Raw genomic sequence first — 72,089 nt, 5'->3', positions numbered from 1 at the left:
ATTAAAGCAAAGGATTGCTTTGCTGCTGCACCCCGTCTCCCCTTGCCTTCCTTTGCTTCAGCTACCCTCAAGGAGATTTGTTTCTATCCAGGCATCTATTGGAAACCTTAAGCATGGAGGTAAAGTTTAACTAAAATATATTTTGATGCTGCAGTTATTTGGTTATGTTTAAGAGTTAATGTAAAGTGTTTTGGGAGGTACAAATTATTTCAGGCTAATTGGGGACCTTTTGATCCTTTGACCTTTTGACCCTGCAGGTGTCCTTTTGTGCTGCACTCTGATCTGGCTGCATAATGTAAAAATGTCTCAGATTTTAAATGAAATTATAAAGTGCAAACTTATGCTCAAAACAAGTCTGGAGTCATTTATTTTGTTATTATGATTTTCCATAACGGAAGGACAATATGTTACAATTGAAGTAATACCTTATTTTCAGCACAACATTGATCAAATTCAAACAAAATCAAAGTGGAGCTTCTTTATGCCCAATCAGACCCTTGAAGGATCTGTGTTGATTGAATTTGAAAAAGCAAAATATTGGCCTTATCTAGTGCAACTGTAACTGGAGGAATAAAATAGGAACAGAACCCAGCTGTAACCCACATTTCTGAATTGCTCAGCAAAGCTGCTGCTTAATCATTCACTCTCCTTCTGGGTTGTATCTCTCAGCCTTTTCCTTCGTCTCGCTCCATTGATTGGGGGGAGGCTGCCAATCAGGATTTCTTTTTGTTTTTTTAGGTTTATCAGAATGAAAACAGTAGCATGTAAAAGAGCTTAGCTAACCCCAAAATAGAAAGAGCTTTGTTTCTGATTTAAAATTGCTCCTGACAAGCTGTGGCTTAGTGCTTCCCTGGAGGATTTGCAGCACAAACCCCCCAGTCTGGGTGAATGGGTTCCAGACCAACTGGAGTTATCTTAATTCAGTGTGGCTGAGCAGAGTGAGACACATTGACAGTGTGACAGTTTGGACGGCTGCATTAGCCAAAATAATTCAGACTCCCTGCTCTCATAGACATTCACTCACTCTTCCTGCATAAACTAGATGTAGCTGTTGGTGATGTTTTAATTAAATGTTAATAGGGTGTCATATGTACTGGATGACCTCTCCTGTGGTGGCAGATGGCAGGTGACTACCAGCTAGCTGTCACTGTGCTGTTGTGCTTTCTATAAGGATGGAAGACAAATAGTATAAGCTTGAAATATTAATTAAAAATGACAATTAGTATAAGCAAAATTGTTTTTATTTTTATATTTGCCACTAGATAAGTACATCTTCATATTCATTTGCATAAATAAAAGCCTAGACTGACAACAGCCACAACCCTGTAGAAAAATCTTTGACATATCACAGATGAGTATCCTTTCCTGTCACCAGATCCCAATTATTCATGTTCTAAATTTTGTTTCAATTATGTTATTTACAAATTAATGTGAACTAAAATTAACACAAAAATATTAAAATGTTTATTACCAGTGGTCATTTTCAAAAGAGCTTTGAGACGGACTTTAAGTGTAACAAATTGTCCGGATGTTAACAATGAAAACAAAATATAATTACAGGTACATTATTTAACAGTTGTAGCAACATGTGGGGACATATAACACAATATTTTTCAGAAACTTACTCAAAGTTTCTGCCTTATGAGAAGCTGGAAATAATGTTCTTTCCCTATCAGACCACGCACGAGCTTTAAATGTTTGAACACAACATTAGATTCAATCAGCATTTAGTAATCAAAGAACACTCGAGCCTAGCATTTAACACATTTTCGAAGCTAGGTTCTCTTGCTATTTTTGTAATATTTCTTTCAGACTACCTGTAGAGATTATATCTTCTTCCCAGTAAATGTTCCTTAAAGTAAAATGCCTACTGTGCATGCAAATACAGTACATTTTTAGGGCAACATAAGAACACTTACAAATGAGAAATCTATATAGAACTACTGCGTGACTGGGAATGTCATGGTACAAGATATGCAGTGACAAGGGGGAGTAAGAAATACTCTTCTCTCGCATACATAAACAGACAAAACATGCTAAGGTTGAGTTTAATATTGCATTTGATTTTAAATGTATAATTGTGTTGTTTATTGCACATTTGTTTGGGATACAGTACAGTAAGACTTTAATAATGTTAACTGTGCCCCTTACAAATTCATAACTCAATATTTAATCTGATAAACATTTTCATCTTAAAAGGTCTGATTGAGTATCTAAAATCTAGCCCCATCACGGGAAATTAGGTTGAGCAATCAGTAATTTATTAGAAAATGATGTACATATTTGTGTCAGTGCTAACTGTAAACAAACATCCCCACGTCAGGATTACAGACACACCAATATACCCCCACATTAATCACCCAGCATTTACAACTCACCTGCAACCATTAAGAACAGAAGACTCTCAACGCAAAGTGGATCAAATCCTCTTAATGTTACATATGGCCTGTTAATCTAAGTATTCTACAAAGAGAAAATAAATACCAGGGCCTCCCATGTGACACTTCCTGAAGTCTGTCCTGCCCTTCTGAATACACAAAGTCGTCATGATTGGTTCCCTGTGGAAAACTGATAGAATTATTGACAGGCTAAAAATAACAGCAGCCGCGAGTGGTCATGGTCATCCCTGTGGAATAATTTAATCTATAAAGATGTTTTACTTGCATTATGTAAAATGAAATGCGTTTGTGTTATTAGTTCCACTACAGTGAGAGTGGAAGTGGCGGCCAAATTAGGGTAATGCCAACTGTACCTCCATTGACCGTCATTTGTACATAATACCAGCAACTGTAAATTAGATCATTCGATTGGATTAGACATATCCGAAGAGTATTTTTTAACACAAGAAGTTGTGACTGGGTACTCCCCACCCCTGCGCGTACTTTTTTATATAATTTTGTATTTGTTGTGTTATTATTTAGAGGTATTGTTTTGTTGTTAATTATTTTACAGCATGGATGGGGTTAAAATTCCTGTATCCAGATTAATTAATTACTAATTTGTACACTGTCACATGTATAAAACCCTGGAGCTTTGGCTGAATGGGGTTGGTGTGTCAGAGGCGGAATGCGATACGTGATTCGTGAGGTTAAAATAATCATAGAGAAAACAATTGCTACCTGTGCTGGTTTTACAGCAGCACTATATTTGTTTTGTTCTGTTTTGTTTGTCTGTTTTGGCCACAGTGCCATTTACTTTTGTGTAAGTGTTTGTCTTTTGGTCAACCTTTTTATTTATTATTAAACGTGCACAGCAGCGCTGCATCCGTAGTACTTCCCTGAATTGATCCATTTATTTTCTGGTCTGATGTCACCCACAAACCATCCGGGTTACAGAAGTACATCAGAGTAAGCAAAGGTTGCAATTTGTATGTTTGGGTTCAGACAGAACTGTACATTTGTCTGTACTGAGCCCCCTGGCGGTTTTCTGGAAATGTTGCTGCTAGGTTACTTAATTGAATACTACAATACTTTATTAAATAGAAAAAGGACACCGTAGAAGTTTATAGGGCAAGAAAGGATAACAGATTGAGTCCACGGATACAAGCAACAGATGTCTTTATTAAGTGAACACTGTCACGTGTTAGTGCAAATATATACAGGTGCTACCGTCACTTTAAGACATGGAATATTTACAATTAGGCTTGGCAAGAGCGATCCAGTGCAATCCCAAGGTCGGCCAGGGTGTCCTCGGCTCAACGCACACCAGCAACCACTGTGGTCTTGCCGGGCACCTGCGGGATTGCCTGTAAGCTGCCCATGGCTGTGTTGTCCTTCAACAATGTAGCTCTGGGTGGCTGCATGGTCAATGTGTAAAAATGCAGGCGGCTGACGGCACACGTTTCAGAGAACAGCGTGCGTTCGTCTTTGCCCCTCCTGAGTCAGCACAGGGCTGGCAGAGGTGGGCTGAGCCTAAAAATAATTGCACATTACTAAATTGGGGAGAAAACAATAAAAATAATTGGCGGCCACCTAATTATTAAAAAAAAAAAAAAAACATACTGTTAGAACCACCTTTTCTTGCTTTGTTACTGCTTGCTGTAATCGGAATTACCCATTCCAAATCAAATTTTACTGCAATCATAAAATTAAGTTTTTCTTGAGGGACTAAAAAGGGATTATTTAGTGTAAGAGAGACCACCTAGGTGCCAAAAAGATTTTTAATTTTACACATTCAAATCATTCTTATAAAGACTGGTTCTTTTAGCGGAACTGTGAAAAATTCTGCTTGCAATGACTAAAACAAATTTGGAAAACTAAGGCCATCCTGCTGTTTCAGCACAGTGGAGGATTTCCTCCTGGATTTGCAAAACCAGATGTTCTCCCCCGCTGCACTACATCCACCGCTGCTTCCCAATATAGAGCCTAATGGGAAAAGAAATGGAAAAAAAAGAATCCTAGGCTCACAAACCTAATTGAACACTTTAATGAGCATAGTGCCACATCACTGAGTTCTGGTAATTACATTTTTCAACAAGCATTAGTAGTATTTGCAGGTGTTTTTTTACTAATTTTTAATAATACAATGTATAATAACGGTCTTGTGAAAGTGGTTTTGTCTATCATGTACATAGTGTTCAGTTGCATATTTATTGTCATTTAAATATTTTAAACATTTTCAGTTGTGTTAAAATCCAGGTTTCATTAGTTACAACCTGTAAAAGTTTTGTTTTGCTGTGCCTTTGGGGTCCGCAATTCCAGGCTCCCCTGGCAAAAGCACCACTGTTTGGCCTGCAGATGTAGTCTCGTCTTGCCTGTGCAAATTTGTAGTTTCTGCTAGGAGCTTTGCATTAGTTCTGCTTTTGCTGGTTTGGTAACAAAATTGGCAGACTCTCTATTCACAACACCACAGTGGCCCCTGCTGGCCAGGCACCCAGTGAGCTTCAACCAACACCTGCAGGTCTGGCCTTTGTCATCCAGAAAGTTGTTACCTCAGAACAGGAGTGCACATTACATTTTGGTGCCAGTAGACATGTTTAATTTGTATGTATTTATTATTTAATTTGTATTCCTTAGCGACCATAGATGATGATAGTTTCTCATTGGGCCTACTATTCACATGACCCATCCACACTCATCCACATACACAGGAAAAAGTTTTTGTGTCGTGTGGGAAGATGTGAAAGAGGCTTGTATTAGATTTTTCAGCACCAGTAGGGTCTCTGGTGCTAAACTTTCAAAAGACTTTATCACCGAATTTCAAAACGATTTCTACCTCTGCTCAGAAGCATTGTGAAAATATTAGCTTAACAAGTTTTTTTTGTTTGTTTTGGAAACAATCACATAAAAGATTCTTCAATTGCACTTACTGCTGCCTCTTTGCTGTTAAAATACATTTTCCATGAAATGCAGTTTTATTTTATTAAAAGCCGCCAACAAATAGCGTATTCATTTTTTACCTCTTATTATCCTTATTAACATAATTATGACACTTATTATTAGGGGTGGTAAACATATCACATACTCAAAGTACTTGAATACGAGTCCAATGACAGGCGTTATTGATTTTCCTTTTGTAATCAAGTTGGCATATACTAGGCTATAATTCATACCTAATTTTATTTCTCAAAATTACTAAAATTTAAAAAAATAAATAATTTAAAACCAGTGCATTTTGCCAATTGCTTTAGAAACTGATTCAATTGCTGCTAAGAAAGGTATGAAAGGTTTTGAATAATAATTAAATTTTGGGTACCAGTACTAGATTACTCAAGTACTCTAACTCAACCCTCTATTTTATTGTGTTCATATTCTTTCATCAATTGTTTAATTCCCTTAATTCAGAGGTTTCAGACATTTGAAATACAAATACAAACTGCTGCATCCTGGTACCTTTATTGTAGCCAACATGGTCAGATAGAAGCATAAGTTTGAACTGCAACATGTGAAGTGATTAGGTACAAGGAAGCAAACAACAAAACTATTTTTTAAAAGAATAGTCACTAGAGATAATATTTATAGTGCTAATAAGAGGTAAGAAAACTTATTTTAAAAAGACACTACCAGTAACACTATGGGCCTCATTTACGAAAGGGTGCTAAACTATATGGTGCATGATAATTGCAGTTACTGTGCATGTTAATGATTTTATTCATTATCATGTGAAATAGTGGGCATATCATGGTGTGCACTAATTTTATTGTGCCATACTATGGTAATCAGAATGAATGTGATTAGGATGGTAATACATGCTGATGTATTTAAATGAGCATCAAGCTCAGAATAATGAGATGAGCTGTATTCCCATGATATTTACTAAAGGACATTAATTTTAGTGCACGCATTAAAGTGATGGTGAAAACCAGCAACATTTTATATGCCTGCATTGACTCTCCATAGAATTTTTTTGCCTCACTCTCTCTATACCACAATGCTTTGTGCGCAGTGAGACGGAAGTCTCCATTGAAAATCAGCTGAGTCGAGTATCTTGTTAAATCGAATATCTTTTGAAATGCCCCTTTAAATATTATTGGCTGAAGCAGTTTTAAGTGAGGCTGGAATTTCATTGATTAAAATATTAGTGTGTGCTCCCATTGGCTAGAAAGGTTGCAGTGTTTTCGGCACAGTGCGAGATTGGCAGTTGGAAGTTTGTCTGGTTGATTGGAAATTGAGGTCTGAACAGCCTTTCGTATTAATGAATTGACAAATTAATTAATGAATTATTAGATGAATTAACAACTACATTTATGAATTACTGTATGAATTGACAAATGTAAGGATGAATTGCTGGACAAATTGACCAATTCACAAATTGACAAACGAATTGACACCTCGCGAGGTGGTTCAGAGAGAGTATAAAATATGACGGCTCCGTGACGGTACAGACAATTCACACAGACCAAAATGCCACATCAGTAACGGTTCTGGGCCGTCATAACTCATCTGTGTGAACGGGGTAAGTCACACAAGCACCAGACATACAGAGAACAATAACAGATCTGAACAAGAATAGCACAGTTTACAAACACACATTATTTACAGAGTACTACCATCCTCTTCCCCAGTCCATAACCAGCTCCAATCCCACATTGTCCTCAGCTTTTGAAGCAACGTTGCATTGTTTGCTGACTGACAAAGTTCCAAGCATGCGTTAGCAAGCGCACAGCGTCTAGCAGAGACTTTATTTACATTGAATTTTTGTGCTGATGCTCTTCGCATTTCTCTTTCCAGCCATGTAAAACTACAGTAAAATGCTACCTTTTGTATCTAAATATATGTGAATGGCAAGGTAACGAGGTGAAAACAGCTGAGTTTGCCCGAAACATATGGTGTGCTTAACATGGTATGAACAGTGCCATTGTTATTGAAATCAATGGAAATGGTAAACGATAGTTGTCCAATATAAATGGCTGGTTGAAATAACCCTGTACGGTGTAAGTGGTGGCGACCATACTTCTGCATTTCTTTCTTAATGTTTTCCAGCTAGCCAGTCCACACATTTGTCCTGTCATACGGTGCACCCTCTGTCGTACTTTCTTCCAGGTAATTCTGTACTTTCCATAGCTTCTTGAAGTAAAAAAAAAAAGGCTTCACCTGTGGTTGTATTGTTCATGGCATCCACATCACTTTTCAAAAACCTTTCATTGACGCCATAGCTTCTTTCATTTCCAGTAAACTCAAAATATGTTGCTTTGCACAGCATGTTAAAATAATTAATTGAACAAATAATCATCTGGCTCATGGTTTTGGCATCTTCTGTGTTCCGCCTCCACCTTTCTCTTCCGTGACATCTCCAACTACTTTTTTGCTACTGATTTTAAATTTTACACGAAGTAAAATAAATAGTTTAAACAAACATTCACTTCGCTACCCTAATCAAAATGATGCTCAATACTTAGGTGCCCTTTTGTAGATGAGGCCTAATTACAACTGATTTAGAAAGGAAGGAGCAGCATCTCTTATTAACAGTACAATTGTCACGTGACTAATTTAGAGTGTGGGGTGGTGTATAATTTGTAATTATTGTGTGCAGGTGTTTGTTCTTTTGTGTAAATTGTTATTATTATTTAAGATATTGGTTGAAATTTGCTGTGCGATTTCTTTTGATTAATCTATTGTTTTGAATATGCATCCATATTGTTTATTTTTTATTTGTTTCAGGAATTAATATTTGAGTACAATTAGTCACGTGCCTTTCCCATGGGCCAGACTTCAATTGCCATGGGAGCATGTCATTCTGCATCACTGGACAGACTGCTATAAAACAGGTGTCACAGGAAAATAAGTTAGCTGGGAAATAAGCTAGCATTTGTGCAGTGTTGACAAAGGTACAGAGAAATGTTCCTGTCAGGACAACTGGGCAAGTCGGCACCTCCGGTCACTTTTTTTTTTTTTTTTAAAGTAACAAAAATGCTTATTCACTGCAAAACATGAACTACTTTAGATGTGTAATAACTGCAGCACAATATATTGACCTTAAGGTTAGGGTTTTGGTGTAGGAAGAAGAATATTCATTGTTTTATTAACAAAGATACGATAGCCAATCAGAGTGCTGTGTCCTGACAGGAGAATTCCGTGATACCTTTGTAAGGGCAGCTAGCATTTGCCTTTGTGAGCCTTTCTACGCATGCGCGAATCTTAGAACTAAAGGCAAGGTTCTCTGTGGAGATTCATCCAAAATTAGAGGACTCCATTTGTATTTTTTTGAGAAACAAAAACAGGTATTGCATTGCAGGCATTATTTTTTGTTTATTTATGTTGTCATCTTATTGAAGTGTATTGCAGACCAGTATTTTTTTGTTTAAAAAGGTGACATTTATCGTAATGTATATTTACATTCAATTTTTATTATAAATACATTTTATCTTCAGGAAATTGCTCGCTGTATTTTAGTTTTTTTTTTAACATAAATATTTTAAAAACATTACTATGTTGGTATTTTTTATTCATATGCATAATTAAAATCACTACTTTCCAAATGTGTATTTCCTTTAAAAAACATGGACATGTCAAATTCTGTGGCATAAGCAAATTACTGTTTAATAAGTGTTCATGTAGGCTCAGTTTAAGAAAGTTATACTATTTTCATGGTAAATTGCTCGGTAACTTTGAACCTCATCAATAAATTGAGTAGGAAAGTGGATTCAGACACTTTTGTTCATGTAGAGAATACTGTTTTTGACGAATCAACAAGTCTACGTAGGCTAACTTCCACGTTTTTAGTGGAAGATGGTATTTTAAGGTGTATATATTATTTGAGAAACGCACAAAACGATTGGCTTACTATAGATACTGTCCTAAAGTGCAGTTAAATTATTTATATGAATATCTGTAATCCTAGTTGACATGGTGGATGTACTCGCACAGCACCAAATACTGTAATAATTCAGATAGCTCTCCAATTTAATGTAGTACCCTGTGCAAATCTGTGGTCCTTAATTCTACAATAAAAGTCCCCACTCTTGTATTTCAGGAAAAATAAAACGTCATATCACAGGTTATACTTTTTACTTGTACATTATTTCGTGAAGCTCCATGTGAGAACTAGCTCTTAACATTATCTGATTTGTTATAATTATTATGTTTTACACCAGATCTCCTGAATCAAATACAAATATATCATGAATATAATATAAAGATATCATACAACATTCATTGCATACCATACAGTAATACTTATGTCTATATACGTTTCTCAATAACAAATATATTTTGAAAATACACTTATTAAAACAAAACAATATACACAATACATGTACACAATTCAAAACATACAATACAAAACAATATATACAATAAAAACAAAGGTGTAAGGGTGGGTATGGGAAGGGAAGGATATATTTACATAAGGTGTGGTTTAATTCCATGCTGGAGGTTTTTTAAGAATATATCATTACCAGTTTCATTTATATAGACACCACCCACCCTAAAAAGCTGAGCCTGATCATAATTAATTTTGGGTTGCCTTTACATATTTCCACTGGGTGATGCACAAGAAAATAATTTTTGTACTTGGAAATAGCTCATGCAAATTTGTTAAATCTTTTTTTTCATGTTTCTAATTAATTCTGCGCTTTTCAATTTACCCAAATCATTGCCTCCAGCATGAATCAACAGGATATCAGGTTTGGAAGAAGGGGAATTAAAAAATAAATCATTAATAAAATGTTTTAAAAAATGCCACCTAAGCCTCCTCCATCCGAGCCAGCGGACAGAGGAGTTTGGCAGCTGCAGGTCCAGCCCGAGCATTTGTCTGGTACGGCGTTCCCCCCCAGTGCACAAAACTGTGCCCAACAATCCAGATTGATATATTTGCACACATAAGTACATGTATGAAGAAAACCTATACTATAAAGTAGCCAGCAATTAAATGTAATCTTTGTAAAGTACGTAGCCTAAAGTTAACATATTATTAAATAAAATGAAACATTTTTTTATTAATATTACAACAACGTGTTTTCAATTATAATGTAGCTTTTAATAAAGGTCCTGACAACATTTTTAAGACTAAAATAATTTACTAGACACATTGGAAAGATCGCAATAACAGTCTGTTCTGAATTCAAGTTCACAGACAGAAAATGGCGACGGCTTAACCTTGCCTTTAAGTTCTGAGATTCATGCATGCATAGAAAGGCTCAAAAAGTCAAATGCTAACTTATTTTCCAGCTAACTTATTTTCCAGCTAACTTATTCCTGTGACACCTGCACAACTGTATATATAAAGGCACAAAGCACTCACTCAGGGTTGGGTGTTCAGTGAACAGAGAATGGGAGAGAGAGAAAGAGAGTAAATTAAATTCACTAATAACAATTGCTATTTTGTGCTGGAAGCAATAGCACAGTACTTGTTTGTCTCATCGTGTTTGGTAGTGCCTGTTTGTTCATTTGGCCATTGTGCCCTTTTAGTGTTTTCTTTTCTGTTCAAACCTTTTATTTGCAATAAACTGGCGCAAGGTGGATGGGGAGGTGGTGGATGTGGAGGAGAAGGTGGAGGTGAATGTGGAGGTGGTGGATGTGGAGGGAGTAGGAGTAAAGGTGAAGGTGGATGTGGAGGGAGTAGGAGTGACTGTGAGGGTGGAGGAGGTGGACTTTAAGGATATGTTGCAGTAAGAATACGACTAAAAGGGAATAAGACTAAAAGGCTAAAATATGCACAAGAACACAGAAATTGGACTATGGAACAAAGGTCAAAGGTGCTTTGGACTGTTGATGGGTGGACAACAACACCTGTGCCTCCTGCCAGTTCTGTTGTCAATTCAACGTTTGTCTTCTTTCTATTCCTTAAGGATATTATCTTCAAGTATTGCTCATCCTTGTTAGACAGCTTTTGGGGTTTTCCAGTCCTGGGTTTGACAATTACAGATTATGTTTCTCTGTACTTGTTGATTATGTTTTTGAAACTTCGCAAATTCTGGTGAGGTGGTAAATAAGTGCAAGGTATTTTTGTAATTTGTAGTGAATACAAAACATCTGATTTTTGTAATCAAATACATATAAAAAAATATTTGTTTCAATATTCGGATATTTGTCCCAGCACTATGATTTTATGAATAGTTTTAACAAAAAAAAAATTGATATAAGAAATCAGATCTCTAATACTACTGACAACTTAAACAAGCCACTCAACAGCACACACAAAGCGATTTGTCTGGGTCCTGCTACACCAGACCACAATTTTGATTCTTTTGCTTTAATGTTGATAAGACAAAATCCACTACCTGTGCTTTAGACCCTATTCCTGCTAAACTGTTCAAAGACATTTTTTTTTCTAAAATGAATAATACCGCCTTAAATATTATTAATAGCTAGCTTTCATCTGGCACTGTTCCTAATTCCTTTCAGGTTGCTACAGTACGACCATTACTTAAAAACTCAACTTGTGATCCCCAAACCCTGAACAATTTTAGACTTATTTTTAATTGCCCCTTTCTATCTAAAGTCTTAGAGAGGTAGCTAACCAACTAAATTCATTCTTAGCAGGACATGACACGTGATATAAAATAAAAAAAACTTTCTAATGTTAACTTCAAATAAAACAGAGGTAGATTCTGGGATAAAAAATAAATTAATAAAGAAAATACAGAGCTATCTGCTTTCACAGAGGCTAGTTTCCCATACTCTCAGAAAGATGAAATAAGGAATCTGGGTGCCATTATTGACCCTGACCTCTCTTTCGAGCCACATATTTGGAAAATCAGTATCTTTTTCTAGGATCGACTTTAAAGTCCTTCTCATTACCAATAAAGCCCTACATGGTCTGGCTCCAGCCTCTACCAATACTTACAGTTTTTATTTCTGTTGTGGGCTACTGCTTGACTACCATGGGTAATTTCTAGCTCATCTCCCACTAATCCCAATGGGGTTTCTAAATTCTCGCAATGTTCTCCTTGGTGCGTCTCACAAGGTATGAAACTGGCAGCTTGCGTGTTTAATCCACTTTGATTTTTAAGTCCTGGGTCAATGTTAACCTCTTCTCTGTTGTTAGGGTGTCTTTATTCATGTAAAGTTATTTTCATCGGAGAACCCCCATGCCCTGAAATGCTGGGTGATTCATGAGAAAAGTAAAAACATCCATCATCATCTTCTTCATCAGAGTCGTCATTCCCATCTTGAGCAACTGCATTTCCGTTGGTTGGTGGTTTGCTTGGGAACGTGTTACTGGTTGCTGAGGTTTTGGCTGTGTGTCAGCAGCTGCCTCCTCAGACAAGAATCCAATGGGCAATAGGTGGTTCTGACTTCCGATGTACCACCTTTTGCGCTCTATCTTCTTTCTCAGGTTTGACCATATACCAGGACGCAGTGGTCTCGGATTCGGGTCCGACTCGAGTCATAATTTTTGAATTTCAGATTGAGACTTAGACTGTTGTATCAATCCATACTTTGCATTACTTGGAAAAAATAACACATACTATAGGCTTAATATTTACAAACTAAATCACTCACATTACTACAGGATATACAGTATGTTGTGCGCATACTCTACAGTACCGGGTGTCACAGATTCTCATGCACCGGGAAAAGGATGTCAAGTAGTGTTTCTCCTCAAGTGGTGCATGTTTAGGGTTAAAAACTACAGTGTCAGTAGGCTGGTTTTCGCTGGTGACTCTGAAGGGAGTGTCGCATTGGCCAGGTAGGTTAGTTAGGTAAAACCGGCAGGGACTGGTTCTACTCATTGCATGGATCTTGGGCTGACTTCAACTCGACCCGACTCGACTTGACATTATTGGGACTCCAGACGAATGGGTTTGACACGGACTCCAAGACTAGTCACTTGACTCCAGCTCTGCCAGGAGGTCAGGCATTTTCTTCTCATTGATAAGTGGCTCAGTTCTCCAGCAATCTGTTAACTTCTGCTTACCTCAAAGTCCAAAATTTCTTATTAGCACTCACTCTCCAGGTGACAAATCTTTTACACAAAGCTTATTGATTATATAATGCCTATGCAGTGCCCTACAGCATTTTATTTTGTCATCTGTGTAGTCCAGTGTGCCATGAATCAATTTTTAGATTCCTGGCTGATAGCATTGATCAACCTCTTTAGGGAGTTTCTGTTTTTGATGTTACAGTTTGTTATGTCCGTCCTGCTCTGCTCAGAAATCTTTTTCACAAGGTGACTCACTGTGTCAGATTGCTTCTGGGTATTGACAGCTATAGACCGGAATGATTTTGGGTCACTCTGTTTCAGGTGTAACCAGAACCTCACGAACTCGTCTCTCAATGTTGAACAGTAATGGATATCGCCCAAGCTCAGCTCTACAGGCATTGTTTGAAGCACTTTGAGAACATTTTTACAGAATAACAGACGCATTCTTTATATTGGGGTATTATCCCAGTTATTGTAATCCTGGCTCAAGGCTGAACCCCAGACCTTTCTGTGTGTCATTTCTTAGATGTTCCAATCTCTCTAAAGCTGTAAATTTGTTTGCCATATTGTCTTTAAAGTCCACCTCTAAAAATGCTAGGCAACTCTTCAGGTTTTGTCTCCAGCTGTATGTGCTGTGTCTGTGCAGGCCTGTGTCTCTGTGTGTGCTTGTCCTCAGTCTGTGTTTTTCTCTTTAGTTCTGTTTCTCTCAGTTGATTTTGCTGTTTGTTTTCATGAGCGTTTGGTCTGAGAGTTTCATATAGGTCTTCAAACTTGCTCAGGCTGTCATTGGTGCTCTGGATCATCACTGTTCCATTGTGGTAGATGTTTGTAATAAACAAAGTGTCCTCAGTGTCCTCCTCATTACACACACTAATCTGTCGACCATTGCAGATACATTGCTTTTTTAATGTGTTAAAAAAATGCACAGGTGGCTAGATGCCAAGCAGAAGTATGCTCTGTATAGAATATTAGGTTGGTTTTTGATCTAGAACAGCAAAATCAGCAACCAGACTTCTGCATTGTTTTTAACGAAGTTGTTCTTAAACACTCTGTTCTTTTGTTTCCAATTTTCACTCCACATTTCTTCTCTGAGTACACTGATTTTATTGCATCATAGACTTTACCCCCTACACAGTGGTGGTGCTGTGTTTAATTTCAGCACCTCCATTCTTAGGCTTTGCTGGCTCTTCTCTCTGTGGTGTAGCTCCTTTCTTGTTCTGGCCAGCTCTTTCCTCCTGTAGCTGCTCCACCTCGGCCTTCAGCTCCCTCATTGCGGCCCTAGTCTAATTTTTTACTTGCCTCTGCTCGTCTCTCGGCTGCTCCACAGTGTCTGTGTCACTCTGCTTGGCCAGGGTGAGCTCCTTAAATTCTGTGAAGTCGACCTCCAGCAAGGAGAGACATTCCTTTTTATGTTTGAGGGAGCTGGGGAATGAGAGTCTGGGGGGAGCTGGAGTTGCTTTAGCTGTCGTTGGGGACTGCAGCAGTGCTGACTGGGGCTGTGTTATCTGTGTCAGTACTGGCAGATGGGGGCTGCTGTCTGTCCGTCCGCCTGTCTGTTCTCTGTGAAGTGCTTCTCCTTGTCAGCTTGCTCTTTTAGGGTAACAGTTTTTCGAAGGCGTCCAGGCTGGCTTCACTGCCCTGCACCATGACTGTTGTGATATACATTCATGGTACATTGTACTCTCTGGGTCATTGTCTTCACCTATTTATATCTGCCTGCCATTGCTTTGCAGATAATAGTGTGCCACGCTGTGCGATGCTGTGTGTAAAACAGCAAGTTAGTTTTGGTGCTGGTGTCTCCATTCAGGCAGTAGTCTGCTATCAGGCTCTGTGGAGATTCCCTGAGCAGTTTAGTTTTGTACTGTTTTCTGGCTTGAGCACTCCTGACCTCCTCAGGGTATTCAATAGCAATGCTAAAGGGGAGAGGCTTGGCTGGCTCCAGAGAAACTGACACATTATTTGCAGTTGCCATGGTAACCATTCAAATGAAAATGCAGCCCAACTGTCCCAACTGGCTGTTTTTGATGACAGTTCGAAATATTGAACTTATACTTAAGCAATAGAGGACGTCGATGTGGACTCTACCTCATGGTAGATGACCACGACTGGAGTTATGTGTCCCGAGCCGTAGGTGAGGGTTCTAACGAAAGTCAAGGTCATCTATTACATGGTAGAGCCCGCATCGCTCTATCGCTATTAGAAAACAATTTATTTATTTTCTCTTTAAAAACTTTAAAACCTGTATTTACCTTGAACTTCTTATATTTCACCGGGTAACCTTCCGCTGAGGAAAATAGTCCCCAACAGAATAGAAAACCACATACACCTAGAGAAAATGTTTTTTATTATTATTATTTGTTAACATATTTATTTATTGGGGTCTTACTCTTTCTTACCATAATTTATGTGGACATTGCCAGATAAATTAACTGTATGATTGTTGAATAGTCTGTGTAGTATAGAGTCTGACTCGAAACTTGTTGTTGGAGGCGTCATTCAAGCTAGTGGGGAGTGGATTGGCGGGTGCGGAAAGAACTGAAACAGGGTTGGCAGTTTGACTGGCTGGTTTTGAGGCAGGGTGTTGTTTGGATCCAGCTGATGACAGAACTTTCCTGTTGACCTGCTGTCCAGTAGCTGTGAATTGAGCCTTCATTATGGTGTCCTGTATGGTGTAGCTTTATATGTTATCAGATTAGTTTTAGATTAGAATGTTAAGGCAAAAAGAAAATTTATGCGCAGATTTAATTTAAAATTTAATTCAGAGTTAAGCACTTCAACGTTCCAGCAGGCATGTATGCAAAATAGAAGCCCGCTAGATCTGATTGGCTATTCACACTCAATCGTTTTCTAATTAGGAATATTATATTTACTAAATTATATTCCTGTATATAGTATTTATTTATATATTTTATAATTTCAAGTATTGTAGTACAGTGGTTTACTTTCTTAGCCACTGTAACTGTTTTCATTTTTTGTTCCCATTCCTGTTCTTCCTTTCAGCCTTACTTTTCTATCTTTCTTTCTTCTCAATATAAAACCTTTATTAGATTGATTATTTATTTTTTTTGATTATTTATTTCTGTAGTCCTCTCTTTCCTTGGTGATAGCTTCTGATTTTATTTTATTATTATTTTTTATTATTTTTAAATTATTATTTGTTACTTTGACTGGATTTTTATTATCTTGTGATCCATTAATTAAAAATCATAACTAAATATTAGTTTGTTTTCATTCATTCATTCATTTGTTCATTCACTTTCTCTCTCAATTTCAATTTCAATTTTTTTTAATTTCAAGTGCTTTATAAGCATGACTGATTAGTACAAGTATTGCCAAAGCAATGGTAAGTAAATTCCATCTTTACAATTAACATATTAACTTTAACTTAAGGTTACATTAAGTAAATAAAACAAAAACTACACAGTATACTTAAAACAAATCACAACAACAATAATGATATATAATATCTACTCTATAACATGTATTTATCTATTTATTTTTCTTCTTTTCCTCCCTCCTCCTCCCTGTGTTAGCAGCTTCAGTGTCACTCCCTGCCCCTCAAGCTGTGACAGGCGCTTGTGAATTGGGCTGCCTCTTTACTGCAGCTTGTTTTTTGGTGGTAATGAGACAAGCATTTATGTTACATAATTTCGTTTTTATTGAAATTGCAATGTGGTATTTTTTTTAAATCTTTCACATATTTTTAGAATACAACCCCTCCTATGTTATTCATACTGTAGCGTGCGCGGGGGAAGACAGCTGCAGGGCTGGTAGGTGACGTAATTACACCCAAAGAAATGAGCCTGAGGAGGGTTGCCATGTACGTGGTTTTCCCACCAAATTGGCTACTTTGAAAACCCTGCCACGGTATTTTCTGGGCAACCATGCAGGTTTCTATTTTTTTTTTTTTTATAGGTATAGGTTACAGTGTGTGTGTGTGTGTGTGTGTGTGTGTGTGTGTGTGTGTGTGTGTGTGTGTGTGTGTGTGTGTGTGTGTGTGTGTGTGTGTGTGTGTGTGTGTGTGTGTGTGTGTGTGTGTGTGTGTGTGTGTGTGTGTGTGTGTGTGTGTGTGTGTGTGTGTGTGTGTGTGTGTGTGTGTGTGTGTGTGTGTGTGTGTAGTAATATATACAGTAAAATTAAACACTGTTATATTACAAATTAAGATTTTTTGTTTTAAATTACTTCAACTGAAACAACTTCAGTTCAATTACACCAAATGCAATCATAATAAAATGTATTTTTAAAATAAAACACAATTTCAACCTACCCCTACTCTGAAGTTTTCATGTTAGTGTCCTTTCAGTTAAGTTGTTCTCAGTACCAGGATTAATAAAAGATACTGTAGTTTGAAGTCCATACAGTCTAGACCTATTCAGTTTCTCCATTAAATATTGGACAAAAAAAATTGTATGTTGAGCTCATGTGCTGGTAAAGCTCTGGATTTGTATTCTAAAAATAGCGGATGGCTTAGTCGAACATGCCACTTGAATACACAGTCAGCCAGCCAGCCAGCTTCTCCATTCATAAGAATGTAAAGTAAGCATTTAAGTCTTTACGGAAATGTTATTTATATATCTAATCAATTGTATTTTTTATTACTATTCATTTAAAATACTTGTATATGCAGTTCAAGCCAGCATTCCCTAAAATGAATTTTTTTTTTTTTTTTTGGTTAATTATTGTGTAAAGTTAAGTAACAATTTTTTTGCAACTTTTGGGCTGTTTTGGAATCAGCCTTTTGGCTATTTATAGTTATTTTTATTGAGCTTTTGGCTATGGACGTCATAGATCTAGCAACCGTGAGCCTGATCAGTGAGAGAGATCCCGGGTTCGTGCCTGTCCTCCACCTGTGTGTGGATTGCCCGCCCTGGCCTTTTGGGGTTGCAGCCCAGAGTCTCAAAAATATATTTCATTTATAATACAATATCTAAAACGGATCGGAACAGCAGGTCTGTTTTACCAATTCACATTGCGTTGGAGGAGCAGGGACTGCCTGATCATGACTTGACCTACGATCAGGTCACATGCCACTTTTATCAGGTGTGCTGCGGCGCGAACGTGACCTGTGTCTGACAAAGCAGCACCTAGGAAATATAAGAGCGATGCTTAAAAGCAGAAAAAACAAAAAGTACAATGTCAGAGCGAGGAAGATATGTTAAACAAAATACTGACGCTGACACACAATTTTAATACAATACCAACAAATGTATGTGAAGGTAGCAGTATTCTTTGGAAAATACATTGGAGAGAAAACAATAGGACTAGACCTGGGTTTATATCGATTAGGGGCAATCTCCATGTAAAAATAAAAAATAAGCCTCATCCTTTTTCTCACTCTGTTTTTGTGTTCGTTTCAGGTTGTGTCTGTTTCCATGTAGTTTTCTTTTAGATTGAGAAATTATCATTCCAAATGCAAATAAACTCATTTATATTAAAATATCGAAGGCAGTATATTTGAGTTTGAGTTCCAATTTGGCCTTGTGCGATTTGCTGATATAGTACAGCTTTCTTAAACCGGGTTTCCATTTAATTTTTAGGTTGTCTTAAAACATAGCCTGTCTCATTTTTTTCTCCCAAAACCAAACAAAACAAACAAAAAAAAGTCCTTCCTGTTTGTGCAGCTGTGCTGATTTTTGCTGACACATTAAAAAAATAAAAAATATATAAAAAATACATGATAAGAATGTGTACTATCCTTGTGTTATTTGCTAAATATATATTTATTATAACCCTATTATACACGTACATATTCATAAAACAACACATTTCCAGATAACTTGCTATACGATAAGTGTGCAACTGCCAGTAACTAACACTGTGACCAATGCTCATTTTCAAAACTGGCGCTAATGCAAACATCGAATCAGGTAAAATATTGATCAGCTAAGACTTAATAATTTGACATTAATGTTAATCGAGTGTGGTGGTAGTAAAACAGTAAAGGGAAGCAAATGAATATGCAAAAGGGGCCCCGCAAAACGATAACAGCCCAGGGGACCACATCAAACTTAATCCGGCCCGAATTATTAATGGACACTGATGTTCTTCCAAAAATACCAACATTGTTCAGAGGTACTGACAACTGTCAATCAAATCACACGTGATCCCACAAGTGCAAAATCCACTACTATCAAACAATTCACATAACAAGCAGCAAGCAATTGGCTTCTTATTAATCCTGATTATGTCTTGCCCATTATTGTGTTATTTTGTATACACATGATAAACAACTACATGATGACAACATCACCAAGAAGCTCTTGACATGAAATTTCATATAAGAACATTAGAAAGACAAGTATGTGAGTATGTAATGACCTCTAGTGGTAATTTTTATACCGACCTCTTCACCTTTCTAGGGCTTGACCAGAGCACACGCTGCTATTGTGCTATTTTCTTCAAATTCGGCCAATAAAATTACTGAAAGTGATACCTGGCGGAGGATTTTCAACAACGCTCCGCTGAAGAGAACGGAAGCGGAAGCGTTTCTTGAACTGTAAAAATGCTGTATCTCTGAGATGGCGTTCTCTTCCTGTTTGAACGTAAGGGGCTGAAGTGTTGTTGGGTAACAGAAACAGCACACATCAATTTACAACGTGAAGGGGAACAAATAGCGTGAGTATTTTTACTGTAGATGTTTTGGAGTTAGTAATTTATTTTGTAAGTATCAGACGCATGTCATAGATGCAAGTGTACCGTAGCTGTACTTATTTATATTCCCGGGAAGTTTTTTTTTTCGATCGTTCACATTAGTTCAGGTTTTATACAGGATATTTAAGTTTTTAAAGTGTATAATGAAATAGATATGTCTGGCACTCGTTCCTGTGTTTTCAAGTCTTTCTCGAATTCGTCATACTTGTCTGAACTGAAATAGAAACGTCTGGCGAGCCGAGGAATACAAATATTGACCGTGAGAAATTTGCATGCCTAGTATTGCACCAAACACCTGGTTGGGGTGGTGGTTCGGGTGTCCACCGCCTCAAGAACGTTTTGGACAATGTTTTTATTAATGTGAAGCACTCTACGGCAATTTCTGTTGTGAAAGACGCGATATTAAAAAAATAAAGATTATTGTTTATAATAATTAATCTAATCTAAATGAATAAAATAAAAATCTGAATCAGCTGAAGGAGACAACCACACTGGCTAATTTAGAATTTGCAACAAGTTCAATTAAGAACCCATTAATGAGTGGAGTATACATGCAGTAATATCTTAATAATGAAGTTCACAGAAGTGGTATACATTTGTGGCCCTTTCAAGTCTTATATTCTGACCTATAAAAGTGTGACTCAGTTTTATGCATATACATTTGGCTTAACACGCTTACAGGTGCCAACCTTGTTTTCATAAGAAATCTGGTTGCAGTCTCGTTGTCCGATTTTAAGTATTACAAATTTATAGGAGGTGAACCACAGTCCAGCAACCGAGTACGTGCCCCTGCTTCTATAAATGATGTGGATTTGAAAAAACAGGTGTACATAACCAAGGCATCATTATCATTCTGCTGTTAGTATTGCTTCAGGACTGTTGGTGTGAAAGTGTATGCCCTGACTGCGCTTCCAAGTAGTTTAATGTTGCAGACACCTGGGTACTTTCATATGAACAGGTTAAGTGCCTACAGATGGCACAAGAGTAAGAATTTAAAAACATAATTTAAACAGTCTCACAGTTGCAAAGTGTACAGTAGCTTGGTCCGCTCATTTTAAGTGAGGAATGGTAAGAGTCCAAGTACAGTTCAAGCATTCAAAATTCTAAAAGGTATTGACAGTCGACCCAAGGGACTTTTTCAGCCTGAAAAAAGAAACAAGGACCAGGGGTCATAAATGGAGATTAGACAAAGGGGCATTCAGAACAGAAAATAGGAGGCACTTTTTTACACAGAGAATTGTGAGGGTCTGGAATCAACTCCCCAGTAATGTTGTTGAAGCTGACACCCTGGGATCCTTCAAGAAGCTGCTTGATGAGATTCTGGGATCAATAAGCTACTAACAACCAAACGAGCAAGATGGGCCGAATGGCCTCCTCTCGTTTGTAAACTTTCTTATGTTCTTATGTACAGACTCGCGTGGTACCCCACTAAGTACACCACCACCACCCCCATCCCATCCAATTTTACACTGCTCACAATTACTCTGCTTTCTGTTTTTTAACCAGTTCTATATCCAATTGCATGTCCACCCCTGTGTTCCTGCTGATTTGTAGTTATAGATAAGGATTTCATGTGGGACTTTGTCTAAGGCCTTTTGAATGTCAAGATAAATTAGATCATAAACGTTGCCATCATCTACACTAGCTGTAACAGCCTCAAAAAAGTCAAGCAGGTTAGTTAAGCATGACCTCCCTCTTCTGAATCCATGCTGGCTGTCACCTAGTGTTGTTGTATGGTTTTCAAGCTTACCACTTAATATTGCTTCCATCATTTTGCATGTTACGGAAGTTAAACTACTTGTAATACATCTAAAATTACCTCAGTCTCATCCTGTTTGCAAGCTTCCAGTCTTCAGGGATCTAGCCTGTTTCTATAGGTGAGGTCCCTATTTATGATAGTAGCCAGTGTATATGTCTACCCTTGTTTCCTTAAGAGCCCTTGGATAAATCTCATCTGGGCCTAGTGTATTTTTTTTTAGCTCCTGTAGATTATTTAATACTTCTACTTCACTGGTGCGGAAATCTTTTTTTAAGAACTGTGCGTGCGCAAACTGGCGGCATATTTGTATCCTCTGGTGAAAACAGAAAAAAAGGTTTGTTTTAATACATCAGATATTTAGCAGTCTTCATAAACCATGTTATCGTATTCAGTTCTTAATACGTTATCATCTTGGACAGTTCTTTTATAATATTGGAATAATGCAGTATTATGTTTTGTGTCGCTGGCAATATTTCTTGATCTCTTTTGGCCCTGCTAACATATATTTACCTGTTGAAGCATACTCCTGAATTCTTCCCAGTTGTTTGGTCTTCCATTTTTTCTGCAAGTCATATACAGCCTTATTTTTGCTTTTCTTGCTTGTTTTTATTGATCTGTTTAACCATCTTGGTGACTGCTTGTTAAACCTGGTCGTTTTCATTTTAGGTATATTCTTGTATCTGCATGTCTTGCATTATAACATAAATCTGTTCTATTGAACTTTCACTGTCATATCCTCCAATTCCCCTGCACAGTCTATTTCTCTGTTCCTGTCTCATCCTGTCAGTTAGCCTTTCTGAAATTATACACTTTAGTTTGCGCACTTTAGTTTTTTGTTCACTTGACCCGAATGGTTCTTCTATTTCTATATGACATAGCAGGTCCTGGTTGTTTGTGAATACCTGATCTGAATTTGCTCTGTCCCTTGTTGGGTTTTTGACACACAGGGTCAGGAATCAATCATTTACTGCATCGATCAGTTCAGATTCTATTGTACCACATTCCATTGTGTTTTCCCAGTTTGGGAAAATTGAAATCGCCCATGATTACAGTATTCCTGCTACGAAGCAATTGGAAATGCATGTATAATATTTTGTTGTCATTTTTATTCTGACCTCTGGGGCTGTAACACACCCCACTAGAAATAAAAAAAAAAAAAAAAAAAAAAACTTCAGTGCTTTTACCAACCAGTTCTACCCAAATTGAGTTGCTTTGTTTAGCAGTTTGAGATAAATTAATTGTTTTTAATAGGCTTGTAACGATAATCAAATTATTTGTCCCACGATAACAAATTGATAATATTTTAATAAAATTGAATATTCTATGAAATTAAAAACATGTCTTGCATATATTAAGTTACTCCAAGTAATCTGTGTTGTTGCTCCTAAAAGTTACTGAGAATATGCGTCTGTGAACAAAGATGATGATGCAGAGATCAAGAGTAACCTGTATACCTATTTTGTTTTAAATCAGTTCCAACTGTAGCTGTCCATCTTGAGCTAAACTAATATTTAGCATTACTAAATTGTCATGTGCAGCTGTTTTAGAAAAGTTTTTTTTTTTTTTTTTTTTTTTTTTTTTTTTTTTAACCTTCTCACTTTGCAGCAATGCACTATCCGCAACGTTTTTAGTTTTTGATTACTGTCTGAGTATAAATGTCGCTGGATCGTAGCTCAGTGTATATGATCCAATGAAACATTGCAAGTACAAAATAGTTTGCCACTAGTAGAATGCAAAATTATCGTACACGATTCGCTGCAGTAATTGTAGATTTATTTTGTATTCATTTTGGACACACTCGCAAAATGTTCACTCGCTTAACAATATCAGTTGATATAGCCTAGGATACTAAACCCGCCCTGGATGCCCAGATCTACCAATCAGTGAGGAAAGCCCAGAGTGGTTATTGGCTGCTGTTAAGTGTCAATCGACAAATCCTGTCCAGTTTTCTTTTTGAAATTGAAACAAATTCATAATCGCATCGGGAACCTGGATCGTTATACATAACTTAATTGGATTTAAGGGCAATAAATACAAAATACAGTTTTAACGGTGAACAATGAATTTCACGGTCCATTTTTGGTTGCAGTGTGGTATGTAGATTGATTAGGCCTATACATGTATGGAAAAGATATTCTACATATCTTGGTTGCCATTTTGGCAGTAAGTCAATAATATATCCACACAGTGCCTATAGTAAGTATTCACCTTCCCCTTGGACGTTTTCAGAGTTTGTTGTGTTACAACCTGAAATCTTAATGCATTTAAATGGGATTTTTTTTCATTTGATTTACACAACCTACTCAACACTTACGAGGCAAGAGAATTTTTATTGTGAAACAAGTTAATGAAAAATAAAACTGAAATGTTTGATTAGCTAAGTATTCACCCCCCTGAGTCAGTACTTGATAGAACCACTTTTGGGGTAAGCCTCTACCAGGTTTGCACATCTGGATCGTGCAATCTTCAAGTCTTGCCACAGATTCTCAATCGGATTCAAGACCAGGCTTTGACTGAGCCACTCTAGGACATTAACTTTCTTGTTTTTAAGCCATTCCAGTGTCGCTTTGGCTGTGTGCTTGGGGTCATTGTCCTGCTGAAAAGTGAATCTCCATCCCAGTCCTAGGTCATTTGCAGGCAAGCAGATTTTCCTCAAGGATTTTTTCAGAGTCTCCCACATGCCTTTTTGCAAATTCCAAATGGGATTTTACATGGGTTTTTTTCAGAAATTGCTTACTTCTTGCCACCCTTCCATACAGGCCAGATTTGTGGACTACCTCAGCTATTGTTGACACATGGACAGTTTCTCCCATCTAAGCCATGGAATGCTGTAGGTCTTTCAGAGTTGTCATTGGCCTCTTGGTGGCTTCTCTGACCAATACCCTTCTTACCCGGCTGCCCAGTTTGGGAGGACAGCCCGCTCTAAGCAGATTCTGGGTGGTGCCGTATACCTTCCACTTCTTAATGTTCAACTTGACTATGCTCCAAGGGATATTCAGTGCCTTTTGAAATCTTTTTATACCCCTCCCCTGATCTGTGCCTTTCCACAACTGTATCCCAGAGTTGTTTTGGAAGCTCCTTGGTCTTCGTGGTAGTCTTTGCTTTAAATGCACTACCCAACTATGAGACCTTAGACAGGTGTATTTAATCTGAAATCATGTGAACCACTTTTATTGCACACAGATGGACCCCATTTAATTTATTGTGTGAATTCTGAAGGCAATTGGCTGATTTTAGGAGTGTCATAGCAAAGGGGGTGAATACTTATCTAATGAAGACTTTTCAGGTTTTTATTTAATGTTGTGTAGGTTGTGTAAATCAAAGGGGGAAAAAATCCCATTTAAATGCTTCAAGATTTCAGGTTGTAACACAACAAACTCTGAAAACACCCCAGGTGGGTGAATACTTCTTACGTGTTCTATCGAAACTCCAGTATACTGTAATACAGTTTAACACAATGCCACCAGATCGCGGTACAAATCGCAGGCTGTGTAGTTTACCGATTTTACAGGATTAAAACTTGTTGTATGATGTTGTGAAAACCATAATAAATATTTAGATTAATTTTCATATTTTTTCCTAATTCTATATACAGACTAATTGTATGTTGTATGTAATGTATACTCTATAAATTATAGTTAAACTATTTATTTTTCATCCTTGTGACTTAACACATTTCCCCCTTCCTCCGTGATTTTGAACATATTTATCATAACTTCTCTGTCATTTTTAGCACAGATTTCCGTGACAAAATCCCAGTTTTATTTATCAGTTATTAAAAGAGGAATCGTTAATCAAATAAAGAGTTTGCCTTATCAGAAGTATTGAGAGGAATTTACCACAGAATGGTCATGCATTAAAAGAAGTGGTGTCTCAATCTTACGTCTACTGTGAACAATACTGGACAGACTTCTCTGTGAAACATGGAGGGCGTCATGACTGTATCACTCACATAGGTACAAAGAAACACCAGCAATAAGCAAAATCTGACACTCCCCATTACTGTATGTTTGTGCAAATGGGTTTTGAGGTTTAACTCGCTTTAAGTAATGAATTAATTATTGAGTATACACAGCATTTTGTATTTTAATAGTTGCAGAGTATTAAAAATGTAAATAAAACTATGTTCAATCTTTCTTGAGGTGTTATTTTTTATAAAGTTTTGAGGTTGAATATTGTTTCAGTCCAGATATAATACACTTACTCATTATTACTAGTATTTAAATCCAAAATAAACAGAATAACCCCCCCCCCCAAATAAACAGTGAAGTATTTTCTATTGGGTTGTTCATTTCTAAATGCCATGTGTTTACAATTACCAAAATTATAGATTGAACAGCAAACATTAGGTAATTGGCTTGCCAGACCATAAACCTTTTAATTTCTCAGACTAGCAGCCCCTGGCCTTAAAAAAGAAAAAATTCTGCTACTATATTTCCGCTACTATTTTCTATTTTCATAAGTTGGCAGCTATATATACCATACAGTTGCTACTGTGCTGCACAGATCTATATATATATAATATAATATATATATATCTATATCATTATATTTATATATATATAATAATATATATATTATATATACTATATAATAATTATATATGTTATATCCTGAATAAAAGGATATTTGTATCCCAGGATAGCGATCCATTCTGAGCGCAGGCTATCGTTCCATACAAAACAAGCAATTTGTCACGTTTTAGGCCTGCTTTTCAGTCGCATGTGAATGCGCAAAGATGTCTTAAACTGCAAATGTGAAAGGGGTTGCAGACTTTAATCTGAGGAGGGCCAGGGCCAGCCCTGTAGTGTGAAAGGGGTCTAAGCTATTTGGTAACAACATTTTGATAGTAGGCTACTATTGCTTATTAGTGATGAGCGATTATTACTTTTACAAGTCAATTCAATATTTGAAAGTAATCCCGATTTACGATTATCAGTTATTCTAATAATTTCATTCTTAGGGGGGATAATTTCAAAACTACAGAACATACAGTATGCATATATTGAAGTCACTACTAAAGCAGCATAACCAGTGTATAAATAATACCACTACATAAACCATTTTTAGAAAGCACTCTCTTGCTCTCAACTGCCTGAAATCTTCTCTTAAGCCTTTTTGAATCCCTGACTCTCTAGGGTTGATAAAGCTGCAGAACAGAATAATAATAATAATAATAATACATGGCTGGAAGTTTAGTAACTCATTTAAATATAACGCAATACAAGAATGAATGGCAACCTGAAACAAAATATTATACAATTGTCAGTAATTAATAATTACAATTATTTTTGTAATCTTTTGTTTCAGGTTGCCATTATGTTTCATTTAATAATTAAGTGATAGAGCCTGTCAATGCGGGCTCTACCATGTGGTAGATGACTGGGACTGGAGTTATGCATCCGAGCCGTAGCCCGTACATTGTGGAGGTATCGTTGGCATTGCACTGGAGGAAATCTCATTTTAACGAGGAAACCATTCATCAGAAGTCCAATAATAAAAAATAAATAAAATCAAAACAAACTCCCAGGCCCTTACAAAAAAAATTGTAGCTTTGCTGCTTTCCGCAAAGGGAAGCTTCATGTTCATATCAACATGACGTTAAATAATTTATAAAGTGAGAAGAAACCTCAAGTATAAAAATTCCACTTTTGAAGATGATTACAGTATACTGTAATGAGTGACCCCTACTGGCCAAATAGTCACACTGTATGTGTGCACAAACCCCACTAAGGGGGATTCCCCTTTAGCGAAACTGTAGCGTGACTGCCCTTAGTGCCGAGGATCAGTGTCTCAAATCCAAAAAGCAGAGAAAATTAAAATATAATAAATAAGCATTACAAATGGCACCCAACATTGATGGTATAAGATGTTGTTATTCGTAGTTTAGAGTACATGTAGCCGATGCAGTTACCAGACTAACATTCACGCTAAGTAATGTTTTTGTTGTTTTCAGGCTGACAAAACTGTAATAAAAATAGGGGTATTTATTATTCGTAAGAAAATAGTATTAGCCAGGCAAATTATTGTTCAAATGCAGCATCGATGCACAATTAGTTACAAAACTGTCTCTGCTCCGTCTCCCTCTCTCTTTGGCAGCTTGGCATCACCTCAGCTCCTGTCTCCGCAGCTCACTTGATCAAATCCTTGAACGTAAACTGTTTCGGTGAAAAGCACTTTTTTTAAAAAACCAAGACTACAACAATCTCCCTAACTTCCAAGGAGTTGTGGGCTTTTTAAACGTTAGGTGGGAATGACCTTTTGTAATTTGTGATTCTTGCTGTTTGTTTCTCTCGATCTGCATTGTTTGTGGGTGTGTTCGGCAGCATTTTGAAGCTGGAATTGATGACTGTGTCATCTTGTTTAGTAACACAAGTTTAGTAATTCAAGTTTGACTGAATTTTGTAACCGGATATTTTCATGACCTATTTTTGTTTTTGATTAAGTGAACAATTTAAGTTGGGCTGCATTTTTAAACAGTGTATGCTTAAAATAAGAATTTAACAATCATTACTTTTTTTTTTTTTTTTTTTTGGTACTGCACAGTATAGGTCAAAGTTATAATCAGTGTTTAACAGCAAGTGGCTTTAAACTGTCACATTATATATTTTTTCTACAGAAGTGTTTTTACTAGTACAAATGCAAAGTGTTTTATGTGTGACTGTTGTAAAACAAATTAATAAATTGCTGACAAGCACACACTATAATATTACGTTATTGTTTGTATTCATTTTCTGAAGTAAATGCAACAAGTAAACAATACCTGTTCGTTTTTTTCATAAATACAACAAATAAACAGTATGTTAATTGTTTAACATTTATAATTATAAAAGTTTAAATTCAGTCCCAATGTCTTGTTCTAGTAGTTTACATACACTGTCTATGTATTATAGGTATCGGCTGATATGGGTAGATAACCATCGTCTGTCAGTATCAGCCAAGAAAATCTTATCGGTGCACCCCTAAAATAAACCCTTTACCCTGACCAAAAAGAGGTGCTTTAAATACTAATATATATATATATATATATATATATATATATATATATATATATATATATATATATATATATATATATATATAAAATAAATATTTATGCTGAATTACTTGACCAAATTTTGTTTACAATTACAAAAACATGGTTGCCTTGCAGGGCTTCAAACACCTTTCCAGACCCTCAGCCCAAAAAAATAAAAAAAGCGTTTGCCTCACTTTGCTGAGCAGAGGTTTTCCCTCCATATCTGCTTAGAATTCCTTGCTAGTTGAAATCTTACATAATCCTGATCATCTAGCAAACTGCTTACCCACAAGGACTTGTTCTGATGTTTTGTCCTCAGTGATTGAGCACCATTGACATCTGTATACTGAATTTAAACTGCTGATGGCATGCTTTTGCTAATTGTAATGCGACAGAGTGGCCGAGGACAGTGTAAATTATCAGGCTGGAGTCTTGATTTACAGTTTTAAACCGGTGTTGGTTTTATTTTTCTTACACTGCGTGGCGAAACAACCACTAATAAAACAAACAAAATAAACCTAGCTCTAGCTGGAACACTAACTAACAGTACTTTGTGTGGAACAAACACTAGATTTCTACTCAGTTTTGGTTTCTTTTTGCTACTTCTTCTTCCTTACGCCTTTATACTCCCATCCCAAAGTTATCAGCTAAGCCATTTCTATCGATGTCATTAACTTTAACAAGCAGTTAACCAATTGACGATTATCCATATTTCTTTAAAGAAAAGCATCTGTGGATTTTTTCGTGATGGGCATACATGCGGGAACTCGTGACATCTAATGGTCAACGCATTACACTGCAGCCAGGAAACAAGCTTGTATCATTCTCATACTAAGTTTGGTTCTGCACCACAGTAATCATATCGGTCCGCTTTTAAGACTAAACACCCAGGACGGATGTGATTCTTATAAACAGACTGCACTGTAATACGTAACTTGAATGTTCATGATGCTTCTAATATATTTTATTGTTATATTGCAGGAATAATGCAACCATCATGTCTGTGCAGTCTATGCTTCGTGAAAGGATTGCAGTCGCCAAAGCACTCTTAGAAAGAGTTGAAACACTGTCCTGCTCTCGCAAGGGAGGTGTAGAAGGCAGGGCTAAGCTGTGCAGTAAGCTGAGGGCTGAGCTCAAATTTCTGCAGAAGGTGGAAGTCGGTAAAGTGGCAATCAAGGAGTCCCACCTCCAGAGTACTAATTTGACCCACTTAAAAGCCATTGTAGAATCGGCTGAGAGCCTGGAAGATGTAGTAAGTGTGCTGCATGTCTTCACATATGAAGACCAATTTGGGGAGAAGCAGACCCTGGTGGTGGATGTTGTGGCAAATGATGGCCACACTTGGGTGAAGGCTATTGGGCGCAAAGCAGAAGCTCTTCATAATATATGGCAAGGGAGAGGGCAGTATGGGGACAAGAGTATTGTTGAGCAGGCTGAAGATTTCCTTCAAGCTAGCCGACAACAGCCTGTGCAGTACAGCAACCCTCACATCATTTTTGCATTTTACAATGGGGTCTCCAGTCCTATGGCAGACAGCTTGAAGAAAATGGGGATAGCTGTTCGAGGAGACATAGTTGCTGTAAACTCAGTGCTGTGCGTTGAAGAGAGCGAGGAGCTTACAAGTGACAGCAGTTGTGAAGAAGAAGATGATGAAGAAGAGACAATACCTGTTACCAAAGTAGACCGAGACACGATCGTCGCCAGCTTGGCTTTCCCCACTGAAGTAAAAGTGGACGTATGCAGTCGGGTCAATCTAGATATCACTAGTTTAATCACCTACGTGTCTGCACTGAGCCATGGCGGATGTCACTATATATTTAAAGAGAAAGTGTTGACTGAGCAGGCCTCACAGGAAAGGCAGGATAAGGTGCTACCAAAATTGGATGAGTTTATGAAAAACAAAGAACTTTTTGCCTGCCAGTCAGCGGTCAAAGATTTTCAGACCATTCTGAACACTTTAGGAGGGCCTGGGGAAAAGGCCCGTGCTGCGGAGCTGATCCAGAGACTTAACGTGGTACCGGATGAGCCTTCTGAACGTGCCTTAAGATTGGTGGCCAGCTCCAAGGTCAACAGTCGCTCTGTCACGATCTTTGGGACAGGAGACACTCTGAAGGCAATCACCATGACTGCCAACAGCGGATTTGTCCGAGCAGCATCGAACCAGGGTGTCAAATTCAGTGTGTTTATTCATCAACCAAGAGCACTGACTGAAAGCAAGGAATGTAAAGCTACTTCTTTGTGAAAGGACTGCAGCATGAATGTTTGTGTGATTACACAAATTAAACATCTCCCAGTTAGATTACTAACATACTGTTATCCAAAAGATAAAATACATAAACTAATAAACACAACAAAGAAAGGGATATGTGTTAAACAATATCGTTGAGTGCTCTGTAGCTCAATGGCAGAGTCAGGTTTCTAAAGTAGTTTTTACGGTTTACCAAATCTTGTTTTCCTTTTTTTTGGCCCTGTTAGTCAGTTTGCAAAATTTTAATGCACATATGCACACTTCATTAAGTAAAAAACATACATGATATTCATTTTCCTTCTACTGTACTACAAAATATCTAAAATAAATACAAATGCCTCCAATTTTTTGGTCTACAGAGAAACTGCAAATACTTCAGTTTATCAAATCTAGCAGGGGTGGCGACAACAGCATCACAGTTCAAATTCTTATTATTCTTGTGTTTTGTTGAAGTGACCTATTGAACCTTTGGAACACTTAGAGCAGGCTAATTCCTGCTCTGCTTAAGGAGTATAAAATGTTATTAATTAGAAACCAATAAGAAACAGGTTGTGTGATGCTAGTTTTTCTTTTTTTTTTTTTAAATGCATAAATATAATCTACATTACACATGTATGCAATGTTAGTGCTGCTTTATAAATTGCAGATTGATGCACTACAGTAATACAAATGTGTGTATTAGAAATACATTATATAAAAATGTTTGGAAACACATGGTTAAAATAAAGCTGCACTCTCAAAATAAATTCTTGTTTTCAGTGTTATTTTGTATTAATAGTGGCCTTCTGTGCATGTTACATAAGCACCAGATTTGAGATGCAATCTGGGATTGTGGTTGCCATGGAGGATGCCTGAAGTCTTTGTCATGCTCATCAAACCATTTGTGTACAATTTGGGCATGGTGGATGGGCGTATTATCATGAAAGTATCCATCGCCATAGAGTACAAGTGCAGCATTTTTAAGTGAACTCATCTGGCCTTCTGGAGTAAGCAAGAGACCCAGGAGAACATGCCCCATACCAGGACTTTGTTAAAATCTAATTGGTTAGATATGTGCGAATACAATGGCCATGCAGTGTCTGTTTATTTATATGTTCATACATCTATGGCACTGGTATGTTAGTCTCCATGTTCATTTATTTAACACCCTAAATAATGCAAGATGTTGGTCCTAGTTACATTACATTTAGTAATGTCTGCTCAAGCGCAATCTAGGGCCAAAAGCAGTAGACTTAATTTTTTTTTTTTTTTTTTTTTTTTTTTTTTTTTTTTTTTTTTTTTTTTTTGTGTCTTTTTTGCAATATACATTTTTTTTCTATGTAGTGGTATTATTATAGCAGGATTTTAGTGTGCTTCCTGTAAAACCTAAAGTTTACATTGCTTATATGGAAGGTCATTCATGATATCTCTTAAACAAGCTGGGTGAATTGCAGCGTACCAAATTTAGTAACTAGTGGATTAAGCAGGTATAGTGTACTTGATTGGACTAAAGTTAGTACTCCTGCTATTCCTGATTGCAGCGTACCAGAAGTTAAACATCACAGGTGCATCATCTGCTAAATTACACTAAACGAGATCCTGATTGCAGTGTACCATAATAATATAGTGTCTCATATTAGATTACAACATGTCAAATTTTTCAATGTGTCAGTTTTTTGTTAAGTATATGGGAAAACTACAAAGCTGTATGTAATTTAATATATTAATGAAACATTATTCAGCAGGTTTCATTCGATTTCATGAAGCAAAATGTGTTAATTCTATAGGGTAATGCAGGTCAGTTTAGGTTAGTCCCCATTATCGGTCTAACTTGTTCCGATCAGTTAAGCAAATTACCGGGATCATCTGCTTGGTACGCTGCAATCAGGACTAAACTGGTGCAGGATTGTCTAGTCCATGTTTTAGGCCAGATGGTGTGGACTGAATCACTGGTATTCTGCAATTTTGGTATTCTGCTGGAATTTTTTTTTTTCTGTTTATTTGTACTTAAACATAATTTCTCTGAAGTCTAAATAATTTTGTCTATTTCCTATATCATGTATTACTTTGGGTGTTAAAAGGACTTTTGAAAGCAAATCAACAGAAAATCCAACCACAGTCTATAAACAGATGGAGAAAGAATCTCTGCAGACAAATTATTTAATCAGACTTTTTTTCCAATTGCCGCCTTTACATTTGCTATTTTTGACACAATGCTGATTGTTGACACAATGCTGATTTTCAGATGCCTACAGAATTTGAGTTCATGTTTTAAAAAATAAATAAATAAGATTTCTTGTCAATGGATCATGTAAATCATTTTTCAGGTAGCATGTAGAGGTATGTATGATTGTCGGCAGTAGTGGAGACTGAAACCTAAACTAAGATCACAATGTCCTCAAGAAAGGCTCCAACTTCACATCATTCTGAAATAGTAGCTTTAGAAAAAACACTACTGAATCTTTATTTCTTACAGGTAATGAAAAAAAAAAATTAACTTTGCCAACTGGACCACCATTGAAGAAAGAGGAAAGGTTTTCATTGAACCAGTCAATGAACTGATTTGGCCTGATGGCACTGGTCAGATTTTCAGAGATTCCCACCAGACACTAAGCGAGACTGTGTTTGTCTGTCCAGGAATACAGACAAACTCTACTGCAAATCGTCCCTCTTTCGCAAGTGGAACCACAGACCATTTTAATCATACCCTGCATAGACTGGAAGACACAGACGGAGTATTCCCAGTTCATCTGAAAGAGATTTAACAGAATATATATCTGTGTGTGTGTGTGTGTGTCTGTGTCTATATATATATATATATATATGCACAGAGAGATACAGAGTTATGAATTAACAGGGTCATGTCATAAGTCGCTGTACTGTAGAAACCAGGTGCAAGTGTAAAAGACGATGGAAATAATTTAATAGTCAGAGTGAAAATAATTGAAGCAATCTACTTAATTGAAATTGGTGCGAGAATACATATAGAATGAATAAGAACAACTATATTACATTTAGGTGCTGTGAATTCTAATTAAAGTTTATAAACAACAGATTACTAACGCTTGATTGCGATTTCATAATATCATGTTAATTATAATTTACTGAGTTTGTATTTTGATCATTTACATTTAGAAATCTAACATGAAATATTGTACTATTCAAGCTTCTGGTAGACTTGTGATATAATTAAATCCCAAAATTCTAGGTGATGCAAAACGTTGGGCCAAAGCTGTAGATTTATGTTGTATTTTCATTAGGTTATATCTAAGAACGTTATTAGTTTGCATGCCTTCCTTTTACCTGTAGTGTTCTCCAAATATGGCAGTTGTAAGAGGAAGCAACCGGTTGCTTTGTGACAGGAAATATTAATTAAAGGTTGTAGTCAGTTTCACAGACCACAATAACATCTAACTTTGAACTGTATAAATAAATGTACCAAAGGAAAAGTTATCAGAGTGGGAAGCCAGCCATATAACATAAGAATACATCAAAATATTTTCACCACTGATTCGTTATGGACATTGACAAAAACAAAAAGATTATTAAACTAATTCCTGTTACTCTTTTTTTTCCTTCATGATTTCTTGCCCTTTGCAGATTTTTTTTTTTTTTTCAATCAGCTGCTTCCGTTAATGTCCTTTGGGTCTGGAGGAGGTCTAGGAATATGCTCAACCCTCTGACCTTCCTGTAAAATTATTATACAAAACCCTCTTTTTAACCATATAACATATGTTGGCATCACTTTAAAACTTCCATATTTTGCAAGTAGCAACAGGCGCATTCAAGTAGGTGGCCATGTGGATTCAATGTGGAAGACTTCAACTTAAACTACCTTAAGTGCAATGTAAACAAACTGGGCTGTCAACAATCTAAAGAATGATTTATAATTCTATGTGAACGTGTAGGCTACTGCAAATTAAAATTAAGACAGGTCATATAGAAATGAAAATAAGCAATATAAAAGTCAAAATCTACAACAGATGTTCTAAAACCTGAGGCAGAACGGCTATACACCGACTCGGAGATATAATTAACATGTACCATTGCACTTCAACATTTTGCTTTACGTCAGACAGAGTAACAGGTTAATCAGATTGTTGATCTAATGTTCTCAGTAAATGAATTGTCTTATCGTGTAAACTGTAGGTAATGCAGTTCCCATCTACACATTATTTTTATCACGCAGTCAACAACACGATAATTAGCAAAACATTCATTGGCATTTTTCCGGAGTTTATTGAAATGCCTTTAACATCGTGGATACAAACTTTTGCTAAAGTCAGTATTGTTCATAAGTGTTTTCTGTTGCACTGAATGTGTTTACTTTGTTGGCACGGCGAGTTAACAAAGTGTTTTTTTTTTTTTTTTTTTTTTTTTTTTTTTTTTTTATACACGGTTTATTTTTTTTTTTGTTTTTTTTTTTTTTTTTTTTTTTTTTTTTTTTTTTTTTTTTTTTTTTTGTTTTGTTTTTTTTTTTTTTTTTTTTTTTTTTTTTTTGTTTTTTTTTTTTTTTTTTTTTTTTTTTTTTTTTTTTTTTTGTTTGGGGTTTTTTTTTTTTTTACGTACTTTATGATCTTTCACTATTTAAAATATTGTTAATTTTCATTAACGATATATACATGTTTCTAATTTGTAATTTTAAATTGTATTGTAGTATTGTGCTTTTAATTTTAACGCTGGTTTTTATCAGCGGAACAACATGTATTTGCATCTCTACCAATGAAACAGCTTTTATCGTTGTATTAATAACAGCAACAATATGGATGTACACATATATTGTGTGGAAATAATGGTACAGTAGTTCACACAAAGTTATAGACTAAAATGTGTGTAAAACAACATTTGATGGGTAGGGGTTGTGGGCTTCCTGTCTGCAGAGGAAGTGTCTGAATGTTTGCGCACACCTTCCGCAGACATGGCTGAAAACGCAGTGACATTGACAGTTGCACATGGTATTGTTTTATTTTTTGAGCCTTGTTTAAAAACACTGGGTTGTGTAGACTGTTATTACGTTGGTAAAGGGAAACTATGGATCATTTTCTTGTGTGGCTGACGGTGGCATAAAATGTAGGTCAACAAACACTGCGTTTCTTTGCTTCCCACTTTCCCCCGAAAAAAAGGGAAGTATTTATATCTGATAAATTTTCCATTTTCTATATTCTGCCCGGTGTGTGTGTGTGTGTGTGTGTGTCTATATATATATATATATATATATTATATATATATATATATATATATATATATATGATTCTATGTAAGAACTCCAATTTTTTTAATCTGACATACAAATAATTTTCATACAGTTCATTTTCAGTACACTTGTTGGGGTAAAATGGAGAAACTAACTGACTAGAATAGTTCGGGTATAGCCTACACAAGCCGTTTTAGAATGATGCAAATGTGTTTATCAGTTTGTTTGGCATCAGAAAAGTTTGCTTAGCAGAAGAGCAAAGCAATTCTACAATTATTAGCGTTCTAGTAGAAATAGACAGACATCTCTGTTTGCATACACATAATTAATACCCGTCTTCTGGTTTCAGGAACCACCAAACATAACATCGAAGTGAGAGGACGAGAGAGTAATGAGCCACTACTGAATGATTTGGCGGAAGCTATTGCTCAGGTCACTGGCGTACCTCTTACATCACAAAAACTTATCTTTAAAGGTAAGCTGCACTGTACAAAGGTGTACGTCCTAGCGGTATTCACTAGATGGCAGCAATAAGTTACACATTTCCAAGCCCTGTTTTAAAAAACAATATGCAATAATAATAATTTAAAAAAACTACTTTAATTAAAGAAATACAATTTAATAAAACATATTCAGGCTTTCATTGCAGGCAGTGCATTAAAGGGCTAATTTGTATTTTTTTATGTTTACTGTGTTGGGAACTACTTAAATAACAAAGTCTACTTAAGTTAGAACCAGTTTACATCAGTAAATACAGCCATGTTTTCCTCTTATCCACAAGGCAAGTCTCTAAGGGAGATGGAACAGCCTTTATCAAGTTTTGGTGTGAAACAAGGTTGTAAAGTCATGATGATTGGAAAAAGGGTAAGTACTATATAAAGTTAATCCCGCTTACCAGTATGAAATGAGTATAGAGAGGTCTGTAACAGTCCTTATAAAGCACAGCAATACCTTAATTTTGCTTGTGTGTCTAAAGGAAGTTGACAATATACACAATTAAATAATGCAGCAGATAATGAAAAGTGCAAAGTGTATATGCTCATATTTTCTATATATAAATACGTAAAACAACTGTAATATTCTAAAAATCACTAAACAATTTAGTTGCATGTAAGAGCAGTGTAATGATGACGTTGCTACTTACTAGTTGTATAACATTAAAATGATTAACATTTTTACAGAAAACTAATTTATTATCTTAAGAGGTTATTTTTATCTGGTTTATGGTGATCTACTTTTGCAAGAGTTCTCGCTCAAATCTGACCACCAGTGGTGACCTTGTTTTCCATAAAAGGAGCAACTGATTGGCTAAGCTACTGAAGGCTATGTAAATGTTGAGAACAGATTTTGATAATTCTGTGCGTGGAATGTGTTATAAAATTCTGTTGTCATATTCAGAAACGACACTTGTGTTGTTGTTCACTTAAAAGTGGTCACTACACAGCATGCATGCAACCTTTTGCCAGCACTGTATAATGCAAAGTGTGGTTGAATTCTGGTTTCTGTTTTGTTATTATTATATATATAATTATTTTATTGTTGTGCTTTTAATACAAAGAAAGTATATTTATTTTCATTCTTGACAACAGAATAGCCCGGAGGAAGAGGCAGAACTGAGGATATTGAAGGATCTAGAGAAGTCAGTAGATCAGACGTCCAAGAAACTGGAAAAAGTTGATGGTGAGCTAACAGGTTTAAAGAATGTAAGTATCAGAGGTGTAATGAAACAGTAACAGAAGACAATCTTTGTTCTTATAATTAGTATTTATTCATACTAACTATAAAACACATTTTTAATCTTCATTCAGGAACCAATTGGTGAACTACAATGAGCTGTGCTGGGCTTGTGGTCCCGTACTGTATCACAGTACAAGTGAACATTACATTACAACATATCATGTAAACAAAGCAAAATAATTCATCAAACACAAACAATCACGCCACCCCTAGTAAGTTTTGTATTTGGTTTGTGCAGATTGTTCTGAGAGCTTGGCCAGGTTTAGGTTCTGTCAATCCATGAACCATTGGGTAATCAAAATGGGGTCTGTAAAATGCACCTATATACCTATTCTCATTTGAGAGTTCCCTCGAGTTGAGGTGGTGTTTTAGTTCCCCTGAGCAAGCTGCGCCATTTCAGAAAATTATGATCATTGTGGACAGCCCCTAATAAAACAAATGTCATACATTTAATACAAGGTTTGTACAGTTTTTGACTAGTTTGTACATGTTTATTACCAACACAATGCAAAGAAAAGTTAACAAAGTTCGGTCATAATTATAAGAAATAGTGCAACCAAGTTCACTTCTATTGAGGTGAGCAAAAAATCAATTCTTAGTCTCTGTAATAAAAATGACCAGAAACAAGATAGGGAATTAATAGCCAGGTGGATATGTGCATGTACAATAGCTTGATCAACATTGATTAATTGGTTTGCATTTTACTGGTGTGTCACAGGGTTTCTTAGCAAAGCACCTTCAGGCTGAAGCTTTAAACAGGCTAGATCAGCGAGTTAAGGTGGCAGCTGAACAGTTTATGAAAATCCTTGAACAGATGGATGCCATGGTAGGTGAATATTGTTACATTATAGTAAAAGAAAACAAACATTGACAAAGAAAGATCAAAACTGCATTTTAAGATGTTAAACTTATTTGATGTGACAAACACCTTAGTTGATGTTACTGTGCCTATAAGTTGAACGTACAGTATGGAGTGGTTCATTTAAAGCCACTGGCTATTTGAAAATGGGCCATCAAATGTTAACACAAGAAAACAAGAAATTCCCATAACAGAAATTGTTTATAATATGTTTAATTGCCAGGAATAACAATGAACGCCAAATTAAAATAAATATTGAATCTCCCATGTTTTTAGAGTTTGCCTGAAAATTTTAGTGACTGCAGAATGAAGAAGAAAGCTTTGATTAAAACTGTTCAGGTGAGTTATTAGATAGATATTGTGCTCAGATGTGTTCTTCCTCTCTTCTATAAAGTACACACATAACTAAGGCAAGCACATAAATAAATAAACTGAAAGGTGGGAATGTCAAACCAACTATATACAATTTGTACACTTTTCTGTTAATTTCAATAATGGGACATTTCTTTAAAAGCTGATAGTGTTACAGTATTGCATTTCTTCCCCATTGACTGCCCTGCTCTGCTCCTGATTTACATTCCTGGATTTCATAAGAAGAACTAATCGTTTTCAGGTACAAGAAAAGGTTACAAGGCTTTTTTTTTGGTTGGTTTTATCCCTACATTCCTGCACATCTACATTTTGTATTATTATTATTAATTTCTTCTTTTTCCACGTGTTAATGCATCTACATTATTATCTTAATGAACGATTTTTAAATGAGTATTTTATAATTTTAGGTTTTTTTTTTTTTTGTTTGTTTCAGGCCTGCCTTGCTCAGTGTGATAAGATAGAAGCAGGCATTTCAGATCATCTTGCAAAACTGCAATCAAAGAACTTGGCGCTGTGTGAATAGGAAAAGACCTTTCCTAGTAATCTACAGTACATTGCTCTGTGAGCAATATAAACCATATACAGAGGTCCTTCTGGTAGAGCAGGTTATTTATCTGTAGTAAATGATAAATGTAAGTGATTTTTATGGACACCAATAAATATTATTCCTGTGTTGATTCTTTGTTGTATTCTAAATTGTGCTTTAAATTCTGATGATCAGCAGAGGTGTGGTATCTACTTTGTTACATAACATCTTTATACAGCATCAAATCTAAAAATGACCACCTTGAGAAAGAACAAATCATAACTCAAAAGGAATGTTTATTTGATTACTACACTTTATTACAGTCATCATCAATGAAAGATAATTTCATTCTTGAATAATTATTACAAAAATAAATACATCAAGGTGAACAGTGCTCACAGATTTTAAGCCCTATGTTGATCTCAATATTTTTGCTGCAAATGAAGAAACAGTATCAACTAGTTTGCATTTCACAAAATATATTCAACAACTGCTGAGTAAGTGTTATAAAGCAATCATAATAATTGCAGTTTTCTCTGCAATTATTCTCTTTTTTTTGTTGTTGCGTTATAATTGCTGGAAATCACCTGAAGTCTGTAGCTGTGTGGAAGGATCTTATTATGGTATTCTATTATTTTTCAATCAGAACTGCTTTTGACATGAAAACAATACAGGCTGTGAAATGTACATAATAGTACACACATGTGTTATTTTATTATGTATAAGTGTGTTTTTTGACTATTGCATATTAAAATGAAAAAAGTATCAGAAACAAAAAGATTTAAACATAGCCACGAAGACTGAAATAATTGCTCTACCCGAGAAAGGAAATAAAAAAAAAACCAAACTCTCAATTATATATTTTGAGAGTAATTGAATGCAGGAATGCAATTTTGAGTGCCTATCACAACGCTCAAGTGGCTTCTACAACCAAAAGAATGCATACAGGAAAGTATGAAAAAAAAAAACTTCAATCGGATACATTTGTACATGGTTGTTTGGTTTGTTAGGTTATTGATGATGTCAACTCTGCTTATTGTCACAATTTATGCTCGCCTCCTTTTGAAGTGACATTAAGTGGGCTTGAAGTATATATGTAAGGTATAAACTGTGCCTGAGATCAGGTTTGATGTGCAAGGTAATCAAACATGCAATCTTCAGGTGTGAAAAAGTTATTGCCCCCCTAGTTAACTCAACCCAATTAAAGGGATAATTAGGGTTACAAAGTTGTTGAAAGGTACAGATCAGGGGATGGGTATAAAAAAATATCAAAGGCCTTGAATATCCCTTGGAGCATGGTCAAGATGATTGTTAAGAAGTGGAAGGTGTATGGCACCACCAAGACCCTGCCTAGATCAGGCCGTTCCTCCAAACTGGATGACAGAGCAAGAAGGAGACTGATCAGAAAGGCTACCAAGAGGCCAATGTCAACTTTGCAAGAGCTACAAGCTTTTATGGCCAAGACTGGTCAAAGTGCATGTGAACAATATCCCAAGCACTCCACGAATCTGGCCTGTATGGTAGGGTGACAAGAAGGAAGCCATTAATCAAGAAAGCCCACCTTGAATCCCATTTGAAGTATGCAAGAAAACACTAAGGAGATTCTGTAGTCATGTGGCAAAAAGTTTTGTTGTGGTCTGACGAAATTAAAACGGAATTTTTTGGCCTAAATGTAAAGCGTACCCAAAGAACACCATCCCTACTGTGAAGCATGGAGGTGGCAGCATCATGTTATGGGGATGTTTCTCACTGGCAGGGACTGGGGCACTTGTCAGGATAAAAGGGAAAATTAATGGAGCAAAGTACAGAGAAGTCCTTGAGGAAAACGTGCTGCCCTTTGCAAGAAAGCTGAAACTGGGACGGAAGTTCACCTTTCAGCATGACAACGACCCAAAGCACACAGCCAAAGCTACACTGGAGTGGCTAAGGACCAAAAAGATAAATGTCCTTGAGTGGCCCAGTCAGAGCCCCATCCTAAATCCAATCGAAAATTTATGGCATGGCTTGAAGATTGCTGTCCATCAACACTTCCCAAGGAACTTGACAGATCTTGACAGTTTTGTAAAGAAGAATGGTCAAATATTGCCAAATTTAGGTGTACAAAGTTGGTAGAGACATATCCCAATAAACTCAGGGGGGTGGAGACTTATCCAATTATGATCTTTCAGTTTTATATTTTTAATATATAATTTTTTTCTCAATAAAAAAACTGTTTTCCCCTTAACAGTGTGGAGTATGGTGTGTAGATAAGTGGAAAAATATCCTCATTTAATGCATTAAACTCTGAGGCACTGACACAACAAAATGTGAAAAAAGTTCAAGGACTTTCTATAGGCACTGTATTCACACGCACTGCTGTGCAAAAGTCTTAGACATGTTGCATTTTTCTACTCTGATGCATTATGAGTATCAACAATTTACTCAAATCCCCCACTAGCATGTTCTACTATTATAACAACCTTGACTTGCATAATGAAGGAAAAACATTAAGTGAAGTAGATTTTGATGGTGTGGTACCTGAAGCATAAGCAGCAAGTACAGAGAAACATCATCTGTAATTGACAAACCCAGGACTGGAAGACCAAAAAAGCTGTCTAAAAAGGATGAGCATCACTTGAAGATAATATCCTTAAGGATGACTATTATTATTATTATTATTATTATAATAATAATAATAATAATATAATAATAATATAATAATAATAATTTTAATTCTTAGCAGACGCCGTTACCCAGGGTGACTTACAGTTGTATACAAAAAATACATATCAAGAATTGCAGTACAATTAAGAGCAAGATACAAAATACAATGACTTCAGTCCTAATAAGAGCAAATACAAAACAAAATATGAGTAATTCTACTTGGATTTATGTGACCATGGTTTGAATCCTGTTCACACCAAATTGCTGTTCTTGGCTGGGGACCCACAGGACCCTCAACACAGACCTGCTGCATAAGGCTGGAAAATGGTCAGGATAGTTCACCTCATAGCACTTCAGTGACCTCTTGTGGTGATGTACCCTAAGAGTCCAGGCAACGTTGCCAGGTTGGCCGCTCATTCACCTCCAGGGTTTACATCGGCAACTTCAACTGGTTTGGTATAGCAGATGAACACTCAGAAAGGATGTTGAGAAGTAGGTGAAAGAGGTGAAGTCTGCCTTTCACTTTTGATGAAAAAAGTATCCCAAAAAAAACATGATATGAGAGGATTATAAATATTACAGTTTATCATAGCACTATAATATAGAACAAAGATGTGTTTACTGATGAGATTGAAATTAATATGTTAATATGTATATTTCCCTATATTGTTTACCAGTGCATTTAATCTGATTGCTGCAGGAGAAGTGTGTTTTTCTTTTATCATTTTGTTGTATTCATAATAAATTAAATAAGTATGGCAAACGATTATTTAGCCTTGTATCAGATAACTGTAGTATATACTGTTGGACTAGATAATCAATAAAATATATCCCAACCAACAATAAAGATTATTTCTTAACGCAGAGTGTCAAGCTAGGTGAGGAAAAATAGTTCATTTATTTCCTTGACCGATAACTGTTTCAATTTTTGGTAAGTAACATATAGTACAAAACAAAAAAAAGAAAACATCTTTATGCTTCACATGAATTTAATTCCGTAACCTGTATGCTGGTGTACCACAGGGAAAAGATTTTGCTACCAGCGGGAATAGGAAACATCTTACTACACTAAACATCAAAATGACTTCAGCAATCACTACCTCTGCTTTTATATTTCTGGAATTCAGGTAACAAATCCTAATGACTGGTTGGTCCCATCAGAAATCCCAACCCTTAATAATCTATTAGCACACAACAGCACACAGCCGTAAGAACAAAAATAAGAATACTAAGAACGAGAGGAGGCTACATTCATCCAAAAACAAGCAGCAGACTGATCTCAAAACTGTCAAGTTAGGTCTTAAAGAATCCCAACGATTCAGCAACAACATAACTAATAGATTATTCCAATGCATTTACCTTATATGTATGGCATATGTATATTCATATGGTAGCGGATTAATTTAAAATGAATCCCCTAACCCATGGTCAGAATAGGTGGACTCAGCGCTTCAGCAACCCCTTCCTCTCCTCTCACATCTTCCCTGACACACACTTGCTGTTTCTTTTTTTCTTAGTAACATCTACCGAATCCATCATTTTCTTACTACTTATTCCACCAAACTCCTGGTCCAAGCTCTTTTACTCTCCAGATTGGACTACTCTAACTCTCTCCTTCCTGGTCTCCCTGCTTCAGCTATCCGCCCCCTTCAGCTCATTCAAAATTCTGCTGTGCATCTTGTATTCTCCCAACCTCACTACTCTCATGCTAGCATTCTGCTTCACACCCTCCACTGGCTACCTATCCCTGCTTGCATTCAATTGATGACTCTTGCTCTTGTCTACTGCTCTCTTCACCACATTGCCCCCTCCTACCTACAAATCCCTCGTGTCTCCCTACACCGCCTCTCGCCCTCTCCGCTCCTCCTTTACTAGAAAGAAGACAAGCGCTGAATTGACAACAGAAGTGGCAGAAGGCACAGGTGTTGCTGTCCATCCATCAACAGTCCAAAGCACCTTTGACCATTGTTCCATAGTCCGATTTATGTGTTCTTGTGCATATTTTAGCATTTTAGTCTAATTTCCCTTTTTAACAGAGGTATTCTTACTGCAATACATCCTTTAAGTCCTGATGTCCAGAGTGACCTTTATTGCTTAATTACAAAAAACGTAAATAATACCTTACATTTAAAAGATTAGTCTGTGCATTGCCAGGCTCTCTTGGCAGCCATTTGTAGGTTTCTTTGTAACCTAATCCAATAGAAGATCAGCGTTTTCCACAGCTAGCCAATCAGAAATGATAGGGGTGGGACATAAACACTTTTTAAAATGCCTGCGTGTACAGTAGGTGCTAGACTTCCGCAATCCAGTTTTCCCAAACTCGCGTGGCTCTCTAGAAATATACTCAGAGTGTTTTCTAGCAACAGAACGAACACAGCATAAATAAATAAATAAAAAGTACTTTTCCTGACGCTCAAAGTATAACAGCAAAATTTGTTGTCCCAGATGATGGACAATATGTCACAATATGAACATGTACACCCTGTTTTTTTTTATATATATTATATATATATCTTATATATATATATATATATATATATATATATATATATATATATATATATATATATATTGCCAGGCACATTTATTTATGTTGTACTTATTTTAAGGTAATAAATAAACAAAAGTGTGTGGAGATATGATAAAAGGGTATTTAGTACAGAATATAGGAGGCACTTTCTTGCACAGTAAATTGTGGGAGTCTGGAACCAACTCAGTTGTTGAAGCTGACACCCTGGGATTCTTTAAGAAACAGCCTAGAGATTCTAGGAACAATTATGGCTGTAACTGGATACCGAGGTCGTGTCCTCGATTGCTTTTTTTTTTTTTTTTTTTTTTTTGCATCATCAATGCTGAAGCGCATGTAAAAATTCTGGTAAAGTACAAAATCCTCCTTAATTTTCCCTGTTGGTTTGCCGTGTAACATAGATTTTGAGGTTGAATAGTAAATACTGCAAGCTATAGCTTGAAACCTAAATTTGACCTCGGTAAAATGTCAGCTCTGTTATGGGCCTGGGAACAATAAGCTACAGTACTAACAACCAAGTGAGCACGATGGGCTGAATGTCCTCCTGTCGTTTGTAACCTTTGTGTTCTTATGATAACAAGGAAGCAGCGCAGCAGTAGTTTTAGTGGTTATTTGCATTACGATTATCACTCGTGATCTCCACATTGTCTCTGTGATTCATCAGTGGGAGCTGAGTGATGTCTTGCAGCAGCCCTTGATGAACGCGCATCTCCGTGATTCTGTGCAGAACTGCGGAAACATGCGCAGATGTAAAATCAGTGTCCTATTGTAAGTGACTCTGCATATAATGCACGGTTCACAGCCTACCTCTGTAAAGCGCTTTGTGATGGTGGTCCAGTATGAAAGGCGCTATATACAAATAAATATATTATTATTATTATGGCGGACTCGATCCCAGCCCACCATGTGCGCCTCCTGTTGGCGACAGTGGGAACTTGCGGCACTTCACGAAATGCTTAAAACTTTCAGGCATTTCATGAAATGTCTGATTCACTGTGACTGTATTACTCAGTCATTTTGCAAAATGCCTAAATATTTTAGGCATTTTTACAAAATGACTGCTGTTATAGGCATTATATTACAGTATTTGATTGATTTAAAGGTTTTCAGTCATTTTGTGAAACGACTTCCACTCGGTTATTACATGAAATGCCTAAAAGTTTCATTGCATTTCATGAAATGACCGGCGTTAAGGGCATTCTATTACACTGTTTGACTGATTAAAGGTTAATTAAGAGAGTGAGGAGAATCTGTCCTTTTTGTGTTAGCATTGATTACATGAATTTTTTAAATGTCAACTTTTCAGACTGTTAACTGCATTTCTTGTTTTTTATAATAAGCGATGATTATAATGAGAGATTATAATCAGGGGTTCACATACATTTTATCATTAGCCTCCTACCTGAGTATGAGCAGAAATGGTTTGGTACTCACCAAAATTAGGGGTCATTATCCAATCACTGTCTAGCTCCACCTCCTCCTCTGAAACGGAGCTGTGACAGACGGCTACATTTACCATATATGGCAATATAGGAGAGTTTTAAATTCAAATTTCCACAAGTGAGCAACTTTAGTGGCATTGAGATGTATTAACATATATTATTTAGAAACATGCATAAGAGTACCTTACACAGGATTGATAAATCAGGTTTTAATTATGCGAGCAACAATTCTAAACTTTATGCGTATGAACAAACAAGTAACACGCACTGTGACAACCGCCCCATATGTGCTGCAATAAGCGCAGCCTCTGCTTTATTCTTAAATGAATAGCAGTAAGCCTGGCCAGGGCAGCTCGATTTCTGATATTCAAATTTAAAGTTTTCAAATTTGTTCTGTGACTTTTTTATTAAGATTGCCTATTTTTTTTTTCCAGGCATTGATTTAAATGCATAAAAAAATTCAATATTTTGAAACTGTGCTTTAACTGTTTTTTTTATAGTGTACTGGTTTGTAGAAGTTTGCTAGGTGTGCTATGCATTTTTTCCTTGGTATGTTCTTCATTTTTTACCCTTTTGGCTGTCCGTAGTTGGGGGCGGGGCTTATTACCCTATGCTCTCTGCCGGCCAGTTCAAAAACGAGAACCAGCCAGGTAACAGGGGCGCATTTTCTCTATCGTCGTTCTTATTTTTATTAGAACTTTTGGTGGATGAGGGGTTTCATTTTGTTAGTCTGCGTTTTAAAGGCATTTTTATTCATTTGTTCAGCAGTATTTTATTTTGCTAATCGAGTCAAAATCTTCTGCTGTGTTTAGATTTTGTTACGTGCACAGTCAAGCTAACTAGCTTTCTTTTCTCTGTATTGTGTTTTTTTTTTTTTTTTTTTTCCTTGGTTATTTTGTGACTTTTCTTGCGCTGTTTTGGATCCTTGTTTTGATGAGGAATACCATTTTGTCTGGACTTAAAACTACATGGTTTAAAGGTCTTTGAAGGAAAGACCTCTACACAGTGGATTGCAAACAACATCTGGGTGAGATTAAACCTTTTTGTTTCATTTTTTTATTTGCAGTTTTTCTTGAATGGCCGTTTTTTTGTTTTTCCACTGGATTCTTGATTTTTTTGGAGTATTTCATGAAACTTTCTTTTTGGATTTGTTTTGTTTTTCATGAAGAAGATTGAACTGTGGTTAGATTATAATTAACCATTCTCTGCTACCAACTGAACTGGTTAAATTATATTTTAATTAACCTGATCTACTTGCCTTTTATTGGCAATTGCTGGTTAAACCAATTTACACTTTATGCATTGTGTGCTTCAGCTTTGCAAGTGTTGATAGTGTTTGCTGTTGTACTGTTTAACGTGTTCTGTGCTCATATGGTTCTTGTATCACTTTCATGTTCTAGACTTCCAATAAACGCCTTTGGGCTAAGCGTACGCCTCAGGTCCCTTTAAATCCCTCTTTTACGCTGTAACTTATTTGCTGATTCCAAAAAACTTAATGTTTGCTTATATATTCAGTATATACATATGATCTATGTGTCTAGTAGGAGTACTAAGGAAGTTTGTTACAGCACAAATGCAAAATATAGGACCTGGTGATCCTCTCCTCTAATTCAAGCATTCAAAATTCTAAAAGGTATTGACAGTGTTGAGCCAAGGAACTTTTTCAGCTTGAAACAAGGACCAGGGGTCACAAATGGAGTTTAGACAAAGGGGCATTCAGAATAGAAAATAGTAGGCACTTTTTTACACAGAGAATTGTGAGGGTCAGGAATCAACTCCCCAGTAATGTTGTTGAAGCTGACACCCTGGGATCCTTCAAGAAGCTGCTTGATGAGATTTGGGGATCAATAAGCTACTAACAACCAAACGAGCAAGATGGGCCGAATGGCCTCCTCTCGTTTGTAAACTTTCTTATGTTATTAGTATGGTAAGTGTTTCAAATTGTTTTAACAAAAAAAAAAAATCTTTTGTTGGACAGGTTTTTTGTAGAAAACCTCTTCTTTGATATGTGAGATACACCCTTTCAGTCTACCCTGTTGTCATAATGGCTTTATCTGGAAATATGACAAAGAACTTCAATACTGAATCACCTAGCCCAAGTGGAATTTATATTGGCGAGTCATGTACAGAAAATACAAGGGTGTAATAATCACCCCATTTGATCCATTCAATTCAAACGTTTTTTTTTTGGGGGGGGGGGGGGGGGGGGTCACCATGAAAAAGTACATGTGCATTTTTTCTGTTAAATATGAAAAGTTACAATGGGCAGAGCAATTTCAGGGACTCTGCAAGGCCAAACTTTTTGGGAAAATCAGAGTATCACAACTGTGAATGTTTAGTTACCACCATGGCCACTAGGGGTCTCTTGAGTGGCTACATACAAATTAGACACTCAACTGAGGCTAAAGTAAAACAGAAAACTGGAGCGTCAGCATAGCTAGTGTTATAAATTACTGTGTCCAAGAATTAGTTTGTTTGGTAGTTTACCGTTGAGCACACTTGTTTTATAACAATTAATACAAATATTTATTTTAGCTGTGCTGCTGGGAATTTCCTGTTTTAATTTTCACATTGCGAGTCCTGTTAGTGCTATGGTGGCATTTTAAACACAACGTACACCACCAGGTCTTGGACTCAATACCAATGTCACCCCAAGAGACCTCTGAAAAGAAGGGAATCTTTGTTTAAAACTGACGTGGCCTGCTGTGGTAATACTTGCTTTCGTGTGCTCTGAATACTAAAAGGCACAATCGAGCCATTCTGCTGTATATCGTGATCGATACAACTCCTTGTTTTATGCAGGATACAGTATCTCATTCAAGTCTTTGTGTAGGACTGGAATGAACACTGCAAAGCAAGTATAGGCAATTCAGTGTAAGTCTTGTTCCTAGTAGGCCCTGAAAGATGAATTTAAAGTCATACAGAACATAATGTTTTATTCAATTGATCTAATTGGTGGTGTGTGTAAACACGCCTTCATTTAAATTATAATTTTCTTAATTCAGAAGTGATATTTAAATATTTAGTCTGATTTTAATCCTGTATCACATTGAATTAGACAGTGCACTTGTGAACATTGTATTTGAAATCCACTGTTCAGCATCATTTGTATGCCAAACTGTTTCTCTGGCCAGAACAGCTGAGACACAAACAGTGCTTTACAAGAGTAATTTAAGGCATTATTGAAATTACACTAGTTAGCTTACCACTTGTTCCATGTTTTTTGTTTTAAATATTACACATGTACAGATTTTTTGCTTTACTTTGATTCACAACTTGGGATTTGTAAAGCACCTGTTACACTACCCTCCCTTCTTGAACTGAAATGAGTACCTGATTTGTCATTATAGTATTTTAGAACAGTCCATTTTTTTTTTTTTTTTTTTTTTAATTCAGCCTACATTTAAAACTATATTGAAACAGTAATGAAAAAAAGATCATGCATTGTTCATGCATATTTTTATTATAATAGTGTATTTGTAGATTTTTTTTTTTTAAATTAGATTAAACTCACAATGACCCAGTTGTTCTCCTGGTGGTGATTTAATTTATTTGTCCAAATTCATATTTAATATAATTCTAGAAGTCTACACCTTTAAAATTCCCTTTCAAATAGTATCATTATGAATGGCAATTTAGGCAGATAAATGCACACTTTGATGTGACTTCAGCAGATCAGTTCTCAAGGGTCCTATTGAGCACTCTGCTGTAAATGACATTGGGCCGTGCAATCATATCACAATTCACCCTGAAATGTCTTTTCTAGACCCGTAAATGTCAATCATTCATGCATTAAAGCATCTTTAGACAGGTATTTGATAACTATCACATTGTGAAAATTAACAAGTATGTCAGTGACTATCACACCATGGCTGGAAATACAAAACTAGAGCTACAATATCAGTAACAAAGTAAATTCATCCTCGGTGAGAGATGAGCATTAAAATCTAAATAATTGTTCCAGTTTTTGGTGTCCATTTCCTTATTGAATTACATTATTGAATTAGTTGTAATTATTACTATTACAACTAAAGCTTTTTATGTTATATGGGTTAGAGTTCCAACTTTACAGCACAAATTATACCCATGCACCTGGAATGATCTAGCCTTGAACTTGTGCAGGTTTGTGATACAAAGTGATAAGTCCATTGCCAAACCAATGGCAACTGACATGCAATTAGACATTCTGGTGTCTGCAGCCATTAACTAAATGTAACGGCAGGCCTGTCCAAGTTTTTTTTTTTTTTTTTTTTTTTTTTTAATTGGATAGGTGTTGTAAAAACGTGGTGTTTTTGCCTCATTCCACATGCTGACAGATGGTGCAGCCAATTACCTTGCACATTGCTTTTTATTTAGTCCCTCCTTCTCGCCTAGCTGCCAGTCTCCTCTAGTCATCTGTACATTACACTTGATTGCTGTTCTAATTGGGTGTCCAGTGAGAAGTGCTGCAACTCTAAAACAGCCAAATGACACACACAGAATCCTGAATTGATTTCCCTCTGGGGCTTGTGCGCTGAATCAGAAGCAATGCTTTATTTGTGCCTGACCATTGGACATCTTAATTCTCTAAGACATGTGCTTAAGCAGTTTGTTTTTGATTGCCTGAATTCTGCTCTACTTGGACCAGTCTCCTAAATCGGTCTCGCATGCTTGCAGTCAATGTCTTTTACACATCATTGTGAGATTGCCAGTAAGGAGGCAATAGCGGTGATGATGGCAGGGCTGCCCAGAGAGCAGAAAACTTTTCCTACAACAGTTTGTGGCAGCGTTGTTCCAAGGCTGCTGCTGCAAGGGACTTGGGCAACAAAGTCACTCTGCATTTTGAACAGCAAAAGGCCCTAATGCTCAACCATGTCTGAGTTACACCTGGATGCCTGTAAGAGCAGAGTGGAAGAATTTAAGGGCGTACTGGAGCTGGTTATCGTTAAGCAGCTCCTTAACATTCTGCCAACCATAGCTGCCACGGATGTGGCATCACACACATGGAGCTGGTAATAGGATGAGGTTGGCCAAAGATACAGGATATTGGAGGCAAGGGCTTATGGTGACTTGTTTCAGATGTCCAGAACCTGGCTTTGTGCAACAAATCTGCCCCTACTTCAGGTGTAACTACAGGTATGCATGGGGTAAACCAGATCCTGCATCCAGACTGATTCGGGGGGGGCTTGATCTCCCTGGGGAATCAACTATTTCGTATGCATGGGCCAGATTAAATTGGGGGGTACATGGCCATAATGTTTGGACACTTGCAAGGAAATAAGTTGTCCCCTAACTATCCATTTGAACAAAGAGTTATTTTCTCTAGTCTACTGTGCAAGAGGTTTTATAAGATAAGCAAAATAAGATTTACAGTTACACTGCTGATTTATCAATGTAAAAAAAAGTTTTTGAACAAAGTTCAGTAATCTCGTGGCAGATATTAGCTGCTGAAGTTCAAGAGATGCAGTTCAAATGTGTGTTTTTTTTTTTATTTATTTTTTTATAAGTTGTATAAAATTTGGCTACCTGTCATGACCTACTTCTATTTCACGTTCAGCAAAGCAATAGCAGGCAAGTTTGTAGCTCTAATTGATCCACGGTTTTACTGTCCTGAGAGTTTGAACGGAGGATTGGACTAGTGTTCTAAAACTTTGACTTGGATGTTGTTTCAGTCCATATGTGACCTAGTTCACCTGTCACATTGACCTCCATGTACTTAGATTGCAAGAAACAGTGTGGAAGGCAGACTGAAAACATATCCTGGATAAAGGGCAGACATTTTATAGTCTGTAAAACACTTAAGTGTGTGTGTATAATTACACGCACATAGTTTATTAAATTTATGTAAAAAAAAAAAAAAAAAAAATCTAGACCTCTCTTTACAAAATATTTAAAAAATGCTAATGTGTTTCAGTAATGTAAAATTACAAATTCCTTTTTATTAGTTATATCTGTGTACATTTTATTCTGCCCACTGCTAAAAGAAGATATCTTAAGTGTCATGAACGTAAGAAAGTTTACAAACAGTAGGCCATTCGGCCCATCTTGCTTGTTTGGTTGTTAGTAGCTTATCGATCCCAGAATCTCAAACAGCTTTTTGAAGGATCCCAGGGTGTCAGCTTCAACAACATTACTGGGGATTTAGTTCCAGACCCTCACAATTCCCTGTGTAGAAAAGTGCCTCACCTCCCCCCGACTGTCCATTTGTGACCCCGTTCAATGCATGTTACTCAGCAAATCATTGCAATTTTATAGACACAATATACAGTCAAGTACCTCTTGCAGACTGGTTCTTATCTTGCACAGACATTATGAACATGTCAATGTTCATGGAATACACTGAAGTTCTCCAATAGTGCAACATCCCACACATGCTGTCTCCATAGAAAAATGGGATCATCCTGAATGCTTCTTAGCCTTGCTACAAGTTCATTTTAAACACAGCTGCAGAATACTTATCTTGGATTTTCTTCTGTATTACCCATATTCTAACCACATACAAAGTATGACTTAAATCTGAGCCAGACTTATGTCCTTCTAAACCTAGGTATTCTGTGGCAGAGTAACAATTTCAAATTATGTGGAAAGTTTGTTCAAAGATCAGAAAGTGAGGTAGGAAAAGTAGTGCCCTGTGGCAAAGTGCCTGCCCCTGTGTGTATTTTGTGTTGTGTGTTAATGTTGGTGTATAGGCATTGGTACACGGGATATAAACGGGTCTGTGTAACACAAGTGTTTAAAATGTATATTTGTATTTAGGCATGAGGATTGCACAGCACTTCACGTGCAAGTAAAAAGTAATAGGTGAGCACGGGGAATTGCACTTTATTAATTCACGTGCAGTTGTACCACTACTCCAATTGAATGATTAGCAATTGAGTCTCGGTACAGCTGCATAAAAGCAGCATGTTTTCACTCGCTTGGGGTTGTGTGTTCGGTGAGTGGAGAATGGAGATGGAGGTAATTGTAATAATAGTTAAAATAGAAGCTCGCCGTGTTTGGTCTGTATAGTCCGTTTTTGTTTTGGCTGCGAGTGCCGTGTCTTGTTTGTCTTGCAACCTTTTATTTTCTGTCTGTTCTTATTATTAAATGCTGAGCAAGACCATTCGCTCAGCTTCACCAAATTCCACCTCTCTATTTCTTGGTTCCTGGTCTGACGTCGCCCACTACAGCTGTCTTTGTGACGTGCCCATAAAATGATGTTGATTGCATTACAAAGGTATTGCATCCAAATAATGCAGTTCTTATTAACATAACTTGCAGTAGGATGACCTCTTGTGTTTGTCAACCAGTCATTTTGTGCACTGTATGCACTGCACCACGCATATAACATATACAAAGTCATACATTGTGAACCAAACAGATGTGCACACCTAATAAAGTATTTGCATACAGGAAGATTCATTGTTTCTACCTTTGTCTGGTTATTCAACTGAAACATTTTTTTGCCTTTCAAGAACCAGGAATTCAAGCTGTGGACACTAGAGAGCACTCGGGTGACATGTCCATTCACATTCTGGGGGTACGGTCACCTTAACTTTACGCATGATAAACATCTTAGTTAAAAGTACAGCTTGATGTCACCATCCCCCACAGTAGGTCCAAAGTCTTTATGATAAGCCTTTCATAAAGATACACAGGTTGTCAGAATACCTGTTTGCAGATGAATTGCCACAACACATGCTATTGCAATGCAGATTGTTAAAATTCATGCATGCTACCCTTGTTGTTCTTTCAATGCTGAGTTTTGGTCTTACTTTATTCTTTTCATGTTGCAGCATCTGCGTCATCAATGGTAAGTCATTCTATTGATTTTTTTTTTTTTTTTTCATTTTTAAAACTAAAAAATGAATTGAGGCTTCTTTTAAAAGGGTACCAGCAGCTATGTTTTGTACTGAGTCTGTATAATCTCGCAGTTAACTTCTGAGATATTGTTAAGCAATAACAAGGCACAACATGGATTAGGATGGGAGTGCTCCCAAAAAGCAAAACTGCCCTCGGTGAAGATCTATTATCTGTAACTCCTTTGCTCTGTTCCGGCTGATACAGCTTGCACCCAACCTGTATTCACCTGGCTTGACCCTACCTATAAACACCAAGAGTCCTGTATTCTGGCACCTGCACCCATTCATTTATGAAACCAGTGCAGGTCTTTATAATTGCGTAAGAAGCGTACGGCAAGTGAAAGATTATAGTAAAATGCAATCCGAAATTATATATAAAGAAGTTTGGTGACAATCGCAGCATTTATTATATTCACAAATGTGCGACACAGGCAGTAAAATAGTTAAATGAAACATATCAATGTAAATCCCAAGATGGCTGCTGCTTTTACTGTTTTTTTTTGTCTGTTTCAATTTTGTAAAGGTGTCTGCTATATTATGAGGGTTTCCAGTGGTTGCAAATGGTAAATACAATCCTTTCTCGCAAATCAACAAACCATATTCAGAAAGCAATTCTATTTTGGTAAATTACATCTAACCACCTGAGTTATGTTGATCCTGAACCACTGGGATCCTTTAAAAGCTAAGGTAAAGTTTTGAGATCAATCAGCTACTAGGAACTGGACAATCGTTGTATTGAAAATGATTTCATGTATATAAATCTGTAACTCAAATGTATATCTTTACACACAGGTTTGTTGTTTAACAACACATCAGAACATTACTGAAAGGTTTGCACTGCAAATCACTCCAGATGCCTGGCTTGTATCAATATGGACAATGATTTATGCGTGGAATGGGCTCTGGCTTATCTACGTTTTCATCAGTTCAGACGGTAACATTCCTTTTCTTTGTTTTTATTTATTCCCTATACTGTACCTCTCACCCCCTCAGGTCTAGCAATAGTGGTTGCAGCTAACAAAATAATTCCTTACATCTGACATATGACATGATATGTATTAAACAGTTTAAAAAAAAAAAAAAAAAAAAAACCTAGCCGTTTTCATGCTGTACTCGCATGAAGTGGTGGTGTCTTCTGGGGCTTCAAAGCACGGTGTCAATAGGGGAAGCAGCTGGTTTGTTAATGGCAGGAAAGAAGGTAATGATGGGGTGCTGACGACTTCTTCAGGTGGAACAACCAAAGAAATGCAACATAGCTCGCAAGCATAGTTTTATTTAAAGTGGTTGTGCTAGCTATCAGGTTTTGTAATGAAAACGTGTTATAAATGACACCTGTTCCTTCCCAAGCTGCGAATTTCAGACAATATAGCAAATGAAAGTGCAGATAAGATTTATGAATTTTTTTTCAGGAAGATCTTGGGCTACCTTACCTAAGATATCATTCGTCCATGATTTGTGTTAATCGGGGGTTTGATGTTTAAAGATCAGGCTGTTTATGGGCATGTTGAAACATGTAAAATGGTACATGACAGTAAAAACATAGAACCCCAAGTAGACGGCTGGATAGCTTACAAATTATGCGAATAATAACTTTTTAAATACCAGCCACAGAATGTGTATTGAATTGCAACAGATGTCCTGCATAAATTTGAACTATTTTATTAGAAAATCACATATTCAATTTGAAATCAGTTTTGGTCATGCTTGGGACACCCATTGACTACTAGGAATGACCTGTACAAGATGACGTAGATGCTATTTCCCCTCATTTCATACACTGTACCGGATGGAAAATTGATTCACACTGTCTCCTTTACAGGGAAGGACCAGCTAGGCCCTAAAACAGCAACAAATTAAAAATAGAGCTCTGACAAATACTACTGCTGCAATACTATACAAACTTGCATAGCAGCCAAACTTGATCTGTCAACAAATGCTATGCCACTTAAAGAATGAGGAATTCCTTTAGGAAAGGGTATTATAGTGTACAACACCATCTCTAGGGCATGGAGGGGGAGGGGGAGGGGGGGGGCTGTGTGCAGGGGCTCTGACTCTTTAAACTTAAACATGACTTATTTTTCAATTGGAAACCAGTACGGTCCTGTCTACTGTAATCCTGCTATTCACCCTCCCTTGTTTTATATTCTGTGGATTGCAAATAACCTGTTGAGCATTGGATTTCTGTTCCTCTGGGACAGACAGTAAGTGAGTTTATCTTGTTTTCCTGTATGCCACTACTGTATTGGCAGTCTTAGAGTTTGCCTCACCCACAGGGTCCGAATCTAGGGCAGCCATAACAATGCAGCCCATTACAAATACCCAGGGGGACGTTTTAGAAATGTCAGACAGCTCAGTTGTTTCTTGATATGTTTCTATTATTTATTTAGATGTTTCTGTCAAATATAAAATGAGTTATACAGTACCTTGCAGAATCTATGGTCCAGGGACCCCTTTAATACTGTCAGTAATCCAGAGCACATATCTCTGGGTTCATTACCATGAAAAATGCATACACAGACCTCTTCCAATCAAATGCAGTTTTTACAATCCTGACATGGACAGTAGTATTGTTATTATGGACTAATTGCAGATTTTCTGGTCATTGTCATATTACAATAAGAGCATTTTAGATATTCTGTATCAAAAGTGAAGGAAGATAAGACAGCTATGATCCTAATTTAGGACGCAGCTATACAAGCTCAGTCGGCTTCTTTACAGAAACTACAACTGTAACCAATTCAGTTTTCTGCATTATGTACAGGTGCCTGGTTCAAACCCTGGGCTTAGAAATCCTCATTCCTTACTCCTGCTATGTGATGCTTAGCATTTCCTATCGGAATTTGTACCAACGGGACCCTTGGTTAAAAGCCAACAGTTCTTCAGATCTCTGGAATGTTAGATATCTGGTGAGTGTTATCTATTTTTAATGGCAGCTGTGGAGTGCTTTGTTTTTTCTCTTTTCTCTTTAATATATACTGTGTTACCCTAGCCTACAAAATGTGAATAAACCAATCTTCCCACAGGTGCAGTGATATCCAACAATCATGCATTTACTACCAATGCAGAATGACTGGGTGGAAAATGCATTTCTTTTACCCCATAAAATTGTGTGTTCTGTAATGGCAACTGCCAAGACTGGTGTCACATTGGGAGATTTTGCTTTTAAAAATTGTTTTAGTATGCAAGCACCCTCTGAAGGGTAAAACTGGCAACAAATGGCCAATTGCTCCACAAACTAGAAAAGTTTAGGATTTCAAAGAATATGCAAAAGAGTAAAAACAAAATGTATACATTTCATACCCATTGTGCAGTGTCTATTTATTATTGATTCAGGTACATAATGGATTAGCACTGTATGCTGTGTGGACCTCTATTGATGTACTTTTAAACTTTGGAATCGTGCTTAAATACAATTTTGGATTGATGGATCTTGCTGTAAGCACAGCAGTGCTCTCCATACTGCTTGTAGAATTAATAGTATGGCAAGATAAAATTCACTAACATATTTTATGACAATGTTAGTATACAACTATTTCAACTTACACTCTTATAGTTGCATAGTGGAACACAGATTAAGATCATGTCACCATGAGGAGTGATGTAAGTATAGATGCAAATTGCGGATACAAAATTTAAATTGCATTACGGCCATGCAATTATTTTGCACTGCACTCTAAGTTTAAGAGCAATACAAATTACTCAACACACAGAAATAATGATCTGCAATTATATTTAGCTGCCACACTTGCAGAGTTAGGAGTATAGTATGACATTTGTGGAGCATGATACAAATAAAAAGCAAAAGAAAATGTCACAAGCACCACAACAAAGTCCTCTTGGTCCATGGAAAAGAAAATAAATGTTTTCTGAGAAGGAGCTGACCGTCCTTACGGCAGAGGTCACTCAGCATCAAACAGACTTGTTTGGAGAAGAATCAGCCAACATCAGTTATGCTAGTATCCTTAGGAAATTATATATATATTGGCATACCCTTTTAGCATGACATCCAGAAATGTGCCTAGCACTCTGGAAAAGGCAGATTGGGCTATCTCTCCAGACTTCCAGCTGTGGTCTGAAATGGAACCAGAGGCTAGCAGAGAACACAGCACTTTCACAGGTGCAGGGATAGTGGTCTCTAGATTGATGCTGGGGTCTAGCTCATTCCTTAATTCAGTTATTAGGTCTGGGATGACCTGCGGAGTGAGAAGATAATACTTTAGCATCCTCCTGCATCCCAAACAAAGGCCCTGGGATTGAATATGCAGGGTCTTCTTCACTTGCCCTTCTCCTTCGAACATGTTCCTGTCTCTCCTTATTAAGAGCCAAGTGTCGCTGCATCAGGTAATGTACCACAGCAGCTATCCTGAAGCCAATGACAGGTCTCTACAGGGGTGTGATTATATACAGCTCTTAGTTACTCGCTTCTACAATGGTTTGAGGTGTACATTTTTGGAGGGTCAGCAATTGCCTACGTGAAAGGAAAAAATCCTTACATCATATTATGTTTGTGCCCGCTTAGCAACCACATCCCGCCCAATTCCATGCTTTTTTTCTCCCATTTGAATGCATTTCAATATTATTTTAATGGATTAATGATGGCAAAGTGCAAATTTGATAGCAGGTGCAGAATGCCAGGTAATCACCATTCTCTACATATACCACATTTAACGACCAGTAAAGTTAGACTTTATGGCTGCTAAACACCATTCATAGCAGGATTATGGGGGTCTTGCACCCGGAAATCACTTTGGGTGTATCTTTACATCACACCCTATACAAGCATGTAGCGTTGCTGCAGGTCCTACAATCACGCCAGCATAGGGCATATTTAGAACTGACTGACTTTCCAAATGCACCTCTGGTAGGCAGTCTTCCTCAGTCTCGTTTGAGTGAGCGAGCAGTGGTGTGACTGTTTTTTCAAAGCCTGTTTTGACTCATTAAATCAAGTTTGCAATTCATGAAACCCTTTTCAACTGTAAGAAAAGTGATTTTTACATCTAAAAGCACTATTATAAATAAGTACTTAAACACTCATTAAAAACAATCTTTGAAGTTTTGCGAAGAGGGCCCTGATTCATAATTCCTATTATGAATAAAGTTTCTATGCTTTTATTTTAGTTTCATAGGTGATTTTAAATAAGGGTTGCTTGCTGTAATATAAACATTGCACTGGAGCAAAAGCTTAGTAAATCCAAGAGTCATGAATAATTTAAATTTCAACTTTAAAAGACATTTTATTAGGACACAGATGATCAGACACATTTCAGATCATAATCTTACTGTATGACCTGTAATTGTGTGTGTTTTTTTTCCCTATAGGTTTTTGCTTTAAAACTTTGTCCTTGGTGTTTGCTACACTTTCAGTCTACCCTGTGGTGATCCTAGGTCTAGCAGGAATGTTTACTAGAAATTACAGATTTGACAGTATAACTACAAACACGATTTATTGTGGTAAGTAAATTCAATATGAGTCACAATTAGATCTTATTTGAATCAAAGAAAAAACATATGAACTATTGCTAAATAGACAAACAAACCTGCTATTTAATGTTAACGTTTTCATGCCAGGAAATTCAGTGCACGATAAGATAGTGACAAATGTAATGGTTAACTAGGGGTGCACTGCAAGTACATAATAGGAATACATTGGCTGACACTTGTAACGCCCTTAACCTAGTCGGAATTAATCATCTACTGTATCAAGATCTGTAGTTACAGATGTGAATGTCCAAGGCAGCACAATTATTTACACCAAACCTCAAAGTCCGAGAATAGGGGAAATGGTAATATTTTTTAATTTAAGATAATATATAGTTTTTTTTTTTTTATTTACTCCTCATATCACAAAGTACACACCAGTGTTTTATTGTTTGTTTTAGATCTCAGACAGTAAACTTAGATTGCACTAACCATTAAAAAAAAAAAAAAAAGTTCAATCACTTTGCTGCAGGGCTAAGGCCCTGCACATAAGGATTTTTTGTTATTGTTTATTTTTGTTTTGTAAATAACGGTTGTTTAAAAAGTATGTACTGCATATGGCATGGATGGGGTTAGACTCCCCTCGCTGATAAAACAGCTGGAATGTGGCAAGGTGGTGTTTGATTTATTGATTATTAGTTAGCCCTGGTTACATGATTTAAAAGAGGAGGTGGAAATATAGTTCCTTTTATTTTGCAAGCTGGAGATGGATTGGCATGAATCCTCATGACTGTGTGCCAAACCGGTTGAGCTACCACACATGGGAAAACGTACTATCAACAATCACCCAGTGTAGACTGGGATAGCTGCAGCTTTTGGTTATATATATATATATATATATATATATATATGTGTGTGGGATTCTTATCCCACATCAACAGAGGGGTGAGCTGCTTGTTTGTTTAGGAGAAGCACTGGGGTCAGCATTGTATTGTTTTGTACTGAGTTTAAGTCTTTTGTTTAATTGTTAAATAAGTGTGCAACAAGTGATTTGAAACTGCAATGTTCTGTCTCTTGTGCTTGCTATTCCAGCCACTTGCCTAGTTCTCGTAAATTCACAAAAAAAAAAAAAAAAAAAAAATAGAAAAACACGTTCTGTATTAGATCACCCACAGTTTAGATAACTTTTTTTTTTTTTTTTTTTTTTAAGGTGTCCTTCTGGCCATTGGTGCTGTGTTCTGTGTTCGGTTAATTGCAATTTGCTTCTATGATGAGAATAAACCCAGCTCCTCTCCTTTGGATGAAGACTTTGTATTAACAGCTAGTTTGCCTGCATTGAAACTAGATATGAACAGAATTTGGAATTAAACAACCAGTGCTCAACGGCCTAGTTTTCATATCTCCCAACATAGAACCAGTTAAAAGGTAAAACGTAAGCCAAAATATAATTGTACAAAGTCTGAATACATGCACATTTAAAATTTCAGAAACAAAATAAATATGACCCTATATACTTGTGCAGTATAGCCTAATTTTACTCAATAGTTTAAAGTTCTGGCTCAATCACAACTTAATACGTTAAAGATCTGCTTAAGATGTTAAGCAATAAAACAAGGTAATACTTAGTCTTGATTTAACAATAGGCAGTTGTGACCTATCATAGACCCCGTTTTGAAGCATTCTGCCAAAAAGAAAGTTATGCGATACTGTCAAGGGAGCTGGTCTCTCACAAGTCATAAAAAAAGAGGAAAATTAGACTTTGTTTTTTAAATTGCAGAGATTTTAAATTGCCATGTATAAAACTCACTATCAGTCTTGGTTGTAATCAAGAAAGTTTTTCAATAGCTGTTTTTTTTTTTTTTTTTTTTTTTTCTTGTGAAAATTAATTGTTTTAATTACAAATCGTGAAATAAAGTATACAACCCAGGAATTTCATTCAAGGGCTCAAGTTCTTTAGTAATTTTGATTTGTGAAATCCTGCTGCTGTTCTGCCTTACTTGTACTGTCCTTCTGACTTAAAGATGTAATAAACAAAGCCCTAATAAGTTTTTTTTATTTTTTATTAGCAGAACGACATTCTCACAAGTGCCTTATTAAGAATGTTGCTGGTATTCATTTGCTTTGTTTTCTTGACTTTATATTCACTTTGCACAGAATAAGACACAATTAAAACAGTTAATTTCTGCATAACAGAATACATATAGGAATGGAAGCCATCCCCTAAAGAAGTGCAACAGAGGCCATTCAAAGCTAGGCGAAGGAAGCAAGGAACCCCAAAAAGGAGATGATATTGCAAAGGATGTGGTTGTTCTGTTTTGAGAACACCATCACGTTTCTAATTAAAATGTGACTCAAAGGTGAACAGTAATTGCACTATTCTATAATGTAATAGTTTCTTTGTAAGAAACCAGACTGATTTGGACAGCACACATATTCCTCCCTCACACACTCTTCTTGTAATAACATCAAATATTTCTCATTATAAAATAACAATTCATTTATTTCTTTTTGACTGGTATAGACCAGATTATATTACAGGGTGTTACAGTTTAGAAGGTGCTCAGGTAAGATGCATTAAAACAGGAAAAAAGAAAACATTTCTACAGCCCCACATTATGGAATGGAATTCGAGGGGGGGAAGAACCAGAGACTAAGAATACAGTAATGTGTAGACTAGTTATGTCATTATATATAAATCATTTTAACAGCTTTTATGGCAAGTGAAATAAAAAACCAAACAAAAAAACACATTAATCAGTACTTCAGAAGGCAGATTATATTTTCCATCCATATATTTCAAAAGATGTAAATACATATTTAAATCTTACAGAAAGAAAAAAAAAAACATATATATATTATTTAAGGATTTAATTGATTCACAATCCGATGTTCAAACAGTTGAATTTCTACAGAGATCCACAGTTGCTCAGTCTTACTGATAAGCAAATTCCCAAACAGTGGTTATTCTTCAGTCATGTATAAGCGATACATCAAAGTAACAATGGTTGCTGCTACTGCTGGAATAATCCAGTTGGTCCACCAGCTGAAACAGATAAAAGGAGTAGATGGAAGAAAGTAGCTTTAAATTACATTGTAATCATTCTGGTGGCAGCAGCATCTACCGCACAGCTAAGCTTTGTCTTGCCAGATATACACCAAGAAACTTGATCAGTACCACCCATTCACAACTTCTATAATGACATGGTTGATCTAGTCTAGATGATATGTCAACTGAAGAGCTACTCCTTGACTGAAGTAAAATTAACTTAACATATAACACATAACATAGCCATTATATATATAGTAAGAGATTCCACCACTCGCACCGTTCGTTGCCCCTTTAAAAGCAGACCCAAGACACAAGAAATTGATTTTTTCCAGCGCTTACACGCACTTTTAATAAACAGAAATAAACAAAACAGAAAATAAACACCTAGCTCCCATTCGGAGCACTAACTACATAACACAAACTGGAACCTAACTGAAACAAGACCGGACAGTTAACCTGTTTACCGGTTCAAAACAAACTAAACACACACGCACACACACACTCACGTACCATTTCGGCACCACGATAATTTATGGTTGCCTTTGCACAACCGGGCTCTACACTCACACCAGCCTTGAGTGAACTGGCTGCTCTCTATAAATACCCTGCACCTGGGTTTAATTTAACAATTGCTACCCGGTGCAGGTGATAATTAATAATAAAACAATTAGCTAAATGTGCATACGCACATGTTTTCTGCAGGGAGGATACTAACCCCCTCCCTGCTGTATTACTATATATATATATATATATATATATATATATATATATATATATATATATATATATATAATCTCACTCAACACACACAAACTTTGTTTATCTGTGCGCTTGTGAAATATGCAGATAAACAAGGTGTCATTGCATATAACTTGAATGCATGAATAAAATACAGAAACTAGTAATGTAAACCAAATTAGAGTTTACTGGAGAATTTTTAAAATGAGTTTACTTTGACAGTGATACTCCTAGTAAAATGTTCTTCAAAATACGATACACCATTTACCAAAATAAAAAAAAAATAAAAAAAAATGTACTACAAAAAAGAACTCATTTTACAGAATTCTTCTGCTGTTCATACCAAGATATGAATCCCCGCACTTGTTGCGCTGCTGTCTTGGGGTCAACATCACAAGTTAGACGGACGTATGCATCTGTGTGTGTGTGTGCGTGCAGCGAGCATTAAGTCTACATTGGCAATAATGTACTGAGACACGGATAATTGAAGTCGTGGCTGACTCGGGTGCAGATATATTAGGTTCTACCGTGTGTGTGTGTATATATGTATGTATGAATATATGATTGCAAACATCATCAAAATATAAGGAATAATGAAAAAAAGAATGAACTTTGTTGACTTAAATATAAATATAGACATTTCAACTTCTAAACTACAATAACATTCTGTTATGAAGATAAGAAGCTGCCTCCTTTAAGCTCCTTTGTTGTTTATTAGTGAAAGTTCAGAAAATCCCTAAACTACAAACCAGCACTGAGCACTGGACTAGTCTGTATAATGTATCTGTGGTTTGTTTTTGTACTCACATTCTGGTGCATTAATAATACATACACCCAGCTATAATAACAGTTACCAACACTTCCTACAGTACATTTTTAAAAAATACTATCTACATATTTTTGGGGGGCTTGAGGCGATACATACCTTGAAGTCTCACTTGCTGTTGTAACAAATGTTTCCTGAAATATAATATTATCAAACTTAATGAACACAGTTCATTCAAGGATTGCAACAGAAACGTATTATTTGAAATAAAATGTCAATTTCTATTATCATTAGATAAACAGCCTGTGCTTAAAGAACGTTTTACATTTCAGTTGGCATTGGAAGTCCTTTACATGCATTTTGTTAAGACATATTCTTTAGGGTGGCTTCTACAGTACTGGATGTGATTTTATTTGTATAACATTGTTTATGTAACCTTGTGTTTATCTTTTTAAAGAACAAATAAGTAAAATTACATATTTACTGTATATCCAAAGGAAATGTGGCATTTGGCCTTAGACAAGCGATTGAAAAGAAACCAAGTGGAGAGCAACTTGACTTCCCAAACAGATGTTGCTGGGTTATTAAGCCAAGGACAAGGACAGCAAAGACTAATTGTGTATGGCTAGTCTCCAGTACTAGGCTTTTAAAAAATGAATATGTTAAAGTAACACACTAAATCATTTTTTTTTTCAGCTAATTTATTATAAATGTCAACTTACTGCTGGTCTCTGAATTTTGGGTCTATCATCCTGTGGGTAAAAAATAAATAAATAAACAAGGTTACAACACGTAAACCACCTTCCTTTCTCCCAACTTCTGCTCTGCTGCTGGCCTCTGTCATTGCAGCTCAGGCGTTGGCAAAAGTCAAGAGATTTTTTATCAAGTGCACTTTTTCAAAAAACAAAAACAATTTTTTTAAATGCACGAAAGTCAGTGCCGGGGGGGGACGGGGGACTAGAGCCCACACTCTTCAGATATTGTTCAATATTGGAAAACTGAACATTGCAACTGTAATATATATATATCTTTAATTCTGACCAATACAAATATGTAGGCAAATTTAATTTTTTTTTTTTGCTTTTCGTGGCTGTTCCCAAATTGTTATAAAAGCAGATCTCAAGGGTGCTCTCGGTAAAATGAGACCATTTTATGTTTGTTGGGTAGACTTCCTGCATCTAGTTACAGCCCACAAAAAAAAAAAAAAAAAAAAAAAAAAAATCCTCAACCCATTTAGACAATGGTAATACATTTGTTTTCAATTAAACAAGCATAACTAAATGCTTACAGGATGAAGTTCACCTATCATGTACATGCTGGTCATTTCTCGAGCATCTGTAGAATGACCAACATCTTCAAAGCTCTCTGTAGCATCACCTCCAGCCTGCTCCCTGAGTACCTCCTCTCCTCCTGGATGCTGCAAAAAGGAAAGCAGTACAGACAAAGTATAACAGGTTGAAAAAGAAGGATGTGCACACGTTTGCTAAAATTGACAAACCAAATACCAGGCACGTCTATTACTTACTAATCTAGCTTGATGCTCCCACTGTCGCTCGCTTTAAATCAACTCTCAAGACCCACTTGTTCTCTTCTTTTCCATGCTCTTTTAGCCTGATACCTGCTATTAGCTGCTTTGTTGGTGCTACTAATTTGTGTATTATGGACTGTTTTTTACTGTATATCATGTAGTATGGTTTTTCTTGTTGCTGCATCATGTAAAAGTGCTTTGTGATGGTGGTCCACTATTAAAGGCACTATATAAAATAAAGATTGACTGATGGAAAGGAGAAACTGACAAAAATTGACAAATGTGACATTTCAAAATCTAACATGAAATACTGTACTACTATTATGGCTTCCATTAGACTTGATTTTGTAGTTTATTTGTTACATGACGTTAAATAAAAGATCGAAATTATGTTTATTTAGAAAACGATTCAATACTGTCAGCCAATCAGCTTCCAGCTCTAGCGGGCTCTAATAGATGATAGATACCCGCTGGAACGTCTCAGCACCAACTGTGAATCAAATTTAAAATCAATCTGCGTGTATTCTGGCTTTTTTTTTTATTACATTCCTGCTTATAGCTAAACTGACAACATGACAAACTACCTAAACTCTGAGTCTATTTATGTAAACGTTGTTTATTTGGGTACGTATCAATAATGGAGTGGGTACATTTACAATACCCGATCCATCTACTGCTGTTGAAAACCTGCTAAAAAACCCTAGTAATATGTACAAGTAATAATACAGCAAGGCATATAAACATATCAGAGAATAAGTTTGAAAACCTAGAACTGCAAAGAAATGAACTAAGAACAAGACACAAACCAAATGTTCAATATCTGTTTTTAAGAATTGCTCAGCTGAAAAGTATTTTGATACTTAATTTAAAAACACAATTGGTCTACAACACTAACCTCGGCTGGATCCGACTCAAAACCAACCAATCAAGCAATGAATCCTGTTCCTATTACTACCACACCAGCCAGTCCACTCCGTTAGCTCAAACGACGCTCCAATAACAAGCAGTTTCAGACTCCATCGTACACAGGCTGTTTAGTAATTGCATGCGTTCATTTCTCAGGCAATGTCCAGATTATAAACAGGGGTTTAAAACCCTAACAAGTTAATTAATATAAAAATCGATTTACTAAATAAAACCCAATTGTTTTTCTCTTTATATGTATGTCATCCTTGTTTCTTATTTAAAATATGTCCAGGACTATTTTCATAGAATGTCTTTACTCAGCGGAAAGGTAGCCGACAAATCAGTACAAGTTCAAGGTAAATCTAGGTTTTGAGGTGTTTTTTTTTTTTTTTTATTAAGAAAACAATAGTAAAAATTGTTTTCTAAAAGCGATAGTGCCCTTCCAATGATGGCTGTACTGTGAGATAGTTCACCTTGACTTTTGTCTTCGGCCTTCGGCTTGGGAAGCTTAACTCATTTCACCGTTACCACCCCTGTGCTGACTCTGGAGTGGCGAACAGGTTAACATCTTCTGTCCTCCGATTCGTGTGCCATCAGCCGACCGCTTTTTTTCACACTGTGGACTCACCATGCAGCCACCCAGGTGCTACAGCGTCAGAGGACAAAGCAGCTCTGGGCAGGCATGCCCACAGGCACCCAGCCAGACCACAAGGGTCGCTGGTATGCGGTGAGCCGAGGACATCCTGACCGACCTAAACCTTTCTATCCTGGTTCTCATAAATAAATGCTCCCTTGACACATGATTCTTAGAGCAGATACCATTTGACCTATTTCCATATAACATTTATTTGAAATACAACATCAGCAAAACTGATAAACAAGTGCCAAAGTCCATTTCTTACTGCCCAGGAAAATACATGTATCTTTTGCACTGCGGTTGATTTGATCAACATATAACCTATTGAGATAATCTACTGTGAACAAGATGGCTTTGTTGGGGTGACATCAGACCAGAAATGCAGACTCCAAAGAATTAAGTATGCCGTTGAATCTGTGACACTACGGCGTCCAGAGTTTTATTGCAAATAATTTAACAAAAAGGTTTAAACAAAACACACAAAGCAGGACACGGCACTTGAGGCCAAAATAAAAAGGTAAACAAAACGGACAACACTAAACAATACAGTGAACGAACAGACAAACAAGTACCATGCTGGCACTTCCAGCACGCTGTAGCAATTGTTATTTTTAACTTCCTTCTCTCTCCCGTTCTCCACTCACGAACACACTGCCCCGAGTGAGTGAAAACATGCTGTTTATATGCAGCTGTACCGAGACTCGATTGCTAATCAATCATTCAATTGGAGTCTCGCTACAACTGCACGTGAATTAATTAAGTGTAATTCCCCGTGCTCACCTATTACATTTTACCTGCACGTGAGGTGTTGTGCAATCCTTGGGCCTAAATACAAATACACATTTTAAACACTTGTGCTTGAAACCCATATTTATATCTTGTGTATTTTATACATAAACACCAACATTAACACACTACAGACAACATAAAACACAATAAACATAAAGGGGCGGGACACTTCGCCACAGCTACCCATGGATTTTATTAAGTAACTTTACAGCCCTGGATTTCACCAAACAGTAACTTTTAGGGATAATGCTGGGATAACCAAGGATAGGTGGTTGCAGGCTGATTATTTATTATATTTATTATACTGAAAAATGATTGTCGATAATCAAAACTATGCAAGAGAACAACAGGGAGTGAATTGCCAAATAACTGGATGGCCTTGAACTGTGGTGAGTGATTTGCAGTTATCAATTTGAATATCTTTGGAAACATCACCCATAAAGACAGACATCCAGTGGTATGTTAATTACTAATTTCAGAGGGTACTAGTAAATGTTTGTGCCACTGATGATTCTAGTGTGCTAGGTCGAATCTTGCTTGTTTTTTTGTTTTTTTTTCCTCTACATCTAGTAATTTACATTGTTTGAATACTAAAAATATACAGAAATAAATCAATGTTCCACAAGAACTGATTGTTGTAATTTACACAGTATATGCATGGATTTTAACAGAGGATATCAAAAAAATTAATATACATCTAAAACGGCCAATATATATTGTGTTTAAAAAAAAAAAGTGAAAAGTTTGTATGATTTCTGAAGTACTTTACAATGTTCCCTAGTATTCTGAAAAAAGGACACCATTTCCAAGATGCTACTGTAAAAATGTATTTTTAGTGATTTTTATAGGAAGAGTCAAATACAGCCACAAAAATGCCTGGTCCTGGGGGCGCATCCCACTGAAATGTTTGGTCCTGAAAGGGTTAAATAAGCATGTACCACTTATGCACATCTGCAAAACACTCATTAGAAAGTGAAAAATGTACCTCCTTTTCACATTAGCAAAACACCCATCAAATCGTAACTGACTGCACATGTACCAAAATCGGACAATGTACCACTTTCTGACATTACAGGGGTCATATTTTGGTATACATTCAATTTTCTGAATACCACTTTGTAACACAACAACAGTACCAACCAAAAAAAAAAAACATCTATTTTTACTGTTTCTTTAGCCATCAAGTATGTTTATTTTTTAAATACAATATTAAGGAATTCTGAATTCCCTATTGAGCATCACCAATGACGCACCATATCGGTGGAGAGCAAAAGCCGGGATATCAAATTATCCAGTTCTTTAAAGCTGTGCTCAATTTGATATAAAACGCCTAAACACTAAATGTAAGTGTATGGTACTGTAAGGATTTTGTTACGGTGTAGAACTGAAAATTACATTTCTTGTGCAACTTATTGTGGTAAAAATGTTGAACTATCTGAAGCTACAAAGTATTATTACAGTATATGAATGAACCCGCACTACTAGTGTGTAGCGAAGAACATGAAAATTCAGTCTGCTGCAATATCTTTGTCACAATGTTGTCTACTCTTATTACAGACGTTGCATTTAACAGTACCAGTGCACAGCACATGTTTTAAACAGATGTACCATGTATATACGTTTTAATACAACGAATCGAGAATTGTTGCCAGGTTGTATCTTAGGCTATCTGTTTTAACATTGTGTATAGTACTTGTAAGAAAACCCTGTTCGTTTAAAGTCCTAAACGTATCTTACCTCTTCCAAGAATTTCGTGACATCATATATCTTGTAATGGATAATAAGCCATGTGCTTTTACAAGAATTATGTTGATGTACTTCTTCCAAGCGGTAGTATTTAACTTGGTTTTTACTGCCTTCCTTTTCGACCATTTTTGCCCTTCTCTATTCAGTCGACAATGGAGTAAGACAGCTATCTCACTGAACTTCCTGGCACACAAACATATTTGATGAAGTCCCGCCTACAGAACCTTACACCCACTGCTGGTAATTGCAGCTGTGACCTCAAGTGAAGGCTGTGTGTTTTACCAAACGCTTCATTGGTTAATAAAGGTGCCATTCCCTGATAGCACTAGTTACGTAATGAGAAAATGAACAGTAGTGGAAAAAAGTTTAGTCGGTGGAAGTTGATAGAAAAAAGAATGCCGGAAGAGTTATTCCATGCTATTGGGGTACATTCTGCCCTGATAACCTAATGTTGGGACTATAATACTATGCCCATATATATATATATAATATATATATATATATATATCTATATATATATATATATATATATATATATATATAAAACACGCTGCTTGAAATGGGAAAAGGCCATTGCGGCCACATCGACGTATAGTGCGGGGACTTGTACGGTGCCATGTGGGGACCAAAAGCGACATTAAACAAGCAGAGCACGAAAGCCTATACTTTCGACGACAAGCTATACTGCACCCCCTTCATCAACCGAACGTTAGAAACGAAAATTTGGCGTGTTTGAAATAAGAAATAACTCCATAACGTATTGTGCACTATTAAAGTATTAGTAATTAATTCCCTTTATTTTGATGCTATGCATGTCCCGATCTGACACATGAAAAGGAAAATACAATATGGTTCATGCCTGGGGTACGACGAGTACACAGTTCCGCTATTAATGTTTGATTACAATTGTGTGAAAATGATAATGCTTTTTTTCTTCATGTCCTCATGTATACAATATGTGAACGTTACGTGTGCATGTGGATTTTAATAAGCGCCCGCATCTTCTCATTCTCCAGTCACATCCAAATCACAGCAACCATACACAGTAGCACAATGCAAATACAATTGTGGAACCTAGTAATAACGGTAAAAATAAACTCAGCATTACATTAGACTGTAATGATGATTGAGTATTTCCCCTCGTTCTATTTAAAACAAAATGAGTTTAATAAAATATACTTCATAAATGTTTAGGGCTATTCACACTATAGCGTTTATTCACTGTTTGCTATGGTTAAAAAAAAAAAATCGAACCTATGGTATGAAATTGAATACTACCTTTTATACTTCAGCGTAATCGCTGCGAAAAAAAGAATGAAACAGATTGGACGTTTTGGACGAAAAACGCCGTAATCACATGGCCTGCCGGACAATCTGGCGAAATGGATCACACAGCTTTTAACAAAATGCAGCCTGGTATAGCATTCTAAATGACAAGTGAAAAATACACATTGTAGTCCATTATTAATTATTATTCTAAATTAGAAGAAAAACTCGAAGATAATGTGAAACAATCGAGTAAACACTGCTGCTACTATCAACGCAGATGTAACGTCAGCCAGACAGTGTTTTACATTGGGGGAAATACCTGTATACTAACATAGACAGTTCAATTAGCTGTAATTACAATGCCACCTGCGTATGCTACTGGATATAATTAGATATGTGATTTGTTTTCTAGTTTACATTTAATAATAGGCCGCGGTAACTCATGCACTTAGAGGCTACACCCGTACTTTTAACAAACACATGTAGTCAAAACAGTGTTTATTTATACATATTAAACCTATTTTTTCTCGTAAATGTAGCTTTTAATAAATATTTTGGACAACAGTTTTTTAAGTTTAAACGTTTGCTATATTTAACGGTATCGTGGTATTCAATTTAAAACAAAAACGAAGATATACAGTGTGTTCAACGCTTAAGTTCACAAACAGAAAATGCTATCTGATGTCGTCCTTTAATTTCAACCATTTGCGCGTGCGTAATACATTTTTTTTTTTTAAATAACTAATAAGCAGAACTTTAACGGGTTAGACCAATTGTGATTTGAATCACTTGATTTTCAGCGACAGCATTTTCGGCATCATAAATAGTATCAACTATCAACTATATTTGGGCAGTATGACTTGATACCGTATTGAACTATCCATTACAAATTACTGTAGTTTATGTACAGTTTCCCAATTCAGGAACGCAGCCATTCCGTCACGTCACTGGGAATTTATACCGTCACGCGACGTTTCAGCAGGTTGAATAAAGGTTTCAAACCAAGGCGGGATGATTAGTTTTGCATTCTCACAACCTGAGGTGATTTCTTCTTTTACAGGCAAGTAAGTTTACAGTATTATCTAAATAGAAAACTTTGTATTTATACATTATTATTATTATTATTATTATTATTATTATTATTATTATTATTAATGTGAAAA

The 72,089-nt window shown here is 36.4% G+C and overlaps 3 protein-coding genes and 1 long non-coding RNA gene across 4 annotated transcripts; 3 read left to right on the top strand and 1 right to left on the bottom strand.

Moving 5' to 3' along the window:
- The first annotated feature begins 19,821 nt into the window (after positions 1-19,821).
- Positions 19,822-31,708, top strand: c4h7orf25 (chromosome 4 C7orf25 homolog). The gene is made up of 2 exons (XM_041247868.1): positions 19,822-19,920; positions 29,715-31,708. The coding sequence occupies exon 2, from the start codon at positions 29,731-29,733 to the stop codon at positions 30,973-30,975; it is 1,245 nt and encodes a 414-aa protein (XP_041103802.1). The 5' UTR covers positions 19,822-19,920; positions 29,715-29,730; the 3' UTR covers positions 30,976-31,708.
- A 4,137-nt stretch (positions 31,709-35,845) lies between these two features.
- Positions 35,846-39,799, top strand: LOC121314510 (BAG family molecular chaperone regulator 1-like). Its single transcript, XM_041247869.1, has 7 exons — positions 35,846-35,915; positions 36,504-36,629; positions 36,936-37,018; positions 37,744-37,857; positions 38,610-38,717; positions 39,027-39,089; positions 39,556-39,799. The coding sequence occupies exons 1-7, from the start codon at positions 35,879-35,881 to the stop codon at positions 39,643-39,645; spliced, it is 621 nt and encodes a 206-aa protein (XP_041103803.1). The 5' UTR covers positions 35,846-35,878; the 3' UTR covers positions 39,646-39,799.
- A 13,821-nt stretch (positions 39,800-53,620) lies between these two features.
- On the top strand, positions 53,621-62,486 carry LOC121314507. The gene is made up of 5 exons (XR_005950112.1): positions 53,621-54,031; positions 54,873-55,014; positions 56,842-56,986; positions 59,400-59,531; positions 60,709-62,486. It is a non-coding gene; the product is annotated as an uncharacterized LOC121314507 (long non-coding RNA).
- Positions 61,981-69,859, bottom strand: LOC121314506 (cytochrome b5). Its single transcript, XM_041247867.1, has 5 exons — positions 69,649-69,859; positions 65,340-65,468; positions 64,774-64,803; positions 64,211-64,245; positions 61,981-62,541 (listed from the first exon to the last, which is right to left on the bottom strand). Exons 1-5 carry the CDS (start codon positions 69,781-69,783, stop codon positions 62,460-62,462), a joined length of 411 nt encoding a protein of 136 aa, XP_041103801.1. The 5' UTR covers positions 69,784-69,859; the 3' UTR covers positions 61,981-62,459.
- Positions 69,860-72,089: the final 2,230 nt, after the last annotated feature.

The sequence above is a fragment of the Polyodon spathula genome, chromosome 4 (genome assembly GCF_017654505.1).
Source record: "Polyodon spathula isolate WHYD16114869_AA chromosome 4, ASM1765450v1, whole genome shotgun sequence".
In the NCBI taxonomy this organism is placed as follows: domain Eukaryota; kingdom Metazoa; phylum Chordata; class Actinopteri; order Acipenseriformes; family Polyodontidae; genus Polyodon; species Polyodon spathula.
The sequence above is the reverse complement of the archived record's forward strand: the minus strand, read 5'-3'. Positions and strand labels throughout refer to the sequence as shown.

Excerpts from the sequence above, each read along its gene's own strand:
- c4h7orf25 (XM_041247868.1), top strand. The coding sequence starts at position 29,731 with ATGTCTGTGCAGTCTATGCTTCGTGAAAGGATTGCAGTCGCCAAAGCA.
- LOC121314510 (XM_041247869.1), top strand. The coding sequence starts at position 35,879 with ATGGCTGAAAACGCAGTGACATTGACAGTTGCACATG. Across the intron at positions 35,916-36,503 it reads GACATTGACAGTTGCACATG|GAACCACCAAACATAACATC; the intron begins GTATTGTTTTAT and ends TTCTGGTTTCAG. Across the intron at positions 36,630-36,935 it reads ACAAAAACTTATCTTTAAAG|GCAAGTCTCTAAGGGAGATG; the intron begins GTAAGCTGCACT and ends CTTATCCACAAG.
- LOC121314506 (XM_041247867.1), bottom strand. The coding sequence starts at position 69,783 with ATGGTCGAAAAGGAAGGCAGTAAAAACCAAGTTAAATACTACCGCTTG. Across the intron at positions 65,469-69,648 it reads TCACGAAATTCTTGGAAGAG|CATCCAGGAGGAGAGGAGGT; the intron begins GTAAGATACGTT and ends TCCTTTTTGCAG. Across the intron at positions 62,542-64,210 it reads ACAGCAAGTGAGACTTCAAG|CTGGTGGACCAACTGGATTA; the intron begins GTATGTATCGCC and ends TATCTGTTTCAG.